Here is a 72089-nt window from a genome sequence, read left to right as displayed (position 1 = left end):
ATGAGGTGTCATCATGTGTTAGAGTGACACTGTGTTTAGGGTCCAGGAAGAAATCCCTCCCCTTTGCTTTTACCCAGCAAATCTATTTTACCCAAAAAACATATTTCCCATATGCACAACTTGTTCATAATACATAATTACATGAGAGATTGACTGAGGTACGTTCTGTCCAAATATTATCTTCCTAAGAGTTTTGTTTCATAAATGACAATTTATCGCGCTTTTGGTTGGTTACACATTTTCGGATCGGTACAACTTTTTATACATACATGCACATACCATCTGGGCATATTCCTGTAATTTTTCATGTTCCTAACATAATCACAATTGCTAGAATATGAACAATTTCATGGTTCAGTCTCTGAATGTCTCACAGATTTCAGATTCGTTTTAAACTGTGAGCACATTTTAATTTTTAATAATCTCTAGGTTTCATATTTTTGTCTGTTCGGTACAATATTTTATAAGTCTTTTCCTTAAACATATATTTAGTCCAATTTCAAATCCATATTTTCAGTCTGGCCCGCCTCCAAAGCTTGGCTGAGTCAGAGAGTCACATGACTTGTCTTCCTGCCAGGGCAGTTGTTGTCAGTCACACCCGAATTAGCATTTTCATTCAGCTCAAGGACTCCATTGTCTCTTTCCCAGAGCCCCATGCCAGAGTGCCCCTCCCATTTCCTTTCACACTTGCCTGTCAGATCCTCAGCAGAGCACAGGAGAAAAGATTCCTTTGTTTAGGGAGGAGGTGTGGAATGTGTTTGAAGCTCAGTGTGGGAAACCTCTTGGAAGTTTAGCTGAATCAGGTTACCTTATAGTCCATTTTAACATTGCCCCTTGTGCAAAATTACAGTTACAAATTTAAAATAAAGCAAACATATCTTCAAATCCAGTCTTTTCCAACATGAAAATCAATGTGTGGCACCCTATATTGCATTTGATGGAAATCCCTGGTCTCCTAAATTGTATTCTTTTCTGGTAGTCTTTAAGTCATAGTGGGTCTTCATGCTGTCTGCAGATCTCTCTTGGTTTCGCTGAGCATAGGCAAAAGCATGTTGAAGGTGTTTTCTTAGATTTTCAACATACTCACGAGTTGTGGAGGCATTGATCAATCTCTGCTCTTGGGTCCTGTAGAGCAGATGCTGGGGAAGCACCCTCCTGCATTCAGTTATCAGCTCAAACGGTGACATTTTAGTTGCAGATGAAGGGGTAGATCTGATGGCCATTAGGACAAGAGGTAATGGAATATCCCAACTTGGCCCAGAATCCGCCACAAACTTTTTTAATATGCTCACAATGGTTTTGTTGTATCTCCCCACTGCACCAATAGAGGCTAGCCAGTAAGCAATGTGTAGCTTCCTTTTAACCCCAAGTATCTCCCACATCTTTGTCATTACTTCACTGGTGAAATGGCAACCTCTGTCTGACTCGATCCTTTGGGGTAGTCCAACACGCAAAAAGATGTGGTTGATCATCAGGGCAGCAGCTGTTTCTGCCTTGCAGTTTGGGGCCGGGAGACATTCCACCCATTTAGTAAACAAGCATGTCACGGTCAACATGTACTAGTTTCACCTAGAGGAGCCAATCACGGGCTCGATAAAGTCGACTTGCAATCTGACCATGGCAGTGTCATCCCCCTCTTTTGGGGAGGCGCAGTGTGATGGATGTTGGCTGAAATTGTGTACACACAAGACACCCCTTCAAGTATTGGTCAAGGTCCTGCCCCATGTGTGGCCAGTAGGCAACCTCTCAAGATTTAAAGTGTTGTATGAAACTCCCTATGACCGGCTGTGACCGCATCATGGGCGTGACTTAACATCAGGCTTCGGAATGAGGTAGAGACCACCCACTGATCATGGCCAGCTAGAGATCTCCTTACCAACAAACCGTCTTGGATTCTGAACATTTTTGGACATTTCATCAACACTCTGAGGTCCTCTTTCCCTATGTAATCGGTATCCGTCAGGGGAAAGTTCTCAGGGTCCTCAATGTGTTGATAAAACTTACCAATTATTGGATCCCTTTTTTGAGCCGTAATCAAATCAGCATCTGGGGTCTCCTTACTCGATTGCGCAGTTAAGAGATCATTGTGAGCATTTGTCTGGGACCTAGTGATAGCAGTGACCTGGATTTCCCCCAACAGGGACTCGATCTCTATTAGATCCCCTTGGATGGCCCCGGTTTCGGCCAGCAGATCAGCATTTCCAGTTGTGTCTGGTCCCTCTACTTTGGAATGACCCTTGATCTTTTTCCAGTAGATGGTCATCCCATTCGAGGTAACCAGATAATCAATATTTTGGATTAACTTCCCATGTTTCAAGGGTTTGTTATTAGCACATAATATGCCTCTGATTTTCCAATTGACCAGGTGCTCCACAAACCCATTCCGTACATAATCCGAATCTGTAATTATGACCAGTTGTGGAGTTGATGTTGGACAGCAGTGAGGATGGCTTGATGCACAGCCATCAACTCTTCCACTTGACTACTTCGGGGCCCAATCTTGTAACCAGCGGAGGGTTCTGGGGTCTCATTCACCCATGCATTCCCTACGCCGGCCACAAGTTCTTTTTCCCCGTTGTCGTCAACATGGTAAGAGCATCCATCCCCATAGACAGTGGGCATTCCCTCACACTTGTCTTCTTCAAGACTGTGTGGGGAATTAGGGTATGCCTCCATGTTGTCCTTGATTTTTAGACTTTCGTCCTCGAGACAGTTTTCTCTGGCACAATCATGCAAGTCAGCCAGACCTTGCGCGAGGGGACTGTTCTTGTTCTGGCTATATCTGACCTCCACAGGAAAGCCTTGCATTGATAGAATCCAGGAAGTAATTCGGGAATTACTCACATTTCTGGCCCGGATTCTGTCACTTTGGAGATATTGCAGAGGCTGGTGTTGAGTCTCCACTATGATGTGTTCCCCCTGGATAAACGGGCGGTAATTCTTCAATGCCCACACCGTTGCCAGGAGTGCCTTCTCACAATCGTTGAATTTTTCCTCCACAGAGGATAAAGTTTTATTCGCATAGGAGATTACTTTATTGACCTTGTCATGCTGTTGGTATAATACTGCAGTCAAGCATGTATTAGAGAACCCAGTCTCCAAGAAGAACTCCTTGTTTCTGACAGGGTAAGCTAGGCAAGGTGCTTGTGAGAGGCTTCTTTTGAGTTGTCTTACTGCCTCGGCTTGTTCTGGACCCCATTCCCACTTGCCCCCCCCCCTTCAAAAGATGAATCAGGGGTCTGGTAATCTCTGTGTAGCCCTCAATGAACTTCCTACTATAATTAGTCAGTCGAAGGAGGCTCCTAAGTTCCCGCAGAGTTGTGGGGTCTTTCAGTTTCTGGAGTGCTTCCACTTTCTTTTCCTGGGGACAGAGACCCTCAGGTGTAATCTCATGCCCCAAGAAATTTACACAGGTTCTACACCACTGTGCCTTTTGAAAGGAAAGTTTTGCTGCGGCGGCCCTCAACTGTGTCAGAACATAATGGATCTCCGCTATGTGTTCCTCCACAGTTGAGCTTTCGATGAGATCATCATCTACATAGGCCAGGCTACCCCTCTCACCCAGGCCGGGCATGGCCTTATGTAGGAAAATGTTGAATTAATTGCCGGAGTTGATGTATCGGAAGGGAGTCCGGGTCCATGTGTACTGCTGGCCCCCAAAAGGTAAAATCCAGCTTGTATTGGTCCTCCCTACTGACAGGTACAGTCCAGTATCCATTGGTTAGGTCTATTACAGTGAATACCTGTGACCCCTGGATCTGGGCCAGCGCTTGGTCAATGTAGGGAAGAGGCCATCGGGAAGTATGGACCCGTTTGTTGAGCTCCCTAAATTCGGCACAGAGTCTCCATTGGCCGTTTGGCTTCCATATCCCCAGCACCGGATTATTGAAGGTGCTGTGGACTGGACGGATTATCCCACGGGACTCAAGGTTCTTCATTATTTCAGTAAGGGACTCCATTGATGCAAGAGGCAAGCAATATTGCTTCACAAACACTGGAGTCATGCCAGGGTCCGTGGGAATTGTTGTTGTGTGGATGTCGGTGCCACCACAGTCATATGAGTCCACCGCAAAGAGATCTTGAAAATCCAATAAAACTTGTTTGAACTTTTTCTTCTGCTCCAGAGTCTCACAGGCATCAGCTAGGGTGACTCTCTCTTCAACCATCTGCCTGAAGCCTGGAAAGGCTTCTGGTTTCGCTATCTCAGCGGCCTCCTCCAGCTGGATGGAGAAGTCCCTGGTCAAAGTGCTGATTTGGACTGGTGGCTTCAGGTGGGGAAGGCAGCCCTCACGGACCTGGAAAATCACCTCATCCCTCCTGAAGTCACAAGTCACATCTTTCTTACCATAAGGGCAGGAAGTGTACATCAGGAGGTTCCCCCCATGCCGGGTGAAGATCCTGTCTGGTGTTGTGTTGTCATCACTGTCACTGTCAAAACAGTCCTTGGGGATTGGTCCTAACAGTTCATTGCCTAAATCAATGGAAAAAGTCGGTCATCAACCACCATTCCAATAATGGTGCCTGCGGCTAAAGGGATACTCTTTAAGTCGCTGTTATCCACCTCTATTGGAATGGTGTCATGTTCTATATTGACTAGTGGTGTTGGGTTTACCCCCAACCCTTGCTGTTGGAGAGAAGCATTTAGATGAATATAAGCATCAGGGTTTTTCAATTTCTGTCCTCTTAACTTTGATTTCCAGGGAGAATTGTCGGGTCCTTTCTGGGATGGTAACTTCCTCTCCAATCTGAATTTCAACTGCATAAGGCAGCAGTTGAGCTGACCTAAATGCTTTCTCTGGATCATCAAAGCCCATGGGATTATCTGCTAATCGGGACCAAGCTTTGAAGTTTATTAGGTCCAAACTAATGGCAAAGCGATTGAGAATGTCACTGCCTAAGTAAAAGGCGTCAGTGATGTCTTCCACGACCCAACAATTACGGACTATACTCTTGTTGCCTATGGAGATTTTGAGCATACACCTGCTTGGCAGGAGATGTTTGGAATTGGGTGTTTCCAGATCCATTTCCCATTTGTCTGTCAGTCTAAATGTGGGAATGGCTGGATCTTTTGGGAGTTGGCAGAACATGGCTTCGCTGATGAAGCTCTTACCGTTGTTCACACACACTCGGGCGAGAACAGAGTCCTTCCCTTCTTTTAACTGAACAGGGATGAACAACTGCTCTCCAATTTGCTGAATATCAGCCAGGCTCTGAGCTGATTTCACATCTTTCTGTACTATGGGAGTGGGAATGTCTGATTGTGGATTGGTAAAGATTTTCAGAGTGTTTCCTTCCAGTGTGGAATGCCACTTTAAACTGGAAGGAAGGTTGATTTTCAGATATAGAGAGGACCCCCCATCACCAGTCTGTTGTCCTACTGCTATTACTGTCACATCTGGAATTTGATTGTTCTGGAAGTGAAATTCTACTTGGTCAGATTTTTGTTCAACCATGTGGCAGATGCCGTTTAAACCAACATGGTTGACACTCTGTTTTAACTTTATTGGTCGGTTGGTCTGGGTCCGGAGGACTTTGTTTAAACAGTCTATTAGGGGTGACAACCTTCTCAGGAAGTCATTCCCTAGTAAACAAGGGGTGCTCTCTGGAGTCACAACTATGACCGGGTGCTTCACCTCATGTCGCCCAATTTTAATGTCCAAATCCGCAGTCCCCTCGACGGGAATTTCCTTCCCATCAAAGTTCTGAAGTTGTCCAGGAAGAGAGGCGAGAGGAATTTGGTAATTCTCACCCCTTCCTGAATTGAGTTCATCAAAGGCCTTTTTGGACCGAAGGGTATCTTGGAATCCCGTGTCCACCAGTGCCAAAATTGTACCCTGCCCCTGTACTTGTACCGGGGCATAGAATCTTCCCTCCTTCTCCGCAAGGGGGCACAGATAATGTACATTTTTGGACAACTGGTGGGTTAATTTTCTAGTTTTGGCCATTGAGAGAGAAGAGATTTGGGCAGAATTCTGTGGGGAATCTAGGGAATCTTAAAGAAAAAGGTGGTAACTAGAGATGGGAGAAATTTTGAGTTCCCCTGGTTCTGGGCCACCCCCCCCCCTCTTTTTTGGAATAAAGTCACCAGGATGGGTTTGAATCAGGGGATTTTCATGCTGTTGGTTCTGGGGTTGGATGATGGGCAGCTCTAGCTCAGTCCCCACCCCACATCTACCCAGTCTGGATTTGAATCCTTTGGGACCCAGATCCCTCTCCTTCCAATTGGAAGATCTGTACCTCCTCCACAAAATGGGTCTGTTTGGGTCCTTTGTTTCTCCTACCTCCCCACCCCCTCTGCTCCTTGGGTGGCAGACTTTCAGGGGCAGGAGATTTTTGTACGATTCCCAGGGGCTCCAGGGGCTTTTTACAAGTGGGGAAGGAAGCTTCCTCCAAGGCTTTACACCGCCCTTCCCCTTGTGCCTCCTTCCTGGGAACCAGTGGGTTGTCGGGGTGCTGCGCCCGTCATTGTTCTGGAGCACCTGATCCAGAGTTTGGGGCATTCTGCGCCAGCATGTTCATCTGAGGGTTCTGCTGAGCCCTCAGCATGCGATCCAGATCCTGTGCCATGTTTTGGACCTGGTGCTCTAACTGTGACACCCGCTCAGGCTGATACAGGGTTCTCATTTCTCCCCTGGGCTGATCCCAGGAAGGGTAGCTATCCCTTCTCTGGTAATACCCCGGGTTGGGAAGATTTGGGTACCCCTCCACCCTTGGCCTCCCCTCTCCCGAATTAGGTTGTCTGGGCTCAGGAAAGTGGGGTAAGAAGGATGGATTATTCTGGGGTTTCAAATTTTGTGGATACCTGGGGAAAATGTTCTGCCCAGGATTTGGGGAATTTCTGCCCTCCTGGGGGAAGTGAGGAGGGAAGTTCCCTGGCTTAGGGGCTGCTTGGTTGGATCCCCTCCTTGGGCTGGAGGAGTCCACACATAACCCAGGATGGGTCTGTTCCCCTAGTAGCGGGGACTTACATAGTCAGGGGAGTGAGGGATCCCATTTGTGGGACCACCTCCTTGGCTCCCTAGCAGGCGTATTGGTTGGTTTGGGGCTTTTCTGAGCATTCTTGTTTTCTATGGGCTTTTGCACCTCATAGATCCGGGTGGCATGTTCAATGACCCAGTCTAGTGATCTATTCTCATGGAAATCTCTCACTAGCTGGGTCATGATGTATTTTGGCAGAGCATGGAAAATAGTATTAACAAATTCTTCGCTGTCCGTGCACACCCTTCTGGTAGTCTGCGCAAAGGCACGCTTTAACTCCTGCACAAATTCTTGTGGGGCCTGATCCTCCCCACATTGCAAGTTGTAGGCTGCCTTGCGAGCCTCTTGGGGATTTCTGTGGACAAAAAAATGCTTCAAGATGGCCACCCTATCTGTGGACCATCTTGAATGGTTTTTGTCCTCCAGCCCCACAAAAAAACTGGAGTATTCTAGTGAAAAGGTCAATTTCACATACTGAATGCAGCTACTGCTGTCTTTCAGATGGAAAGTTTCCATCATCTGCTCAAAGAGCTCCAAGTGCTCCCAAACAGAATACTTAGCGTTCTTATGATAAGGCATGATGACGCTCCTTATTGCCTTGATCTGTTTTAAGGGGTCCTTAAGCAAGGCCCTTTTTTCCTTTTGGCCTTCTTGGCTCGGGTAACCCTGGTCCATTCATCCTCTGACTCAGAGGCACTGCTCCCAGAGGTGCCCGTCTGGTCTTCTAGGTTCTCCCAGGTTCTGCGAGCCTGGGAAAGGCTGGAAGAATGTGGGGATCTAGTCTCCTGTGTCCTGGGGCGCTCAGAGGAGTCTTCTGATTCCTCCTTGCTCCCAGGATTTGATGGGTACCCTCTAGCCGCCACTGTCCTAGCTGGGCAGAGGTTTTCAGGATGCCCTTAGTGGGCCTACTCTCATGGAGGTCCCCACTAAATTTCACTGTACTTGGGTACCCATACCCAGATGCCCGCCCATCCATTCCTGGGAGGTGCTGGTCTATGAGCCCCATGCTTCTGACTGGATAGTAATCTGCCATCCCCGTGGACCTGGGCTCATGTGCGCCAGTGGACATGGGGGTGGCAGAGTCCAGGGACTGGGAGAGATGAAGGCCTCTGGTCCTAGGGTTCCTGAGGTTATGCTCAGGTGTTTCCCTTTCCCAGCGAACCTCATCTCTATCAGCCCCTGCTCCCTGTTGCCATGCAAGAACCTGAGCTTTCTGTTCCTCAATCAAGGCCTTACTAGTCTCCATCAGTCTCTCCTGCATGGCTACCTGCCTATGGGGCCTATCATTTGTCTCACAGAGAGACTCATTTTCTCTCTGTGCTTCCTGGTTTGTCTTTGAGTACTGGGCCAGTCTTTGCTGCAGGAGGGTTACCTCCCGAGTCCTGTCCCAACTGGCCTGCTCCTTTCCTGCCAGAGCATCTTCCACCCTCCTGGTGTGCTCTAACAATCTATCATGCTCTTTGTGTAGGTCGCCCAGTCCCTGGAGGGCCAGGTGATTTTCTTCCAGTTTCCCTTTTAAGTGACAGACTTCCTGGCCTAAGGTGTCCCTTTCCTGAGCACGAGCCTGCCTCTGTGCCGCCAGGTCGTCCCTCTGTCTTTGAAGGGCACCAGCTTTCTGGCACTCTTCATCAAACTCTGCCTGGGTGTCCAGGTCTTTCAGAATTAATTTGTTGCTCTCTGCCTTCTCTCTATCTAGGTGGCTTTGCAGGGTGACTACCTGCTCTGCAAATGCCCTGTTGAAGTCCAGTTGTTGCTCCAGATTTTTCTGGCTCTGCAGTAGAGAGTCCACACTTTCTTGGTACTCCTTCTGCAAAGCCAGAATTCTGGTATCCTGTTCTGCCTTTTCCTGTTGCAGGATACCCAAATCCCCTTTGATTTTAACTATATACTGCCTGCTTTCATTTTCTGACTCCTGTCTCCTCTGCTCTTCTGAGTGCAGGTCAGATTGGGCCTTTTCTAATGCCATCAGTTGCCTATTTGCCACATCTTGGCCTTCAGCATATTTATCCTGTATGGCTCCCATAGATAAATATAGATATGCTGCTATCTTCGCAATCTTATTTTTCTCATCCTTGGCTTTAGAGGCCATATATAGTTCACTCAGGGACACATGTAAGGGACCCTGGTCTCGCCATGTATCTAACCCTGTTGCAGTGATCTGTTGTGTGATTGCCTGCAACCACACATTCTGATCCTGCTCTGTCCATTCACCTCTCACAAATAAATTACGCAAAAGGTGTTCTCTAGCCATCTTGATGTCTACCAATGTCACCATTTTGGAAATATTAATTTCCTTCCTGATTTACAGAAGTTTATTTATCTTTGCAAAACAGACCGTTTCCTTAGAGCGTTCCCTTTTGAGGGGTGCTTTTACAGTGTAACACAGCATGGTAGCCCAACAGGATTTATGTATCCTGTCAGTTAGCACACTGTATTAAACTGCACAAGTGGGAGGTCTAGTCCAGAAATCCTGCGCACGAGCCCCCAATCTGTAAGTGATTTCAATCCAGCACTCCAACTAAATCAATGCCTAGTATGGGATGCCCAATGGAAACCCATTTATATATTTTTTATGCCAAAAGTTCTTTTAATTCTGGATGATGTACCCTTATATAACGCCCCTCTCTTTGAATTCCCCCAGTCTCACTGAACCAAGAAATAGGTTTGTTTTGTTTTGCAAATTAAAAGATATATTTGAAGAATTGAATAATATATATCACACTTTTATAAATATGGATAATATCTGAATATCACACTTAAAAATGATTTTTATTCGCTAAATGAGATTCAGAACTAGTGAGAGTTGCTTTGGATTGGTTCAGGTCAACACTAGCAATGATTGTTGAATGGTTAGCAGACGGAAAACGAAATTCAGAAGTTGAAATCAAGAAATAGCTATTTTTACATGTGATGAAATTTAGCCAAAAGCAAATTCGCGCCAACTTTTCCACGTGCGGGAAACCCAATTACGGAAAAACTATAAGGTTGTTAGCTTCAAAATGACATTTAAATTTCGTTCCTAGGACATACGGTTCAAAGGTTAGAGGTTTTAGTAGAGGTCGATTTTTCAGAAAAGGGTCAAGATTTCTAATTAAATTGCTCTTTGAATTACAAACAGGTTGGCTTACACTCACAATTATCACAGGATTAGATGGATGAGAAAGGATTCAGAATGGACAAAAGAAATTCTACAATGCAGTCTGGATATGTTGGAATGGGTTGGTTGGATGGATTACTTTAAACTAAGAGATGACGATGGACAGTACGCTAAATACTCACAACTCTGGTTTAAAATGGACCAGTCAAAGATCTGGTCAAAGGTTTGGACTGGACTTCGCTACGTCACCGGACAGGTCTCAGGCGCTTGGTTCTGCTCTCAGCACTCTGGTCTCTGCGCAGCCTCTTGGACTGGATCTGACGGGTTCTGGGTTACAGCTCTGCTGGACTGATCTGGATCTTGGGTTCTAGCAAAGGTTGTTGGCCAGAAGCAGCAAACAGCTCAAACAGACTGTTGAATGGATTAGGCCCCGTGGAGGTTTAGGGGTTAAATCAGGTTTGCAAGATTTTTAAAGGCCTGCTGAAAAGGGTTCTGCTCTTTGGGTTAAGCGTCTGCTTCAGAGTTCTGGAGTCTGGATCTAGGATCTGGAGTCTGGATCTTCCTGCAGGTTGCTTCACCAGTGGATCAGTTGATGAGTAAAAGAGTGTGCGTCTGTGGGTCCTCAACAGTCCCCATTTATCCATTTTCCAAAGTGGTTGGGGTGGCTGATTGTCTATGCCCAACCCTCTAAGGATCTGATAGGTCAAAGAATTCCCCCTCTCCTGATTTGAGAAGGGAACAGTGTGTCATGAGGTGTCATCATGTGTCAGTGTGACACTGTGTTTAGGGTCCAGGAAGAAATCCCTCCCTTTTGCTTTTACCCAGCAAATCTATTTTTCCCAAAAAACATATTTCCCATATGCACAACTTGTTCATAATACATAATTACATGAGAGATTGACTAAGGTACATTCTGTCCAAATCTTCCTATGAGTTTTGGTTCATAAATGACAATTTTTTGGGTCGATTACACATTTTCGGATGGGTACAATTTTTTATACATACATGCACATACCATCTGGGCATATTCCTGTACATTTTCAACAATCACAATTGCTAGAATATGAACAATTTCATTGTTCAGTCTCTGAATGTCTCACAGATTCCAGATTAGTTTTAAACTGAGCACATTTTTCATTTTAATAATCTCTAAGTTTCATATTTTTGTCAGTTCGGTACAATATAAGTCTTTTCATTAAACATATATTTAGTTCAATTTCAAATCCACATTTTCAGTCAGGCCCGCTTCCAAAGCTTGGCTGAGTCAGAGAGTCACATGGCTTGTCTTCCTACCAGGGCAATTGTTGTCAGTCACACCCGAATTAGCATTTTCATTCAGCTCAAGGACTCCATTGTCTCTTTCCCAGAGCCCCATACCAGAGTGCCTTTCCCACTTGCCGGTCACTCAGCAGAGCACAGGAGAAATGATTCCTTTGATTAGGGAGGAGGGGTGGAGTGTGTTTAAAGCTCAGTGTGGGAAACCTCTTGGAAGTTTAGCTGAATCAGGTTACCTTATAGTGCATTTTAACATTGCCCCTTGTGCAAAATTACAGTAAAATTTTACAAATTTAAAATAAGCAAACATATCTTCAACTCCAGTCTTTTTCAACATGAAAATCAATGTGTGGCACCCTATATTGCATTTGATGGAAATCCCTTCCTTGGCATATTTAGCTTTTGCGACACAGTTTCTCATGTCAGATTTAGAGATCGCCAGCGTCTGACAGAGGCGAGTAACGGTATTACACCCTTTTTACACAGATTTCGTCCCAGCAACCATCTTCAAAAGTGGGTTTTGTTCTGATAACATATACTCCTGCTGACATTACATTTATGTGGATTCTTGAAGTAGAATTATGTTTAACACCCAACAGGAGGTTGGATCTTTTGGGTGGTTTGTGGGCCATGATTTTTGCAAATTTGACAACCAAGAAAAAAAACGCATTTTCACACAGCTCGGTGTTTCTTTTGCAATCAGCCTTGCTCTGTGGGCAGCCAAGTGATGGGTTTTGGCCGCGGCCTCCTGTGTTACCACTGAGATAGGCAAAAGTGGATGGCGGGATGGCGGCCTACTTTTCAGATTTTTACTGCACACTTTTCGGTGATTTTTAGCAAGCAGAATGCTTTCCAGTGGCCATTCTGATGATCCTGATGCAAGCAATGCACAGTAATGTTGCAGGGCCTGGACTAGTAGGTTGAAACATCAAACCCGTTTTCCACCTGGGGCGTGATAGCTGTATCTCAACAACGAAGCTATTGAACTCAAAAAAGAAAAACAGAACCTAGAAAGGAAATGGTTAAAAGAACCAACAGAAACAAATAAAATGAAATGGAAGAATGCTGATCACAGATACAAGACAAAAATCATAGACCTTAAGAAAAATCACTACAATGAACTTATTGACACCGCCTCCAACTCCACTGGCAAACTCTTCCAAATTCTCAAATCCATTGATAAACCTAAGGCACTCACCCCACCCTTTCAGCCGGCAGAATTAGATTGTGAGAAGGTTCAAACGGCCAACCAAAACAAAATCATTAAGGCCAGAGAGCATATCCTTAATTGCCAGAGTTACAGCCCACCGAACCAAAGCAAACTTAACAAAAGCAAGGCCGAAACTGAAACTACTAAATTTCAGTTTAGACCTATAACAATCAAAGAGATGAAGAAAACGCTCTAACATCAGAACTACTTGCTCAGAAAATGTACTGTCACCTAAACTAATATTAGAAAACCCAGACATTTTCGCTCCCTTCCTTAGAAAAATGGTAAACGCATCTTTCTGGGATCAATCAGTACCTACTATAATTAAAACGGTTACCCCATTGCCAAAGAAACCTGAACTAGACCAACAAGACCCTGCAAATCTAAGACCTATTACAAATTGCAACTTCCTGTTGAAAATATTAGATAAAGTAGCCACTGAACAGCTCCAGAACTATGTAGACGAGAACAACCTACTTCACCCCCAACATTCAGGCTTTAGGACATGCCACAGCACCAAATCAGCCTTACTAGATCTGCAGACCGAGATGCTAGGTATATTGGACAAGGGCAAATCAGGCCTCCTGATATTACTGGACCTCTCGGCAGCCTTTGATCTGCTGGATCACAAGAGGTTCCGAGAGGCCCTAGAACTCTCAGGAAACTGCTCACTAGAGGCAACAGAATGGATATCATCATTTCTACAAGACAGACAATCCAGGATTGTCTGGGGAAATAAGGCCTCCGGAACCAAACCAGTGGACTGTGGAGTCCCGCAGGGAGCTAGTTTCCCTCCCCTACTGTTTAACCTGTATATGCAATGCCTATGTACCATGCTAACTCAACTGGGAATATTCTTCACTAATTTCGCCGACGATACTCAATTGGTATTCGAGCTTAGTGGCGACTATAATCAAGACAGTGAAAAACGTACGACTATATACAACATCGTCAAGGGCTGGATGAAAGACAACTGGTTGTGTTTGAATGGGACCAAAACGGAACTAATGATCTTTGGATCCACACACGTCAGGAAAAAACGAACTCCTTCATACTCCGCATTCAGTTTAAAAAATGCCCGAATTCCAATATCCGAGAAAGTAAAGACACTGGGAGTCTACTTACAAGCCTCACTAGGAGCAGAGGCCCATACATCATATTTAAAAAGGAACTGTCAATACCACCAAAAACTCCGGAGAAAAATTAGACCCTTGCTCAACCAAAAAAACAGCATTACCATCGTAAGAGCAACTATGCTGTCAAGACTTGACTACGGAAACTCCTTGCGTCTGGGAGCTAATATGAAATGCCTGAAGCAATGGCAGGTAATTCAGAATAATGCCGTTAGGACAATCACGGGTAGGCCAAGGAGTGAACACATCACAGGCGATAGGAAAGATCTACACTGGCTGGCCATGGAGGAGAGAATTACTTTTAAATCCCTCACAATGTTCCACCGATGCTTGTATGGCAAAGCCCCAGCATACTTGAAAAAACACTTCAAGTGGCATGAACCATCTAGAAATTTAAGATCCTCCCAACAAAGGTCTTCTCCAGACAACCCCAGCTAAAAAGCAAATCGGCCTGGGCAAGGCCTTTCCAAACAGAAGCATCCATAAATGGAATGAACTGCCCGTATCCTTGAAATTAGAAACTAACTACATACTCTTCAGAAAGAAGTTAAAGATCCTACTCTTTAAATAAACTGGACTAGCGACCTCTCTCAGCTCCCCATGATACGATCTTCTGTGGGTCTATTCTTGTCCCGTTTTTGTAATCACTGTCCTGTCTTTTTGGAATGCGCTCTGATGCCTGCAGGCTTTAGCGCTACATAAATAAAATAAATAAATCTCCAAGAAGTGCTAGGTGGTCTGTGGAATTGCAAGAATACAATTTCTCTATGCAGTACGTTCCCGGAAAACAAAATTTGGTAGCTGACTGTTTATCACGGCTTCCTGTTCTGGAGCAGGCTAGTTGTCAGGGTGGAGAGGTTGTGAAAGAGGAGGAGCTATTGGAGTGTCAGACTGCTTGCGTCGTTCCTACTGTGGATAAGTCTGTGTGGGATGCAGAGAGCGACACTGATATAGAATAGAGTTGGATCAGAGGGGGTCTCAGCAAGGGCTGGGAGGCGGTCAAGGATAGACCTGAAGGCAAGGTCTATATCCAAGTGCTGGATGAGTTGGCTGAAGGCCCATGGGGTGCGTCTAGAGGTGCCAGGTTGGTGCCTCCGGTGTGTTTAAGAAGTAGGATTGTGGAATTGGCTCATGTGGGGCACCTAGGGTGTTCATTGACCAAGAGGAGGCTGCGGGAGGAGTACTGGTGGCCCTCTATGGATCGGGATGTTGAGGCAGTGGTGAAGGACTGCCATGCTTGTGCCATTAGCAATAAAAGCAAGGTGGTCTATCTGCAGCCGGTTCATCTGGTAGAGGTTCCCACTGCAGTTTGGTCTAAGGTAGCTCCAGATATCATGGGTCCTTTTTAATGCTTGCAGCCAGAATGCAGGTTTTTGCTGGTTCTTGTAGATTACACTTCGAGGTGGATTGAGGTGGCGGCATTTGAAGAGTCACCTCGGAGTGTGTCATTGCAGTTTTAAAAAAGATCTTTGAATAGGAAGGTATACCTGCTGTTTTGGTTATGGACAACGGGGTACAGTTTACCTCTGGAGTCAGGAAGGAGTTTTTGGTACGGTGCGGTGTGGAACACCATCACACGGCTTTGTATAACCCCAGTGCAAACAACCTGGTAGAATGTGCAAACGGTACCCTTAAAGGTGCTATATAATTAGCTTTGGCGAATGGACTGGACTGGCAGGAGGTTGTTTTGGAGTATTTAGCGGCATACCGCAGAACTCCGTCAGTAAGCACTGGGAGGTCCCCTTTTGAACTCATGAGGGGAAGAAAACCTGGAACCACCCTCATGTCCTTGGCAATGGGAGGGGGTGGTCCCCGTGAATTGGATTTGGAGAGTGTACATCGCAAGGTTTTGGCGCGACAGGAGGCAATGAAATACGCCCAGAGCAATAGGAAGGAGTTTCAAGTTGTGGTGGGCGACACAGTTTGTATAAAAAATCCCAGGTTTGTTCAGAAAGGGGGGGTAGTGCATTTATGCCTGCCAGGAAGGTAGTCAAATGTGAGAAAAGGTATGTACGGTTGGAGGATGGTTCAACTTGGAGCAAGAGACGTGTGGTGGTCCTTGGGAAGAATAAGGATGCCAATGAAGGTGGGGTTGATGAGGTCGGTGATGTGTTGGATTTTTCCCCTGAGAGGATGTATAATCAAAAGGGCAGGGAGACTGATAGAGGTGTGAATGAGTCGGTGGTGGAGCGCGCGGCTGCAAGGGAAGACAAGAGGATGTTAGAAGAGGTTTGTGTTGATGTGGGTCGTCCTGTTAGACATTGTGGACCACTTGCCAAATTCAGAGATTATGTGCGTTAATGTATTTAACACTTTGGATTCACTTAGTGTTAGCTTCAACGTGCATCTTGGTTCACTTATGGATCAGATGCCCTTAGTTATTTAATAGTGTGATTTATGTTATATTCATTGCATTTTAGTTTCATTCTTTTACTGATATATCTATTAGCATTGTGTATCAAGTGTTATTTTCTTATTGTTGTATAAGGGAAGAGGATATGTTTTAATGGCTTATGTATGTGGCGCGTGTGGAATGTTGTTCAGTGTTTAGGAATGAACATTCCACACGGGCCAGTTGGTTTATGTTTTCTCCGAGAGCGGGGCCTGCTCTGAGGGTCCAGTAAATAAAGCTGTTCTTCACTTACGGTGTCAGCTTATTTCACAAAGCAAGGGCCTGCCGTTGGTAATTAGGCAGGGTATCCCTTCCGACTGCAGCACGAGCTAGCCACACAAGGACACAACATAAAGCAACCAGACATACAAAATGTACCAGCAAATGATCTAAACAACCAGTAAGAGCATTCCAGCCATGCACATCAAAACTACAGCATTACCATACTGACAAGAGCTTCTATTCTGCATGCAGCGTTAATAATGCTCACTGGCAAAGTACAAAAGGAGCAAAATGCTTGATATTCTCCAACAGCCTTACTCAATGCATCATTATACACTGGTGGAGCAGGCGAGTGGAAGGAAGCCACTGGCAGCACCCTGTGCTATTACTTTGCCCATCCCCATTACTTGCTACCAGCCCATCCCATTACTTGCTACCAGCCAACTTTCACTCTCCAACCCTAAACTGCTACACATGCCACCACAAAACCATAATACTGAAAAACTGCATCGCCAAACACTGTTGTTAGCAACCTCAAAGAGCATAACATCCATACGCTCAGACCTGCAACTAGTTTGAACCTTTGGTGTGGAGGGTGGGCTAACCCTTCAAAATGGTGGGGGAGGATGTAAAAGATTTCTGTTGGAGGAGACAGAAATGTGCAAGGAGCCCGCTTCCTGTGCACTGCTTAGTAATATTTGGGGAAGCTCATATTAAAAGATCAGCAAACGGTGCAGTTTACAACCACTGAGTCAGTGTCATTGCCCCAAACCATGATAGGATTTAAAGATAAAAATCCACCTATTTATTGGTACCAGCCAGCATGGTAATGTTGTGGTTGCAATGTTATTATGTTTGGTATCGTCGGTGCTAGTATCGTCGGTGCTAGTTCATGGTGTATGTCCAGCTACACTGATCGCCCTTCCCAGGTGCTGCTGGGCTCCTACTCCCACTCCTCCTCCACCACCACCACTCTCTACATGTGGTGTTCGCCAGGGCTCTTTCCTCTCACACTGACGTTTCAACATCTACCTTGCACCTCTTCCTCACGTGATCGCTGCCGTCTCTCGTAATTTCCAGTGTTACGCAGATGACACACAACTCTTTTTCAAGCTCTTCCTCCTCCTCCATCATCCCAGACTGCCTGTCTGCAATTGTCTCGGTGCACCTCCAATGATCTGTCTTAATGCCAGTAACATTGAGATCCTTTCTATCGGGACACCTTCTCCCATTTTCCCTCCTTCTCTCTGGCCGCCCTCTTCGAGCCCTCTCCATCAGAAGCCAGAAACCTTGCAGTCATCTTCAACTCCTCTCTCTCCTTCCTTACATCCTGGACATTGCCAAGAATGCCCATTTCCAACTCCACCTCCTCAGAGGTACCCTTCCTTCCCCCAGAAACTCTGTCTCTAGAGCTCTGGTACTCTCTAGGCTGGACTATTCAACAGCCTCTTCCTTAATCTACCTTCTTACGCTCTACGCTCCCTCCAGCAAATCCAGAATAGCGCGTTTTTCCTTGGCCTCGAGCTCAGGGACTGCATCTTTCCAGCCCCAAAATCTCACCCCTGGTTGTTGCAAGGATCAAATTCAAATCCCCTTGTATCATCCATAAGGCTGTATGGTGCCTAGGACCATGCTATCTACAACTTGCTCATCAAATACTCTCCATCCAGATCCCTCCGATCTTCTGGCTCCAACTCTGCTTGTCAAGCACTTCTCAAAGCAGCGAGCAGGTGGCCGATCTCTTTCCACAGCCTCCCCCTTCCTCTCAGTCTTGAGCAGAATCACTGCAAATCCGTAAACTCCTCGAGACTTTACCATTCTCCTCCTCCTTCCCGTGCGAAACTCCAGTCGTGGAGATTGGTGGCCTGGGCCCTTATTTATCCTTATGGGCCCTACCCTTCTGTCCAATCGCCTGCAGCCTCCGTCCCTCCCCCTGCACTTGCCTTTGGGCACCCACTGGCCTGCGTTGTCTCACAGGCCCACACTTATTGTACTTGCAGGTAACCACTCGACTACCAAGTGGTCACTGCTTTGCACTTACCAGTTGCCCTGCAACAGGCTCGCTGGCCCTCCCCCCACCCATCCCTACCCCCCTGTGTGGAACCTCTAGCACTTACCCACCTCCACTGTCCCTTTTCTTTCTCTGCACTTTTACTCTCCAAATGTTCACAAGGCCTAATAGGACTGTCGCTGCCTTTTGCTTCACTGTTACTTCATTCCATTGCCTCGTTTTGTTCCCTTGCTCCCTCCCCTCTTCATGTATAAGCGCCTTACAAATGCACAATAAATAAAAAGTAAATACACTGTACCATGAAATGGCAGCTGGAACGTCCTTAAAGTGTCAGTGTGAAATCAGAATTAAAGCCCCTCACACCAAACTACAAATTGTAGGCCTTATTAGTGTCCATGCATAGCATAACACGGGAGAGCATCACATGGGTTAACATCGCATGATGTAGCATAATGAGGCATAGAAGCTGGAGAAAGAAGGTGTTGTATGGATATAAACCAATAAACGCAACCTCTTTGATGTTGCCAAAGTTAAAAAGATGTGTTGGCTGTTATTGAGTGTTTTGATGGGCCACATATGGCAACAATAACGGGCATTACAATACTCAACTTCCCACCCTAACCAACAAGACATCATGACACACACTATAGCAAGAAAAATACACTCGAAGCCACATCTTTCTACACTAACATTCCCAGAAAAACGCACTACACCACCATAGAAACCATCACAACGGTCTGCATTCTTACGCACCACTTTGCCAGACACCATAGAAAACCTTACGTTTTACATTACTAACCACTGCACCAGATAACTGGCAAAATATCTAAAAATCGTACACACCAGCCCCCTCTGCCGACACTAATAAAGGACATTTTTTATTTGAAAAGGAAAAAATAGATTTAGATGGATGCGTACAACGATACTTGAAAAGTAATTAAAGACAAATAACTTCATACCCTTGATTCAAAACGCTATCCTCGTGGTCTTCTTGAAATCAAATATTCTAAAATGTACTTCGAGGAGAAGAAAAAAAAAAAGAATCTAAGCATTTATGGGAAGATAAAAGCATCACAATTAAGCTCACCAACAGGGAGAGGACACAATAGCTTTGTAGATCTAGCCCGACTGCCATACCTAGAGTTATGGGCACTGACAACACAGTTAGATGGCCAAACACAGAAGGGGCTTTTAATGAGGTATGAGAGCACATAACACGGATACGGCCAGAGGGCGATCTCTATAAAGCTATTAGAACCTGTGGCCAATCACAAACATACAAAATGTTTTCATGAAAATAAAAAAAATTTTAAAAAAAAAGGTGTATTCGTTTCGTTTCTTTCTTGTGAACTTAAACTATTCCCTGGGAATATTTAAGTTAAAAGGAAAAGAAATTTTGATTCATGCTCATAGTAAATTTTTACTAATAAACGAAAAAAGGCCGGTATTCGTAGTAAAATGTAATATTGGACCACAAGAGGGGGGTTAAAGCACGGTTGGTGCACCACTTTCTGAGAAAAAGTAAAGCAATGCTGTCAGCAGGCTATACGAAAACTCAGATTTACCGGTTTGTATACCCTGCAAATTAGCCAATAGGAACGGGTTATTCACCCACCCAAGGTTCGAATACTGATTGAGATAAAGTTTGAAACAGTTTTAAGCAATAGAGAAACATGAAGTTACATTTTGACCCTACATCTAATCAGAAGGTCATACATTAACCTTGGAAGCAGAGAACAGTTTGTGGGTTATGCCTGTATTTTACATTCTTCCAAAAATTCATAACCACTTTGGATAAGTTCTGGAGACACTCAGCATTTATATTGAGAACCCAATAACCACTCGTACACGTGAGCAATACATTCACAAAAGATATGGATTTTTTTTTTAAGATTGGGACTTCTTTTTTTAAAAAAAAAAAGATTATTAGAGGATGTACAGCTAGATTTAACATTACATGTAGTGAGTCTTTATAGATTAATAACTGATCTGGATAGTTTAGAAGCAACTAAATGGCTGTTACTAACACCAACAGGTGGAATAGGCACAAATAACATTATTATTTCATTCTCCTGTCTTTTGAAGATCAATCATTTTTACAGGTTTCCTATACGTTAATAGGGGAACATTTGGTCCCTGGGTATGCCAATGTATTTTTTGAGAATAAATTGATTCTTACGAATTTAAAATGGAGAAGACATTTGAAGCTCGACACATCGATATCATCTTTGGAATATGGTCAGACCCATTGGGAGAATACATTTAGAATGGAAAACAGGCGAGAGAAAAGAAATACACTTCTTGGATGTAATGGCATACTGGAAGGAATGAGAGATTTGAAGCGACAACACAGAATACATACAGCAGAAATAATTTACTATTAGCCACAAGTAAGCATCCTTATGACGCAATGAATGACTCCATATAGCCAATTCTTAAGATGCGATACAGGTGAATCGTATCAGAACCAGAATAATGAGAAATACATCATCTGAAGGCATGTTCTTAATTTAAAGCACATCAGTGCAAATATGAGATACTAACATCAGTTTTGTTCAAAGCAGAATCTATTTCCAGAATGGATTCATTAAGAGCTCAACAACAAAACCTATATCAAGGTTGGTCCATGTGACTAAATAAGTTGTAGGGTAAAATCCATTATAAAAATAATTGGACAATCTTGGGAAGCAAGCAACGTTTTTATTATAGTGTTATTTACTTACACATTGCTTAAAAAAAGAAGAAAAACTAAAACAATTAAATGATAATACACTTGAAAACATCACACAAAAAGCACACTAGATATTTGAAAGGTCATTGACTAGAGTGTTAACAGTATGTAAAGTTTTTGTAGTAATGTTTAATAAATTGCCTTCTCTTTAAAAATGTTTAATTGCCGTGCATATAATTTCTTATAATCTGAAGCTTCAAGTTTACCCAAAGTATGTTCTTCAAAGCGCATATCTTATGCCATATGAAATGACTGACATAACAACATGGCACCCAGATGTATCAACCAATTCCAGTGTATTCACCAAGCATATTACTTTCTGCTTTAGACCATCATAGTGATTCTCAACCCACATCAAGCAGAATGCCCATATCTTTATATTCAGATACTCTTTTTTATTGGGGATTTATTAATTACCATTTGAACTTGGAAGCCATTTAGCTAAACTCTACTTAAACCACTGACTAGCCTTATTGATGTCTTTAAGATCTTGTGGACGATGATCAGGTTAGTGAGTGCTTTAAGATGAGCTTAGCTACATGGTTATTTTCCGAGAACTAAAGCAGTGATTAAGTTTATATGTTTTCTAAAATAAAAGATTAGGACTACACTGAGGAGGGGTGGAATAAACCAAAATGATTCCAGTAAAGGCAGTTAAATAGAAGAGATATGGATGCTGCCAAGATCATCCTGTCTGTCAAGGATTAAAAGAAGTTGTTTTGAATAGAACTTGATTTTTGTAAAATATTTGTTTTGCTACTGTAAATAATGCAAATATTATTCATTCTATAGAACAGAGACATCATTAATTCGATAATTTGGTTTATTCAAATGTGTCCATATGTTGATGCAAAGACATAGTGAGACAAAACCTTAACAAGTATAATATGTTTCCTTACAACTTAATTGCATTTTAATAAATTGACTTCATTAGACTTTTAATATTGAATGAGTCAGGGGGGAGGAGGGAATCCCTTCCAGAGTTCAGTTGGATTGAAATTGAGAATGTTTTGCATTATTGACTCTGCATACTAGAAGGCATCTTATTTTTGCCCCATAGATAGCCTATGAAGTTAATGATCACTGTTAGGTGATAGTGTGCACACCATTCATGGTTGGAAAACAACGGTCAATGTACCAGCATAATAACATGCGATCATACTTGCCATCTGTAAACTGAAAGTTACCATCAATCTATGTGCGATAAGTAGTATAAGTGCCCAAGTGGAATTCATTATGTGGGGATGACCACATGTAAAGACAAAACCTGATGGACGAGTCTTCCTATTCCATTCCATTCGGAAGACCTACATAGGCAGGTAAAAATACATCCCAGTCGTGCTATGCAAACAAAATTCTATTCCACCAGCAAGACCCACACGTTTAATTGTATTTTGTTGTTTAAAGCACGGAGCTAGCTCGAGAGCAGCATGGTACTGTACAAGTTGTGGGTCTGTGTATCCATTGAGATTGGTCCATGGTCATGTGCTGTTGGAAAAGTCACGTTTTGAGAGAAATGCGAAACTGCTTGTGGGGGCAATCCGAGCAGATACCATGATGAGTTTCTGCGCGACAGGTCTACCAACGCATCCCAATCCCGTTTGACTGACCATTCGATTCCCTGCAGGACGACCTACACATGCATCTATCAATACACGCCAATTGTGCCCTGCTGCAGACCATTTTATTCCAGCAGTAGGATCCACACACGCATACCAAATTTGCTATACTTTGTCCCTCAAAAACAATGTGCAAAAGGAGCACATATCCACATTTTCTAAGCTAAAATTTGAATATGAGAAACTCCTTTTTGCGTTTCAAAATAGCAGACACCATGGGTGTAAAGTAAGCGTCAATAAAAGGACTTCAATTTTGTGTCTCATATTAATTATTTTTGCCATTGGATAAGGCAGGGATTTGGTAAGTAACAGGAGCTGCATGTCACCAGTCAGATGGAAATGCCCCAACACATTTCCAGTCACGTACATCAGGCTTAAGAAAAGGCAACCCGTATTGGTATGAGTTGGCAGGAGTTAAATGTAGAGGCAGCTGTAGGTGGAGAGCTTGAGAACTGGCTCCATTGGGATTATATTTAATGTCATACAAAGGGTGTCAATGTTATTGGCATTGCTGCTGGCACACTGTGCATTGTAACAGTTACCTCACTGACATGCTGTACGAAAGGGCCCACAACAGACAGCGCCGCATTTCGGGGGTTTGAAGTCCAAATAGCTCAATGATATTGCACCCTTGCATACATGAACCTGACCAAGTCACACTTGATCCCAAGCATGCTCAGTTTCAGTGCGTGGCCAGTCCGGGTGTCCACAGACATGTAGCTAGTCACCCACACACCGGGGTTTACTTCTTCAGATTTTCACACAACACTGCAGCAAGAGCTACCCAGATCTCCATTCCATCACAGCACATCACTTGCAAGTCCCTATGCAATACTCATGCTATGTAAGCACCAAAAACATTCCAATAGAGGAAAACACTAAAACATATTTGTAGATGTGCTCTTTTACTGATGACAAATGAAAGTATACAATTGTTATGCTCAGACAGAAACGAAAAGAGAAGGGATGGCATTTCCCAGTGTGAAAGATTGCAATATGGCCGTTGCTAAGAGGCAGCAGAGTTCTGCACTTTAGGACCACTTTCCCACTATTTGCAGCAGGGACAGTGAAGGCTAGTGTTCCCCCACTTTTCGATAAGGCGTCTTTTCTTTTCAAGAAGACTGCAGGCTATAGACGATGCTTCAGAAATCAGACTGCAAACCAAGCCCCCAGGTTCAGTGCGACAGGGACTGCCTGCCCTTCAACATCCTCCGGAGGATGACCTCGATGCCGCCGCGTGTACTGAGGCGCTTGAGCCAACCGTGAGTGCGGATTCGCTTCATGTTTTTAGGCTGGTACTCATTTCCGCGTGCTTTGGTGCGAACCTGCTGCATCTGCCAGGGCAGAAGACGTGCAGACAGCGTTCGGCCAAAGATACCCCCATCCGAATGTAGCGAGAACCCCGAGGCAAGGCCTGTGCTACTGGGCATTGGCCCCGATGCTGGGGAGAAGATAGCGACTGTCCTTTCTTGTGAGGAAGGCGTTAAGACTCTCTGCATCCGAAACCACCTGCGCAGAAGAAGAAAAAAAAAGTTAGCATAAATGCAACATGGAGAAGTCAGGTAGACATATTTCAAAGTTAAATACCATTGTTAACGTTTAACAATGTGACGTCGCATTTGACAGTCTTGTTACTTAGAACTGCCAAAGGAGCATGATCAAACATTAGCACCCCGGCAGGGGCGGCAGCCAGCGAGGTGGCAAGAACACAGGGTTGTTCCATACTGCCTGACGGCCGGCTCCCCCCAACGCCATCTCCCCCCCCACTCTGTCTTTTTTTTCTCCAGCCCCCTATTTACCTCATTTCGGCAGCAGCGGGTGCCGCTGCTGCATCCACTCCTTCCCCTTGCCTCCTGCAGGCCGACAAGGAAAGGGAAGAGGGGCTCCATATGGAGCCCCGGCTTCTCTTTCCATGGCAGCCACCTTTGTAAAGGATTTTCTTTCATACAAAGTGACCCCACACGCATCCCGTTGAACGTAGGAAAATCCTTTTAAGCACTCCAGTTTACAGCTTTGGTAGCCCAGGGTGCTAACGGCCTTAAGCCCCCATTCCAAGTGCTGGAACAGTGGGGTAATGGCCTGGAGCCCTCGTTAATGGCCCTCGCTATGCACGGCCCATTAACTTAGGATGGTGACCACTACCCTGCCTTCCAGCACCTGGAACGGGGCTTAACCCCACATTCAATAGCAGTAGGCAGGAGCAAAGTTGAGTAGGTACTTGGAATGAGATAGAAAAATAGATAAGGTGCTCAGGAAGGCACACAAAGGAAAATGTGGAGTTATGCAAACAATTGGACCACATTTATCATGAAACTCGGGCGCAGCGCAAAGGAGAGATAGCTGGAAAAGAGGTGATCGCTGTGCCAAGGGTTATATCTGGAATTTACTTACTGAATGGTATGTTGAGGGCCTTCCCAAGAAAACACAGATGGCAAATCTCTTCTTCATTCCCTAGGCCCCCCCCCCCCAACAACATTTGACAGGGGTTCTATGACAGAAATACGATTTGGACATTCTTTGCAATAGCTCCCTGAAAAGCGAGCCAAAACCCCCTCACTTTTTTGGTTTCCTCATGTATGTCCTTGTTAGCAAACCCCTAGGTGTGTGTGTGCTCAAGAACAGCAAGCCGGTCTATGGCTTAGCCGTGGTCAGACGTCTGACCCTTCCAGTGTCTTGGTGAGCCCAGGCATGAAGAAACCATGCCCAAGAAAGTGTGCAAAACCCCTCTAGTCACTCCCCTAAACCCAGACGGCCAAGTTCTATAGATGGTAAAGCAGGCAGGAACTACTGGATTTCAACCACAGTCCGGCCTTCCTGGAGGTTCCTGAACCCTACTAGTGCCTTTCATGTGGCAACTATCATGTGATTTAGCATCTACTGTAAAATAGAACCAGGGGCCAAGCGCTGCCAGAAAAAAAAACTATTTGGAGGTCTGGGTCTGTGTTAAAATATCTCCACATGTAAGCAGACACAAATCCCACAAATTGGCAGTAAGGAGAGCTGGAATATAATAGAGAGTGGAGGAAAGCGAGGTGATCTTACTAGTGTACACACAGCTGGGAGTACAGTTCCCAGATTCTAAGGTTGCATCTGCAGCGTAGTGTTCAGTAGGGTCTCCACTCAGATGCTCTGTATAGTGTGACTTTTCTTATGGATATTGTTAAAACGTGGAGTCAATGTGGCTCTGGAGGATTGGACATGGGGACCAATTGTACATGAATTAAGCCACATACACTGGTAAATCATTTTTGGACAGTTTAAAAGTACTTTACAATGTTTTATAATGTTATTTTCCGAGGTGCAGAAGTAAGAAACGCACCATATGTTTGACAAGAACACAAGGTTGGCGATTGGATAAGACGCAGGTTATAAAAATAGGGTCTTGTCTTCTGGGAGAAAGGCTGCAGCAGTGGTCGAAGTGGGCGGGACCGGTGGTCCTAATATATATATATTTTTAATTACGTTTTACTGTTTCTGTACTTTTATTTAAAAAAGAAACCTTTCCTGAATGGTTTCGTGCTAGAATCAGTTGAAACGTGCTGTTTCATTGCACTGCACTGAACGTTTCCTTAAATAGCGGGTGCATGCGTTTGGGGGAGTTGTATTGTGCGCAGGAGTGGGCCTGGTGATGGGGTATGTGGGGAGCGGGACAGGCCAGTAGGGAACATAGTTCCACTACTTCTTTTCCCACACTTCTACCACTGGGCTGCACTGATTTTTCACTGGTTAATGTGCAACCAACAACCAAACTGCAAGACTAGCACCGACATGGTGCCATGGAAAATCCGATGACACCAGATTTCAATTATACGATTCTTCTGTGACCAGGGTGACGTGATGCCTTAATGTCAAACGCCATCATTTCAACAGGGATCAACACATTGTGACGGGAACTAATAGGACCACTGTTTCTAGCTCATGGAGCGGTGCATTGCAGACGCAGTCCATTGCCATGCGAGAAGACCCTGTCCAATCACATGAGTCCGCTCTTCCATAATGGGCGATGGGGTGTCAAACAAAATTTGGACGAGTCACCAAGCCAGCCCAATGAAAACACCAAGCGCTCTTTCAGCTTCAGCAAGCAGCTGCGGGAGCTCTAATATGCTGCTTGAACGGTCACAGGAAAACTAGGTTTCCCTTTGACAGTTCGTAATGCAGTGCCCATGTCCAATGTCCAAGGTGCCACACAAGGCCTGGGGCATTTTGCTTCCCTAGCCTTGCATTGCCCAACGGGGAAGTAGGCTGGGTTACTGCAGATTTGAATGTGCATAAGGGTGCTCCTGTGCCTTCCCACATATTCAAAGCTGCAGGGGCATACTACCAGGGACGCTACAACCCCTGCGCGTCACGTGCAGGAACCATGACACGCTTCCGGTTCATATTGCTAGGGAGCCAGAGCCGTCGCAGGACCTGGCGGAGCGGATTCTATACAGAGGCTGCAGGTAAGAAGAAAAGTATGTGTGCGTGCGTGGCTGCATGAGGATTGAGCATGTTTGCGTCTGCACTATGCTGTATGGGTGTGTGTGGAAGATGGGTAGAGCCATCTTAGACATGTTTTCTTACAGGATCATTACTGGTATTATGCACAAAGCAAACATAAATATGTTCTTAGATGGGCATACGGGCATGATTGGGCACAGCCAACTTAAACATGATTTATACTGATATTGTGGGGAAAAGCATCATAAAAACGCGTTGGGAAATGCTTCTGTGCAATGTTGGTGGCATGAATCTATTGGAGTTACCCCACAAAACCGATTACAAACCGGCATTTGTCCAAATCTTCACAAAGTGTGCTTTATAATGAATTATTTTAAACCATTATTTTAAAAAAATAATCTGGAGATGGCAGTTGTGATTGGGGTGGTGGGGTTGTTTGTGCTACCTTGCTAAACTGGACCCCTCATCCACATTTGCAGAAAATATTTATGCCTATCCAATAAAACAAAATTCACCATCCACCACTGTCAATCAAATGCAAAGCACGCTTGACAAGTATATGAAGCAGTGGGGAATTGCTGAACATCGTTTTCTATACAACTGGCACCAGACACCACGAGAAGCATGTCCACCTCCTGGTATCATCAATGGGGTGCAGCTCGCGTCACTGGGCAGAGCCAGCAAAGGTCTAAGGACAGGTTTACATATATATTTTAAAAAAAATAACTTGTGTTCAGGAACGGCTCTGAAAAGCGATAAAAACATAGGTTTTTCAATTGGCATCAATAAGTAAAATAATATGCCCCTCTATCGATAATCACAATGTACCAATTCTTTCTTCTGTGCCTGCAATAACCAGTGAAATTACCGATGTAATATTTCACCGGTTTGTGTCACAGGATTAGTCTTTTTTGTCCATGGCCGAACTGGAGCTTGATGTTGTATATTCTTGGCCTAAATACCCACTGAGATCTTACATAGGAACAAGCAGCCTATGATTTTGTATATTTTCTTTTGTTTACCCAACTTCGCTTGGTGCAGATGGCCACATTAGTGTGGCTATCTGCCCCCAGGGTGCCCAAACCCTACTGCCCCATCTATTGGGGGTCCTGCCCCACCTTTTGGGGAGCCCCCCCTTACCCCACCCCCAATGGCTGGGGGACACACCTCATGCAGGCCTCCCTGGGCTTCCTCCAAACGGCTGCGTGAGGTACACCCCACCTCCATTTGGGGTGAGGGGGGAAGAGGGCCACCCCAAAAGGTGGGGCAGGACCCCCAATAGATGGGGCAGTAGGGTTTGGGCACCCTGGGGGCAGATAGCCACACTAATGTGGCCATCTGCACCAAGCGAAGTTGGGTAAACAAAAAAAAATATACAAATTCATAGGCTGCTTTTTAGGGGGGGCTGAGGGCCACCCTAAATTGGCAGCGAATGATGTACCGCAACGGGGGGTGGCCCTCAACCCCCCCCCACCCCAAATGGAGGGCCCCACCTCATGCAACCCTCCCTGGGGGCAGATAGGGGGGCCCCCACCTCATGCATCCCTCCCTGGGGTCAGATGCCCGTTCCTAGGAGCAGATATCTGCCCCCAGGGAGGGTTGCATGAGGTGGGGGCCCTCCATTTGGGGTGGGGTGGGGGTGAAATGTCCCCAGATTTTCAACCATTTGTTCTGGCCTACTCCTCTCCTAAAAAGCCATTTATTACACATGTTGATCTTTTGTCAATAAAAAGGTTGCCAACGTGCGAAGTGCGAGCACTTCTCGGAGGTCATTCTCTTGTATCGATATTGGACAGAAATGCTTTTTATTTTGTACATCAATAAAGAGTTTGCAGTTCACTATTCCAGGACAATGATTTTAAAAACCCAAACAATGGTGATCATGTGAAAACCTTACTGTTGCAGCACATACAGAGAGAGGCCAAAGTAAGACCATACCTTTTGGAATATAAAACAACAGTTGTGTAGAATCATACACTGACAAATGGTGTGTATTTCTTCGAAGATCTAATTGGCTGAACACACATGGGCAATTTTTTGGTTTACATGCCTAGACATGTCAAAAATGCAAGCACCCCTATTTAGATAAATACCACATTTACTTTGAGGCAGCAACAGCGAAACTGCCAGCCTTATGTTGTCATCCACACTTTCCTTCCTGCGGATATGGAAAGTTTCTCAGACACTGGATTCAATGGGAAAAGCACAGGGAAGACGGACGGAGGAGCTGTTTGTTATGGAGTTGCAAGCAGAGGCAAGTAATGGGTATAGGCTGGTTACAGGGGAAACGTAAAGTTATAACAATTTCATTTAGCAGATATAGTAAAAGACTTCCATTCACAGCTAAATATTTTTACTATGTCTATTCCTAATGTAAGCGGCTCATCATCATCAATGACTTTACTTCGGCCATAAAAGTACATCATAACACAAATGAAAGAACATTATTAATACTAGTAATAAATTACACAATCCATCCACTTTTCCATTGAAGACTCCTTCACCTAAACAGGGTGGGTTAACAATCTCCTCGCTTACACAACAGTGAGTTAGCCCAGTGGTAATTACCCATTTCACCCTTTCCCCAAAGCGACCGAGTTCGTAATATTTTGCAGTTGAACTCCAATGACAGTTTTGTGAGGGTGTGGGGGGTGACATCTCCTGACAAAGGCAAGTATGCCCCCCACGCCCCAAAAGCTTGGTTCTCTAAAATCAATATGCACACAATCGTAAGCACTTTCCCAGGTAAGGCAGCCTAATGCACTTAAAACAACCTTCTCCCGTGTGACAAAGGTAGCCTCGCACTACCCAGAGCCAAGCAGTGCACCAATTCACCAGCACTTCCTTGGGTTCATAAATACTGGAGGACAATCTGGGACCCCTATGGAGGTATATAGAACCTCCCCTATAGGGTACAACGCCCCCCCTTCTTGAATTAGAACCGTGGCTGGCAGCCAGATTTGGTTGAGCATGGCCAGGTCCGCTTGGTAACTTTCCCAGGGTGGTGTTGGATCTGACCCACCTTCTGTCCTCTTGGTAGGTATCTGCGGGGGTGAACAAGCTGGCACTTGCCCTCGTTGGCCCCTTCAGCACTGCTCACCCCCACTTGTGCCCCCCACGACTGCACCCCGCCCTCCCCCGCTACTTATCACCTTTGTCTGCACTTGCACGATAGGACTGTCACAAGGCCAATATAACCGTCATTGTTGTTTCTTTTTCCTAGGTCGCCCGCGACCCCCATTTTCTGTCTTGTGGCGCCTAGAAACACTTGTGCATAGACGCCATACAAATGCCCAATAAATACATAAAATCAGATGGCCTGTTGTGGATGTGGGTTAAATTCCCACTCTGTGAAGGGGATTAAGACAGTGTGCAGTTACCATCCATATAGGTGCTGCAATTCGACAAAGAGTACTTAAAGCGGAGACACAGTAAATATCTTGTACCTCTGAAAACGTGTTCAAATTAGGGTTTGCACACGATACATTACAGACTTCCATTTGTAACATACGTTGTTCTACTATATCAATGTTCAATGTAATAGTGTACAAGCCCTAGTTTTCACACGTAGCACAGGAGGTATTCACTTAGTGAATCAAGCTCCATACAAGTCTTTTTTTAAATTAAAAGTTGTTTTTAGTTTATACAAAATATCAAAAAATAAATTGTCAAACTTTTACAACATAGATATCACACTTTTACCGCTTGACACAATTCTTTTAAAACCACACATATATAAAAAAAAAAATCTCTTCATTTTGTTCGTAGTAGGTATATTTACAATATACCATCATAAGTTTAACAAAATTTCTTTGGATCCCATAAACAACCATAGTATCATATAGTAATCCTCATTTGACTATAGCAATACTTTTAATGTATACCGAGAGAAACAGGGTTTTATAGGTGCAACATGATCTCATCACCTTACCCATCACTTTTCCATATAACTACATCATATTTCAATGAACTTGATCTCATAGTTCTACATACACAAAATCCAGTTCAGAATTATACTTTTCTACCCTTCATACAGATGCGCAAATCCTTTAATATTCATTTTAATTTTTCTGTGTTAATTTTTGTTCAATACATGATAGAAGGCGAGAAAGCCACAATAAAAGATACAGTATTCCCAGCAACAAGATCTAGCTATTTCAGATGCCTGTGGATAAAAGATTCCAAGTAGATTTAATCTTTTGTTCAAGGTTCAGACAATTAAGCAATAAGTGTTTCAATGTTACCAAGATTTTTTGGTGAGAAAAAAAAAGCCTGCACATTTTTTAAGATGGCGAGTTGCGATTCCCCGATCGTCAGGTTCTCCCAACATACGGCCATTTAAAATCCTGCTACCAGGAATAGGCCTCTTAGATTTTGGAAGTCCCAGTATCAGCCAGATTTATTCCCCCCAGCTAGTTTTAAAGAAACTCAGATAAAGACACCTTTCAGACATGCCTTCTTAGAAGGAAAGGAAGGGATGCAAAATGACGTGTCATTTAAAATGTATTATGAAGACAGACACCAGGTTAACGGCAAACAGATAATACCACACTCCCCAACATGGTATTGCCAGTCAAATTCCCTTAGCCAGGCTCACAACCCCACCCTATTCCAGCTATTGACAGCCAGCGTATCCAGTCGGCTTCCAAGATCCCCTGAAGGATGCGCTTCACTATAGTGCTCATTTGGCACCTAGCCTCGATCGTCATCTTTAAATTTGGATAACAGACTCATCAGCCGGTATGGCTTTGCAGGGTTAAATGCTGGCAACATTTCGGGCAATGCCATTACATTAATGTCCTTATAGAGTCAAATACTGCCATTTTGGGGCACTGCCATCATAGGTGTGTCTTAGAGGGGCACATGCTGGCATTTCAGGGCAAAGCCATCAAAATCAGAGATACACATTTCCAGTTGCAAACAACTAGCCAGGCCTAAAAAGTCATACGCCCATTCAATTGTCCACCTGCACGTAACACAGCATTTCTTACTCGTCGGTAGTCACTAGCCAATGGCTAGCAGAGGGCACACATTTTGAGGCCATACCTTCGTGCCTTTATATGGCCACACAATGGTAACATTTTGGCAAAGTCATCACAGGTGTGTGTCACAGGGGAAAATGCAGGCATTTTGGGGCAACACAGGCATGATCTTAAATGCCAATATGTTATCATGCATTTGTCTTTACTCGGTTTCAACTAATAGCCGGTCATGTATTTGTTTTCTGCAGGTTTATTCATGTACAGACTAACCAGTTTCTATATGACAGTGTGAGTAGATAGGCGGCTATTTAAGTTGAAACCCACATGAAGTGGAGAGAGCGATCTGGAATGTTGTAGGCGGAAGAAAGGGTTCCCACTCCATGTGTGCTGAGCTGGGATATAATCTGGAGATGGCAGAGATCATGAGCCTTGTCCAAGAGGAAGCCTGAAGCAGATGTTACCAAAAATAGACCAGATTTCCACAAGACGGATGAAACAGGGGCCAGAGGGACTGAGCCGTCAGGGAGATTACCTGAAAGCTCTTTGGGTCAAGCTGGCTCTGTGTCTGAATTATCCAAAAAGGGAGTATACAAATAATTCCCCAATGCAATTAGATATCTGTCCCCTAGAAACCTGTCACTGGAATGGATGAACTGGAAGGCATGTCACTGGTGGATTGATTCATCATAGAATGCCTTAACAGTTTAGTGGGTAAAGCAGCCTGCCTTCTCACTGTATTCAAAACAAAGTGAGATTTCATATAAACTAGAAGAAACATGTGGGTGCAGAGAAGAATAGAAAGCATTTTCCTGTGCAGAGAGTGAAGCACTATAGATCATAGCCAAGTAAACTATACCTTGAGCGTTTTCAGATGTATAGACCAACACACAGTTCTAGAATAGATTGATAAATTGTGACCTGTGAATGCCACACATCTAAAAAGATATATTGGGACGGATGAAAGGAAACTTAGCTGAGCCTCTTCGGTTTCCACAAAAATTATACAAGTTTAAATAAACATTTAAACTTTGCTCCTGACATATTGCAGAAAGGAGTTGACCCAGATATAGATAATCACTATCTGCGAAGAGTGGTAGGGGTACTTGCTTTGCTTTCAAATCACACAACCATGTTCCTAGGTTATGTAAATAAACCAATTGCCTGTGCATTTCACATATATACACACATGCTATGAACCCACAGAAACATATCTACACATGGGGGTAGAGGGGAACCTATAAAATGTACTTCACATTAAAGCAGTTTTTCTCTGCAACCTTTCTCTTATACCAATACTTTGTATTGATATTGGAGTAAATAAAGTGTTTCATAGAATTTGATAATTATTGAAAGAAAGTTAGCTATGTATATGTTGTGCAAAGTATTAAACACACTGGCATATAAACAGCAACGTTATGATTGAATTACAATGTGCTGCTTGGAATGTTGTAGGCGGCAGAAAGGGTTCCCACTCCATGAGTGCTGAGCTGGGATATGATCTGGAGATGGCAGAGATCATGAGCCTTGTCCAAGAGGAAGCCTGAAGCAGATGTTACCAAAAATAGACCAGATTTCCACAAGGCGGATGAAACAGGGGCTGGAAGTTACTTTGTATTATTCAGGATTAGAAGCTTTTAAACGTATAAATATTAATTCTGGAATGAGTATGTGCATGTTATATTTTAGTGATATCTTAATAGGCAGGCCAGCTTTTCTTTCTGTAAACCAGCTGCATAGGTTTAATGTAAGAGACCACCCTTCAATTGAATTTTTTATTTTAATAAAAATAAAAAACGCTTTCTTGTCCCAGAATTGAGACTGGTATTGTATAATAGGGGGATGTTAAATCAGTGGGTGTGGCTTACTGAAAAGAACAAATTACAACATATCAATATTTATCATTGCAATATCTAGTCTGCCCCCAACATGCCCCCATGCTTGTTTCTGTGGACTGTATTATCTAGTTTTTCTCCCGTCTTATTACCCGAATGTTGTTGGTCTAGTCTAATTTTCATACATCTTCTCATATAGCACATGTTCATATGTTATCACGATAGCATGTTCCGATATACCAATACTGGTCTGCGATTGCTCTTCTGTCGCATCGCAAACGTTTTCAATTTTCTTTGCTATTGCATTTCATCTATGCCATTTTTCTGTATGTATTCACGGCATATTTTTCTATAGTATCTTGTATACGGCAAAAACAATTTAGGTTTCTAGCCTTTTTTTCAGTTCATGACAGGTTTTGTTGTAATACTGTCTTTGCCAATCATCTTTCTCCTATGTACAAAAGTAATTCTATTACGCTGCAATGGTGATTTTGCTCTGTACTAATAGCATGCGCCTCAAATCTGAATGATCCTTCTTCACTCTCTTCCAATTTTGTTTGTTTATGTGGGTCTTATCTTCTCACATGCAGTTTCTCCATAGTCGTCGCCCTTTAGCAATTTCTACTATACACGCTCACAACATATTTCTCTATAAACCATCTACTGTTTGTTGGAATAGCAGGTTAGTATTTCTATATCTCACCCCGTAACATCTGTGTCAATAGAATGGGTCTCATTACAGGTTTGGTGGTAAATCCACCAAACTACCACCAAATGGATAGACCGTTACCACCACATGGTCCGGAGGGATCCCCATTTACTGGCGTTCATAGGGATTTCCGGTGGAATTACCGCAGTAATTCTGCCTATTTGGCCATCTTTTTGGCGGCAGAGGGATTACCTCCATAATTCTGCTGGAGATTTTCCTTCACCTTACCTTAAGCCCCATAGTTTGGCGATGCAGTAATAGTGTTAACTCCATTACCACCATTTTTGGCCACACCACCAAACTAATAATGAGGCCCAATATATCTTACTTTTGGTTAGCTGCACCATTGTGATATTTCTCCATAATCAAACTTCGGCTTGCGTTACTGCTATGTTTCTCTATAGCCCGTCTCCTAATTGCACGCATAGCAAGTTTTATATTCTGCAGTTTGTGCCCCAGCACAGCTCTCGCCATTGCCTTATGAATTCACCAATATCATGTTACTTTAAAGTCCTGTTTCATCTATGCTCAAAGCCTGGCTTTCAACTGTTTTCTTTATGTACACGCAAGTTTCTATATAGCATTTTTCACCTATGAACAATGCATATTACACTGTAGTCTGCCTTCTGTTTTCGCTAAAGTAATTTTAAACATAGCTCTTCTATTCTTTCTTCAATTAAGCACGTTTCTGTATTGCCGTCTTATAGTCACCATGATCTACCTTGTAATTGGCCAATACCCAAAACATATTTCTCCATGTGCTTGAGCAAGCAGCATCTGGTCTCATCTAAAAACTCGTACAATATTATTTCAGATTCTGAAGGTGTACATATCTATAAGCGTTCTTATTTAATTATCTGCCAATAGGCACAGTATGTTTCTCTACACCCTGCGTTCTGTTTGAGCTCATAGCTCTGTGCAGTTTAATTTTGCCAGCTTATAGTATAAAACTTACTAAATAATGTACAGCATGAGTCGCTATATTGGATTTCGGAATACATTTGTAGAATGTTCCACTATCCATGTCTGCATTGCATGAATTGCGATTTCCACGCAACCGGAATCCATCAAAAATGGTCTACCTTCATCATGGTTCATGGCAACAAAACAAAACCAACACAGTCAGAACAGTAAAAAGGAAGAAAGGATAGAAGAGCCCTACACTGGCTGACTGCCGAGGACATGATTCGGTTTAATGCCATGATCCTGGTACATGGATGCCTTTATGGGAAAGCACCGGCATACCTAAAAGGAAAGAATCACCTCATATGCGCACAAGCGCTCTCTAAGATCTGAAGCCCAGGGTCCCATCTCCGTTTCAGCTCACAAACGCTCCAACAGTCTGGGGAAAGCATTCCCAGTGTTGGCAGTAAAAAAAATGGAACAACCTTCCGTTATGCCTTAGATTGGAATCCAATTACACAGCTTTTAGGAAAAGCTTGAAAACCCACATTTACAAGTAAATGGTTGGTATTTCCTGCCCAGTTAGGATCGGTTAGGTAAGGGGCTGCTTTGTCCTGTAGAATTACATGTCTAACTTGTGTGTGTTTTTGCGCCCCAATGCCGGCAGGTTTTCGGCGCAATATAAATCTATAAATAAATAAGATGTTCCCAACCTTCTCAGAATCTATAGTTTAAGCTTCGAGCTCAGACTGAAAGAGCTCAGTTTAAGTGTTTTTTCAATTTGCATTTCAGGCATAAAAGACACAAATAAAATAAAAAATTTAAAAAATAATTATCAGAAAAAGGGATGCCAAGTGTCTTAGTCCATCACGCCTTTTATCACCTTTCTGTTATGGAAATTATGTATTTTGAATAAAAGTTGTAATATATTATGCATGCAGCAAAATATTTAACAGGAAAGGACTCCAATGTCATGCATGTTAGCACACCCAGTATGTCCTTCCCAGTTATAACCACTGTCCTCCACGTTTGGGGATGTTTAAAACATCAAAATTATGGGATCACCAATTATTCTTTACTTCCTGCAAATGCTCCCAGTCCTCTTAACACTTCCATTTTCAAATCCTTAAACTCGATCCTGGTGAACTTTCTGCGGTGTGCTGGGAAACGCAAGAGAATTGCTAGAAAAAAAAAATAAAGCACCCTATGAGAATGGAGGAGTTCGGTTGCCGGAAATTTAAAAGGTTATGATGAGTTCATAATGAACTAGAATTAATTGACGGCCCCAATCAAGATTTGTGATCTATTTTGTATATTTTGTCGTCATATTCCCTCCAGAATTTCTAGCCCCATCAAAGTAACCTCTAATATTTTCTGTTCCCCTTTACAAATAACTTGTCTCAGATGTTTCCACCCCATTTACGATATAACAAATACACTACCATCAACGGGAGATCTATCTTTCAGAATCAATAGTTGAACAAGGGGAAAGGGGACCAGGTTTAGTCATAAAATATTTCTAGGGCCCAATATAATATTTAAGACCTTAAAGAAAATGTCCCTTTGCCTAGCTCAGATTCCGACTACTACAATGATTTAATAAATGGCAATTTAGATAAATGTAACCTCTATAATGTGAACGACTTAGAACTGGATACCTCCAGAATGCAATGCTTAGTCCCGGATTCATTGGGTAACGCAGCCAAATTTTATAGTGACTATGTATTTAAGAAAACCGGGTGTTAAATGGTCATCTAAATCACAGTGGGATAAAGATTGTATTGACACATTTGATGAAAATACATGGTCGACATTGTGTAAGAAGATTAAACTCCACATCCTTATCTGCCAATATCACACAAAATCATTTTTACTTTATGCATAGAGCATATATAATCCCTATGAAATTACTTAAAACCAAATCGAGAGGATGATGGTAAATGCTGGTCATGTAAAGAGGATTCTGGCTCTTTCCAAAACATATGTTTCGATTGTATTTATATTTGCAGGACACAGACATTTGAGAACATTTTTTAAAGTGAATATCCCTTTGCCTCTAACTAATATCTTGCATTTAATAGATCTGAAGTCAATAGCTAATTGGAAACAATTCCAAAACGTTACAACTAAGCGTTGGCGGAACAACATCTGTCATATACAAAGATTAGAAGAATGTATGGGCAGATCGTCTTAGTCATTTGCAAAATATGAATCCACATGCATATGTTCATTGATTATATAATCTTCCACAATGTCTACACATAGCTCTTGAATATTATTTTATATGCGCCCTGATTACATGGGATGGACTGTCCAAGGAAGCAACCCCAAAAGGGAGCAGTCTGCGCACAGAGACAGTGCGGGCAGTCACCAGCAGCCGCTGACTAGGGCGGAGAGGGAGGGAGGGAGAGCTACCACTACCAAGAGCACTGCTGGCAGACTGCACAGGACGGCCGAGGGAGGTGATCCTGACGAACTGGGAAAACAAGCAACCAATTAAAGAACAACCAAGTACTCAGCCAGCAGCCCTGAAGGACCGGGAGGTCCTGGGTTGGCAAGCATGAATGGGCTCCGCTCACTTCGGAGTCGAGGGGGGGGGCAGTGATTCAGGGCAAACTCAGTGATAATAGTCACTGAGTTTGCCCTGAATCACCGCCCCCCCCTCCTCGACTCCAAAGTGAGCGGGTAATCCCAAAGGGGGGGGAGCTGGGTGATAGCGCTAGATGACTCAGGAACACATGGGGAGGAGGGGTGGAGGAATAGAAATCACCTGCCTGGGCAGTAGCAATGTGAGTTTATATTAATTACAAGTATAGGTGTCCCCGAACCAGAGTAGCAACCTTGACAACTGGGGGCTTTTTAACATTCTCCTGTTGTGTTTGGCAACTTCTGTTAGACCAATACTGCCTGTTCTTTAATTTAGCTATGCTTGGGTATTGGTGGTATGCATGAAATTCTGATGAGGACTACCCACCAGGTTGTTGGTGATTGCACAATCTTACAAACTCCGTTCTAGTGTTCTTTTGAATTGACACCAGCCACTTCTGTAAATTGTTAACAGCTTGGTATTCATTAATGCTTATTAACTTGCTTCAGTAAGTTTTCCACAGTTCGGTATACATAATGCTTATTACCTGGCTTTGGTACATTTCAACAGCTGGGTATCCGTAATGATTTTAAACTAGCTTTTGTTCATTTTCAACAGTTCGGTATTCGTGATGCTCATCAGTTTGCTTTTCATTTCGCTTGCGAGTGATCCTGCCTGTGCTAACATGCGGCCTGCACCAGAGTGCCCAGGAGTCACTTTCTCGTCTCAGCAGCACTAAGCTGCTTCTAGGTGCTCTGCTTTGTGTTTGCCGGACCGCTGGTCCCATGGCTTGTCCCGACCAGGCGCACACTCTCAGTGGTCGCTGCTGCATCCACCATGCTGGTTTGGAGCCGCTCTGGCTCCAAAGTGTCTCTGGTGCAATCCAGCCACCCGAATCCTCTCGACTGCTTGCACCAAGTCCGCCTCTCACTTACGCAATTTCTGCACAACGTAGTTTTGCCGGGCAAGCATTTCTACTCTATGCTTCCTGTTCCGCGACCTCAGTAGTTTGGAAATCTAGAGGCACAGACCCCCACGGGTCTCAGCATCTTCTTGTTCCTCTACTTCTTCCTCCCACGGCATACACAGGATGCAGAGTCTTCAGCAATTCTGCTTCCCTTTTACCTGCAGCTAAGGGGGCCTTTTAAGCCTCTTAGTCTCCCTTAGGTCATTTTTAATTAACTGACCACTCCTGCATTTTTGTACCGCTGCATCCCTCTTCCTCGTCCCAGTACGGAGGAAATTCTAGGACTTGAAGTCCCTAATGAAAAAGTTTGTTTTTTAACTTTTGCTACAAAGGTACTTTTTAAGACATTTAAGACATTTAACAAAGGGATATCCCAAGAACCAGTAATAAGGTAGGTTTGAGAAGAGGAATATGGATATTTGGTCTTACGCCTTCTATTAGACTCTGGGAGTTTATAATCGTATGCATTTCTTCAGTTATACCAGAATAATTATTACTGTTAACACCACATGGTTTATTGCTGCATTTGTTTGAGTTCAGATGGTCCACTTGGGGAACAATGGAATTACAGGATTCCAAATTGAGGAGTGCTATTTAGCTCCTACCTCTAGCACAGTAGAGCCTGGTTTAGCTTAAAACCAACTGCTACAGGGGGGCTCTTAGGGCCAACTGGTGTCTTCCAAACATGTAAGTGTGACATTAACTGAGTATTTTAGAAAGTTAATAAAGAAGAATTAGAACACATCTAAACACATGGTTCATACAAAATGGACACAAAGAGCATCTCTGGTAGCTCCGGGTTCCCCTGCGGTAGCTAAACACAGGAGCTAGTTTTAGCTCCTGCTCATCGAATCTTAATTTCAAACCCTACAAATATGAGGGCAACAGACCATTACATACTGTAGTATTTGTAGGATGTCTTCTTTACAAGAGGTTAAATACTGTGTCTCCTCCCACAAATAGCCCCTGCACAAGCATTTTTCCTCCCCGGTGATCGCCCTGCAGTACACCACCCTCACGGTCCGCATCAGGAAACTTTTGCCTTTACCTGGCCACCTGGGAGGATACTGTAAGCAGGGTTTCAGTGAGGGATTCATCACAGTATCCATCCCCATCTCTGACCGCATGTTCTTCATCACCTGGGACTCCAGCACTATCTCCCAAACATCCCTTCCAGTGGGTGTTTCTCAGGACCAGTCCTAGAACTACTCTTCACCCTGTAGACCTCTTCCAACTGTAAACTAATTTCCTCCTTTGGCTTTCAATATCACTTCTTTGCCGATACTCAAATATTATTAGTCTCCTTCCCTTCCTTCTCCCCAGCAATCTCTGAACACAAAAAGCCATCCGCCAAAGGATGGCTCTATGCTGCATCATGCTAAACTCTGAAGTCACCTAACTTGGTGCCGCCAACCACACTCCCACATCTCTTCCCCCACTGAACTCCTAAACCCCTCGCTCATGGCTCGCAATCGTGGGGTTCTTTCACACGGCCGGAAACTACCAGTCCATCAAGGCCACTGCACCACTGCAAGGGTTACCTCCTAAACTTTCAAAAATTCCACCCACATCCCACGCAACTAAAACTCTTAGCACTACTCTTTTGCTTGGAAAACTATACTTCTGTGTGAGCCCACTTCTTGCTCCATCCCACTGCTCTTTTGCTGCCCTAAAAAAGTCCACAACTTTGTGACACTCTTTTGAACCTACCCAGATCCTGCCCACCTCCACATACCATCACAATGCTGGATAACTCTCCATGAATAATCCCCCCCTCTAAATTCCGACTACTAATCTACAAATCCAAGGTCTTGCCCCCACTACCTCAATGAATGCATCTCGCTGTACTCTTGAACTCGCTCGTCTCTTCACAACCGATCCGTTGCCCAACTTGATTCCTCCCAACTTGATTTGTGGTTTGTCCATCTAACAGAACTGGTCCATGTCAGGTATTTTTGAAAAATACACTTTATGAGAGCTATGCAGAACTGGCAAATTTTGGGAGTACTCTGAAACCATATATGGATCGCGCCCAAGAGGGTTGGTGCGTGACAAGTGAAGGATTACTTACAGGTGCATGTTCGACATGGTTGGTCCATTTGTTGTGTGAGAAGCAAAGTACGCTGGTATGCTACTTATGACTGTTTTATATATGATACATGCAGTCTGTATAGTACCCTGGACTAGAGAGGAACCCAGTATTCTTTGCAAAAGACCAGGGTGATTTGGTCAACTTTCCATGCGCCAGCAATGAGACAGGTGAGAAGTTTAAACCAGCCTCAGAAGGGTGTTTACCGCATGGATGTGTGAGACCACAATGGCATGCACTACAGTCCGGAAGTCCTGCGGCAGGATTAAGTATTTGAATTTGCAAGGAAGCGCCACGCAAACGGAGTGTAGAAAGAGTGCAGTGTTATTTTTGGAAGCTATCCTGGGGTTTGCGTTTTGGGCTGTGGAGGTGTGGTGTCGTGGAGAGGGAGATGAAGTGCTCTTCTACATTGTGACAGCAATGAGTGACACATGGATGAACTGCAGAGAGAGTGCAGTTGGCTGCAGTGGAGTGTAAAGGCTCTGTGCAAAGATCTAAGCAGGTAAGCTTAACATCAAGCGGAAAGTGTGTGATGGCATATAATGTATTCAGTAAGAAAACAAAGTGCAAAGGGTGGAGTCTTGGGGCCAGGCCTTTTGGGCCTTCTTGGCCATTTGTTTCTGGAAGGACAGGCTGCAGTCGATGGTGAAGCCTAAGGATTTTGCTGAATCCAAGAGTTGCGGATCAAAAGCTTTGAGATACTGTTGAACGGGGGTTGTTTAGCAGGGGGGGGGGTGACAAGAACAAATTCAGTCTTAGAGGGTTTCAGGTTTGAGGAAGGCAGTCGACATCCAGGACTGTATGATGGCCAAATAAACCCGGAGGCAACTGATGTCCTGTGGGTTTTTTTACTCTCGTATATAACTGAGTTTCATCCCCGTATTGGTGGATGACTATTTCGAGAGACTCAATTTAAAAGGAATATGCAGTGACCAACGGTGCGCAAGAGCATACGCTCGTGGACCAAGGCAACTAGGCTTTAGACCCAGTGAGAGCACAGAGATGGCCAACTACAGTTCTTGATTACTTATACAAGTAGACAGACAGTGGTGGTGCTGTGTGGGGTGTAATCAAAGGTCCATTGGGCAATGACCTACCAGCATTCTGAAACCTGCCTGCTGAAAAGGGGCCTATTTAGGCAAACTATGTGTGCGTCTTTCTACAGTTCAAATCCAGAGAAAGCTAAAACAAAAATGTAATCCAAGTGCAGATTGGAAAAATCCATCACATAACTGCCTGAGAAATAAATGCAGCATTTTCACAGATACTGCCAACCATCAAAAGGAGGTGCACTGTGAACCTATGGCTGAACACTAAACCAAACTGCTAGCCTTTAAGTGCACAGGAAAAACGAAATTGTACAGCACTATAGATGTAAATTGCTTGCGTTCATTGACCAGTTTGATTATTTCTTGAAGTGAAATCTGTATGAAGTATTGTGATTTGTGTTTATCCCAACCAACTCGCGTGATTTGTTTAACAAGAAGTTTCATTGGGAGCCACAAAGGTGGCGTGTGTTGTTATAAGGCGATCTCTATTACCTAACTTCCAAAACCGGCGTGGTTCTTGGTTCACTGTAGGCACAGGGGCGGTGGGGGTGAAGGAATTTGTGTAACTGAGTCTTCAGTAAGGCCAGTGCTAAAAAAACTTGCGAGTACTGCAGGGCCCCTTGATTGAGGGTGGGAAAGAACTCCACAGGTTAAGGGTGGTCTCAATATAACGCGACAGCTGAAGCATTGGTCCTAGCGGACCAGTCTGTAGCATTCGAGACCAGTGGCGTCAGGGTATGGTTTCCATTTTTTTTTTCTCCAAATGCATCCAGTCTGTTAAAGAAAGCACACTTTCTTGATCACCTAAATTAATTACTTGTGGAGTCCCAAAGGTCTTGTATCTGTTTTGCGATAGAAGAAAGTACACAATGAATGAAGTAGGTACTTTATTAGGGTCCGTTTGCAGCGCCAGCCACCTCCACCCGCTCTCCCGTTATATAAACTGAGACTTCCCAACTGTCAAGCAGGACGGCCCCGCACCCAATGTTCCATCCCTGTGTTCCATGGCGCGTAACTCAGAGGTGCCTCACGCCATAGAACACAAAATCATAACACTCTGCTACCACCCTCATTCAACCTGGATATCAACCTCTAGAGAGATCTTGCCTGGCAAAGGTGGGTATGCTTTCTGAATCTACCCATAGGCACAGAGAGCGTCTTGAATATTCTGAGAGAATGCCTATCTGCAATCAATGGATGGATGGAAAATAATTGCAGGAAGGGTTAGTGTTGCAGTCACGACATGGGTGCTAAAGATGGTCTGCGTTGGTAGCAGGACCATGTGGCGCAGAGATGAAAATAGGTGGCAGGATCAATACTGGGCAAGGTGTTCAAATGATGGAGTGCGAAGGAGATACGAAAGGTGCTGGAGGTACATTGTTGCAAGCACAGGGAGAGAAAAAGACTGGTCCATGGATGTTTGAACTATAAATAGAAAAGCTAGTTGGCTCTGGATCCCCGTTTGCAGTAATATCACCAGAAGTGTATGACGAATGTAGCGGTAAGAATATTTCAGGATTAATACCACCAGACCTAAACCAGAGTGTTTCCGGCCAAGTCTTCCGTCATAAAAACTTCTGAATCTCTGATAATGTTTAAGAGGAATCTAAAAACCCTGCTTTTTAACCTTGCTGATTACTGATCCCTTTTCTTCTTCAAAGAGAGGGATTACTACTACAGGAGCGCATGGGCATGTATCAATTTGTTTTCGCAGACAAACCTGGTAAATTGCAACGGTTTTCACATAATATTGTGTTAAATAGAGAGGCCATACCCAAGGTGCACACGGTCAGAAATGTACGAGTTCTGGCGAGGGAGGCCCTTAAGAAGAGCTAGAAAAGCTGAAAGTAGCTAGCGTTATAGAAGAGATAGTTGGTTGTCCCCTGTGGTGTTGTCTCCTGTGGTGTTCGCACGGAAACAGCACATCGGTTTGAGGATATGTGTGAATTTACTGGAACTGAATGCTAATATATGGGTGGATAAGACATCCCTTGCCCAAAATACATTAATTCTTGCCAGCAATTAGCCAGGCATTGTGGTTTTCAACATTCGAACTATCATCTGCCTGCCATCAGATACATTTGCACAAAGAGTCACGACCGCTTACATAATTTGTGATTGTTTGGGGATAGTTTTGTCATCAGCGTCTGCTGTTTTCAAGCGTCTGATGCAAGCATTGTTGGGTAAAATGAGCAAGGAAATTACTTTCAGGGTGACATTTTGTTAGGGGAACATGCAGGAACAGAAGGATAGGGTACATACAGTTTTGAGAATTTTGCATGGTTTGACCACCAAATTGTCGAAATGTCAGGTAATAGTTATTTAGGTCACACATTAGAGGCCAATGATGAGATGAAACCCAAAGAACACTTGGGCAAAGTGGTGGTACAGGCACCACGACGAAGGAGCAACTTAGATCATTTTTGGGAATGACTGAATACTACGTAAAGTTTATTCTGGGATTTTCAGAAAAGACAGTACATATAAGGTTGCAGTTAAAACATGCTCCTTTTGTGTTGTCTTAACAATGCCAAGAAGAATTTGAAAAACGGAAAGGTGATGTGGATAAGGCACCGTCATTGGCTTCATTTGAGGTCAAGTGCAAAACCCTTCTCACTGTGGTTGCAAATGAAGGGATTGGGGCAGTATTGGCTAAATCACAAAATTGTCAATACCGGTCAAATGCATTCACATGTAGAGTTCTTAGGGATGCTGAGAGGAGATATTCAATGATTGCAGGAGAGGCTTTGGTGGTATGGTGGACGTAAACATTCCAGGACATTTTTGAGGGGGTATTCTGTATGTAAAAAGGGCGGACCATAAACCTCCTACATATCTATTGACAACCAAGGGATTTAGTTCAGCTTCTCCCTGCATACGGTGAATGGTCAATCTCCTAGAATCTACATTTTTAGTGGAGTATGTCCTGGGCCAGAAAAATGGTGCGACTGTTTAGATTAACATGCTCAACTGTTTGTTGAGAGGAAGGTGGAAACTGCAAGTGACGAGTGTGATTCCCTCGTTGATTAAGTCAGAATGGATGAAAGAGTGCAGAGGTGATTTAGGATTGCCATGGATTCGGAAGATGTAGAGGATCAGTTACATGCCTCTGCAGGAAATCCCGCCCCCCCGTACCCCCTATATGTTGGAAGCCTGAGATGCTTGACACCAGCAGTTGTGCAAATACCGCAGCGGATATTCGAAAGAAGGTACCCACTGAGAAAACATTATCAAATGTATCCCCAAAGATAATCTGAGGGAGGAACTCCCTGAAGGAATATGAAAAGGAGCAAAGAGGAGCTGGTGACGTCACGAAAGATGAGCGTGATGCCCTGAGGATACTGGCTGAAGAGAATGCATGAACCTTACAGAAACTGAAAACTTAGAAGAATAGAGTAGAGTAAACTTTCATATGCGAAAAGAAGATTGCACGTGTGCGAAGCACTGCAGAAAATGCAAGCCGTTCAATAACTAACGCAAGTAGATTAAGTAATCTTAGAAGCTGGCTATAGGTAGGGAATACTGCAGGCGAAGCTGCCATTGTATAGAAACTGAACATCGGTGTCATGAATTTAGTAAGCCAGGACCCATGGAGAGAAAAGGGGAGAATTGTGTTGCAGCAAAAATAAGCTGAGATTGTGGAAACGAATGGCTAGGCTGTCTGGCCTGGTATCAAAACTGAAGCAGCTAAGGTTGGTTATCTATTCTTGAAGGCAGTGAATGTGTGAAGCTGAATCATCCCTTGTTAAGGTGCAAAGAAAGAACACTAAGCGTGCCCCACGTTTTATTCATTTAAGACATATAAATGCTGCAAAATGGGCTAAATCGTGGTTTCCTGTCACGATAGTGAAAGCATGTACGCCCTTATGTTCCCAGAGACAAGAATACTTTGCAAGGCCATGATCAAAGACAATCTGCATGGGAGAAGGTATGGGTGATTAGCGATGTTGGGCGATTTGGGTGGGGAGGTAAAGTCAAATCCACCTCCTGGCACCTGGGTCTGAGCTTACGTGCTGCTAAGTCAACCGAATGTTCCAGACAGGGCACGAGTGTGCCAACCAATTATAGAGGGCCGTATAGTTTGAAGACAATTGATCAACTGTGTACTTAATAGTGTTGTAGATTACATGTTTTAGAGCTAAACATAAGGTGTCCACCTGACAGTATAGCCAATCACAATCCCAGCCCTTATAGAATGTATAATTAGATGTTCCCCTTAAGCGTATAACAATCCCTCGTAGGTTTTTCTTATTCGCCACGCAGACTGACGTCACGTCTGATTTTTTGCATATAAGGACTTTTTATGAGAAATGCACTGAGAGCTTGAGTGAACATCAGTTGATGTCGGTTGTAACTCTACGTTTTAGATAATTGTTAATAAAACAGCACCTCTGCCATCTTCCTGAGTTGGTTCGATTATTTGGTGTCAGCGTTATTCTGCATCCCCATCCATTGCATGTACGATACCCAAAAGGCCATATGCTCCAAGGGTTTGCGGGAGATCGTGTCAAAGAAGACAAAGGTAAGTTCACAATGAGGTGGCATAAGGATTATTGGGTACCACGAGGGGAGCGTTGAGCCTGCCTCGTTGAGGATGAGACTCGTGAATTGGGCACGCAAAGGAGTATCTTTACCGAGAGAAGATTGAGGGACTCGTATTGGTAGCTGCCAGTGGATAGTGACATAGAAATGGTGGTGAAGAATTGTTAGTGTGCTGCGAGTGACAAGATTCAAACCGTTCACGTGCAAGCTACATTTCCAGTTGAGATAACTGAACAGGTGGAATGAGAATCACTCTATTGTTGGTCGATTAAACTTTAAGGTGGGTGGGGGTAACAGCTCTAGCGTCTGACTGCAGTGAAGGTAAATGCATTTATGAGAAAAAAAGTGTTTGATAGGTAAGGTGTACTGTCTAATCTGGCCATGGACATTGGCGTGCAGTTTGAATCACGTGAAATTACAGACTTGTTAGGAAATGTTTACTATTGACACTACAGGATGGCGCTGTATAATCCTGTGGCAAATGGTTTAGTTAAGAGATCAAATAGACTTGCAAAGGATGCACTACAGTAGGAAGTAGAGAACAATTTTGATTGGCAAGTGGTGTTGTCGGAAGCTATCAAGGCTCATAGATGACGACCAGCCATCCTCACAGGATGTTCACCGTTTGATTTGATGAGAGGAAGGAAGGCAGGATTCAAACTCAGGCCGAGATTGAGCGGGAGTGCGAAATCGGTAATAGAGATGAAGAATGTGGTGCAAAATGCTATATGTAGGCAAGCAGAAATGATTAAGAGGGAGTTGTGAGGGTTTCGAACATCCGCACGGGAAGAGAGCCCTTGCCTATGCTTTTTTTGTTTAATTAAAAGAATGAATGATGGGAGAAGGCCCATATGTGGGCCATTCCCGCACATATTTTCCACGCTCACCGCACCGCAGTAAAATAGTCTTGTTCTCTGGGAGGACACAGCTTACCAGCGCCGCCCTCCTCTTTCATGTGCAGCTGACACCTGACAGCCGTGGGTACATCAAAAGCCTTTGGCCGTGGCCGCCTGATTAGAATTTTAAGGCCCTATGGATTTGCATCACCATTGTCAAGCCTTGCTGGTGGTGGCGAAAACTCAAGAATGTTAATTAGCAGGCCTCAGGGAAGGCCTGGGTGAAGAAAGTGACAATGGAGACCAGACCCCAATGCCTCTTTGTAATGCAATGCATCAACTTGGTACGAACACCCCTCCTTGGTATGAAATGGCAGTGAATGTCCTGCCTGAAACCACTCCTTTCAGAGCAGGGAAGTATGTGAATTGTAGGAGACTAATGTCTGCCTGCAACCTCCTACTTCGCAGGGGGCCCATGTTGTGATTAAGCGCTTCATAGGGCTCAGTTAATTAGGGAGACACTTTGATGTACAGCAGACAGGAAGATAGGTGGGACTTAGAAGTATATTTTGTCATCCTTCCCAGGTCTGTTGCCAAGTGCCCTGGTTCCGACCTGAAGCATCACTGAAGATTGTTGGTGGAGACCCAGGATTAGCTCCCTTAAGTTAGGCTTAGCTGTCACCAAACCCTGGGCCCCGTTTAGCTTTAAAAGAGGGGCGAGCCCTTACTGATCAGATTATCTGAAGTCTTCGCAAGGATTAAGAAGGACTCATTTGGACCCGAGCTGAAGGTACAGTCTACCTTACATCTTCCGCCAGTGAAGGAAGGCCAGGAGTTCCAAGAGAGAAGCAAGATCCCTCCCCTAAACATCTCCCAGGGAACAGAGGGTGATACCGGACTCAGAGTACGGGTCGAGCAGCTCCAGAACCGGTAGCCAGCCAGCACAGAGCATGCCCTGCTGGGTTCTGACAGCAAGCTTCCTAGGTGGGAAGTGCTGGAGATTCTCTGGACAAAGGACATGGTTATTGCCTGCTAACACCCGCCTTAGCTTAGGGCCGCCGGCCTTGAAAGGACACAAGCCCTGCGAAGAAGCTAGAAGGAGTGCCAAAAAGCATCATCCAGCGTCCATCTTTGTAAGGACAATTTCGAGACAATCAAGTCCTCGAACTGCATCCGGCTGCACCGCTGACTGTTGTCACGCCGCAGTGACCAAAGCCGTCTGAGCCGCCTCGACCAGCATTCCAGATCCGCCAGAGAAAATGATTTTTGGCCATGAGTCGCCACGCTGGACAGCCTGCAGACATCTGCCCAGCCTCGTTTACCGAACTGCCTGCCAATTGGTACCCGCAGCTGTCTTCCGCCACTAACTCTGTCTCAAGGGCTACAAAGCTACCCTGGAACTGTCTCAATGCCGTTGAGCACCAAGAACTTCTTCAGCACAGGGTACATTGTGTTTCTGCCCCCCTGGTCCTTCTCTGAGGGCCCCTAGAGACATTTACGACACTTTGCCCTTGGTGCTGGAACCAAATAATCTTGAACGATAAGACTGATTACTTTACCAACTACACTCATGTCAGTATCTAGAGTGCATCCCTTTCCTTCGTGAAATTGGCTGTACTCTGTTCCTTTACAGTGTGGGTTTTAATTGTAGTGTGCTAGAACTGTCGGTTGTAGTAATAATAAAGTAGATATTTTTATACAACCTTGACTGGACAGTCCCTTTTATCATTGGGTAATAATTGTATGTTCGCTGTGGTGCAACTAACCAACGATCTTGCAGAGATACGCATTCATTTCCGTCCACATTACCAAAATTGGACAAGGAGGTCTTATAATTCACTTGTATTCCAATCTGTTCGGATCCCTTCTGGTGTACTAGAGGTGTGGGGTTGATTGATGGTTTAGAAACTGTAGAAACCAATATTCATCCCCAGACCACTGGTGCCCAGGAAGTTGATTTGTCACAGGAAGCCCTAGGCATGTCACACAGGCAAGGTTCGTGATGTAGTCAGGGTGCGGAATTCTAAGTTTGTGCCTAAAGGTATATCTGTGATCATGCCTCTGGAAAGGGTCAGAGAGGGAGATGTTTGTTTAGATGACTGGTCACGGTGGAGTAAAAGAAGAAATGTGGTACAAGCAAGTAATGTGTTTGGAAGGAGATGCGGATGGGAGAGTGGTGTGTGTTGGAGAGAAGAAGCTGAGTTTCAGCAAAGGAGCAGTATTCTGCATTGTCTCAACTACAGTAGAGGCACCACCTGTTTCAGATATGGAAGAAACACCATGTCAATTTCCCCAGTGTGGACGCTTGGGGAGATGAGAGTGACTGGTCAAAGAAAAGGGGATGGTGTGATGGAAAAACACAAGTTGTTCTTTCTTCCAGAAACAGAATAGCTCTAGCAAGACGAATTATGAGTGGAAAAGGCATCAGAACATTGTGGGCATCAAGAACCCAAGAGTTCTATGGTAGGCATGTCAAGTATTGTTATCATAGATCCAATTTGTTCTTCCTCTTGTTTTAAACATTAAGGGCATCATTTACTCAATGAATCGAAGTGGTAAGAGTATTTTGAAAATGTAGGGTGAAAAGTGTTGTAGTTTTAAAATTTAGAATGTTGCACGTTGAGTAAGGGATGGCATTACAAGGACAGTTGGGGGTTGTACCAAATAAACTTGTTTGTCCCTTAACTGGCTTCAGAGTGCAATTTCAACAAGTATCTATCTAGGCCTACCCGGAAAATCTATGAACCCAGAATACTACAGGTAGGCTTTTAGTGAGGGTTCATACATTTGAACAAATCACAACTGGGTTTGTATTGCTTCCCCGACTGCTGATCAGAGCTCGGGTGGACTTCAGATCAATGTTACTGACACACAAATCTAAGAAAAAAGAAAGAAAGAAATACTCCCGACCCAACAACAGTCTTGCTGTTTTTCTAACCAAATTGTGAAGATCAAAACGGTCTACTGAAAGTTTCCAGCTTTAAGAAAGCAAAAGGGTCTGTCGATTTTACTCGGTCGAGGCAGCAAAAATTTTGAATACTCTTCTAATACAGCTAAATTTGAAAGCAATCTACTGCTCTTTAGAAAGAAAAAAAATAAAAGAAAAATATGGGTTTTTAGACAAGAGGTCTAGGTTGAGACTGTTAGGAATCTACTATTAATTCTGGCCACCGTGTGCAATTCACAACCAAAAACGAACCCTAGCGCTCCTAAATAAATACTTCGTAGTCTCCCTTTCGGGGAGGAAAAATAAAGCTACAGTCGTACTCATTTTGCTGCACGGGTTACAAAATGATTACAGTGGGCTGTTTTCACAACTGACGTAAAGGCTCCCATGGATGCCCATTTTTAACCAAAATTACCATCATTTTTAGGTTTCTTGTCCTTTCCTGGTACTTCCCCCTACTCTCCAGGGAGAGAAAAGTTATTTGTGAGTTTTTTGGCGGGAAGCCTCAGGCAAGCCCACCCAGACTTCCAGTGTCTTTGAAGGCAAGAAGCGAGGGAGGCCAAAACACTGCAGCCCTTTGTCTTCCAGCCTGCTTGCTGGGATCCAATTCCATCTGGGAGGTTGGCTGTCCTCTTGATTGGCTGGGTTGCTGTATAAACGTCTGATACTAGAAGCTCAGGAGGTAGTCGACCACTGGAGACCAAATCTGCTGAGTAATGGGAGCCTGCTTTTACCCTTTCCAAGAGACTTGGGGGGGTCCCGAAAACGACAACCCCGACCAGTGCCTGGTGACATCCACTAGACTCAAGAAGAACTGCATTTTGAGTCATCCCATGACGTGTTGCAGCTTTGCTAGGCTGCAATGCACCAATGCCCTTGGACCTCGAGCCACTGCACAAACAACAACCAAACAATAGCTTAAAGAAGTCACCCCTCGGAACACTAAAGGACTAACCTCATCAACAGCACACTGACCCTGAACCACTCCAAGCCCTTACAGACCACTGTCACTATAGATAGCAAGAGAATAGGTAACACCAACCTCAGTTCCACACCCGAAGGAAAGGTTCAGACTTACCTAGTGCTCGATATAATACTCACTAGGATACAGCTGGACCCGTGCTGCACCAACACCACAGTGAGACGGCCCATTGGTAACAACCCCACCCACAGGGACACAGCTCAAAACGGTACCAGAAATATCTGAATCAGGAAACAGACCCCACTAACCTAACCTTCAAATCTCTGCATACTCAACCCACATAAAACTCACACAACCATCTCTCTCCCAGCAAACCTCACACACTTTACCACACTGCATCAACAACTCATAAACCGCACACAAGGGCTCGCCCGATCTGATACTTGCACCAAAGCCAAGCATCCAGTGTATACCCAGCTGAAGCAGCCAACAGCACACAACCTCTCCCACTCTCCTACTCCTGCTCCACCCGACTAACCCTACCCGCCCTCCTTGTTCACAGATCTACCAGAACACCTGGGGACCAACTCTGTTGTTGACGGTGCACTATACAAGTACCTATAACATAATTTATAAATCATCTGTTTAGTTTATTATGTTATTTGTGGACTTTTCATGCATACACTAAAAGGGGTCTTTTTTAAAAACTCTTGAACTCCACTGTTAGCATAGCCGAAGTCCCTCCCTCCGCCCCACAGGAGGTGGGATCACAGAGTAAATGTTTTTTATTTCCAGCCCTGCATGTCTGTGCTCATTATACGATTCGTATTATCTACCTTCTGTGTCTTGAATGTTTCCATATTAACTCTTTTTACAGTGTACATGTGGATACGCAACATGGTGTCTCTTTAGTCTTCCTTAGGATTATGTCTCAAGAATGTTTCTCCAGAAGCTATTTTTAAATGTGTCGCTTTAGTCTATTGTAGATGCAAGCAAGTTTCTCTATGGCATGAATGTGCAGCGCTGTCACACTTCACAATCCCATAGGCGAGAAACTCATGCAGCATGTTTATCTTTGCATTCTGGGATTTGTTGTCCTAAATTCAAAACGGAAAGGAAAACTACAAATCCCAGCATTGCAACTAAAAACAGATCTTAATTACTGTTTCTCTGTTCTCTGTTTAGAATCTCTTCTAAGTGTATAGTTTGCCTGTGCACTTTAGGATGATTTGCTAAACATCTTTTTCATGTGTACAAACAAGGTGTATGTAATCATGTTTCTATACAGCACTATGTCTTAGCAGGTTGCTGCTTAAATCTGTCTTCCGTCCTAGACCAAAGCATTCTTTAGTCCTTCTTCAACATAAGGTAAAACGTGCATCTTCGTGATATCACCTGTGTCTATAACAGTTTTTCTGTGTGTACAAATTACGTTTTTTTATTTTTCGTTGTAGATGGTCTGTCGCGATCACACGTATCTATGTACACGGCGATCCGATGCTGTCTTTCAACAACATTAATTGCACGTGTCTTTTGAACGAGTCTCTATCACCTACAATCTTTTGTAGTTCAATGTTCTTTTTTTCGGTCTGTCTCCACAAGCCAGTATCAATAAAGTTTCTTCTCTGCTTACAACCAAAAGAAGGGCTAATTCTGCTGTCGCTCTTCCTTGTCCTTTAAGAGCCTCTGCCAGCACAAACGAAAGCGCTGTCTAGACTCTGTTCCCTTTGCATTTAGATCACCGCCGTGTCCTAGTTTACCTGCCGCCCGTCGCCGTCTCGCTCCAAATACCCCGCAGCGTCCCGAGAAGCGCCATTACACCCAAGCAGCCGGTGACCGCAAAAGCTCTTCTGGCTCCAAAACGGCACCCTATTGGCTAGTCACAGATACCCGGACAAGAAAACCACTGCCGATTGGACTTCTGGGGCTTATAGTTCTTTTTGTACCGCATGGCGGCACAAAACAGCACCTCCATGTTAGGTCAGGCAAATCCTCCAACTGGGAGGCATGAGTCGGCAATATAAAATGTAGAAGTCATACGAAGAATCAGTACGTCTGATCCTCTGGAAATAAGATATATTTCAACACAAGCAAGTGCTCTAGATTTTCTGACGCAGTTTCTGATGACCGTTTCTGTTTACCCTGCTGCCGCATGTCGAGTGTGAAAACATTCACTCAGTTCGGTTTTATTGCATTTCGGCAGTCTCATAAGTTCTGCATTAACAATGAAAAAAAAGCTAGCTATTTTGATAGAGAAACATGAGTCCGCCAGCCATGGACACATGGCAGGGGTGCAACTTCTTCTTCTTAATTATCCGAGGAGTGGGCGGACCCACCCAGGCGCTTCCCCATCCTATAGGATGTGTCCTTACATTTGGGTAGGGGGGGGTTAACTGGTGATGGGCGGGGCAAATTCAGAAACTAGGCAGGACAAACATAGAGGCTCCGCCCCCTCGGTTCTACCCACAAGGGTTGTCTGGCGGGGTTCCCATTAGGGTGGCCAACTTTACAGAAAGCTTTTGCAGGACACTTTAGGCGTGGTAGCATCAGAAGCGGCCTGCAGTGCGCGCAGTTGCATTTGGTCCCCTTGTTCCCCGTCTATATTTTTGGCATAGCTCTCATCTCACACGCTTTTGGCGGGTGTAACCCGCCTTGTAAAGAGCTGACTCACCCGCCAAGCCTCCTGCACGCCCATTCGTTTCAATGGGCCTTTAACCCACCAAAAATAAAATCGGGTGTTTTCACCTGCCTTTGCAACATAAGTGGTTGAGAGCTATGATTTTTGGTAACATTAGTGGGAGATGACATTTAAACATATACACAGCACAAAAAAACAGTAGGACCATTGTACATGCACGACACTCATCTGTTAGAGCTCTGTCCAGGCCCTGTGGGACAAAACATATGCAAACATCCAAATTTGCATATGCGTTGGCAACATAAGTGACTTCACAGAAAGATCACTGCAAAAAGCATTACCAGTCTTTGCTTCTTTGAGTCACCAAGGGAAGTGACATTACAATAATTTGCCATGAGTTTATTGTCAAATAACTTTGTGGTATAAAATGCACGAATGGCACTGTTATTATTCTATGGGTCACGGCACTAACAGGGAAATTAATAGAATCTTGCACAAAAGTGGCGCACGCGGCTGGCACACAGTATGCTTGTGCGAATGTCTGCGCCAGCCGCGTGCGCTAAAATTGATTTCCGCGCACAGCGTATTCATGGATTTTCTCATCCAAAACCAGCCGTGGCACAGAGTGGCGCAGCGACCCTGCAGCAGCGCCAGTTACGCCCCCAAGAACGCACTCGCGCAAGGTAAAGCCATCAAAATACCCAATCCAGCGCAAAGGGCTGCGCTAACCCTGGACCAGTTTACAGGGCTAGCAAACAGCAAACGGCAAGCGGGGTACGTGTACTACGGGTGTGCGCACATGCGATTGGCCTGGGTACGTGTATTTCAGGGGTGCGCGGGAAGTTTTACACGTGATCGGGCCTGGGTACGTGTATTTCAGGGGTGCGCAGGAAGTTTTACACGCGATCGGGCCTAGTGGAGCGGTGTACGTGTATTGCTGGGGTGCGTGGGAAGTTTTACACGCAATTGGCCTGGGTACATGTATTTCAGGGGTGCGCGGGAAGTTTCACACGCAATTGGCCTGGGTACGTGTATTTCAGGGGTGCGCGGGAAGTTTCACACGCGATTGGCCTGGGTACGTGTATTTCAGGGGTACGCGGGAAGTTTCACACGCATTTGGCCTAGGTACGTGTATTTCAGGAGTGCGCAGGAAGTTTTACATGTGAATTGGCAGTGTGGGTCCTCCCAGGTGTCCCCTCTACCCCCTCCATGACCCCTGCAGGCAGCCCACACCACAGGGGACTACCCTGCACCCCTGGTCATGTCCCGCAGGCAGCCCATCCACTATGGGCATGCCCCCCAGCCAAGCCACATGTCACGTTGCAATATGATCCCCAACTCATGTCTCCCAGCACCCCCACCCCCCAGCAGTCAGGGGCACCTGCCAGCAGGCCCCCACTCATGTCCCCCAGCATCCCCACTCCCCAGCAGTCAGGAGCACCTGCCAGCAGGCCCCCACTCATGTCCCCCAGCACCCCCACCCCCCAGCAGTCAGGGGCACCTGCCAGCAGGCCCCCACTCATGTCCCCCCCAACATGTCAACATGACCCACAAGCATGGCCCTCATGTCCACCAAAATCCCACGGCACGCCACCCCTGCCTAAATAACCAACCAAGCATAACATACACCCCACATTGAAATGCCCATTACATGAAACAACCCAAATGGCATGTATGTACATCAGCACATGTCCGTCACACACACACAATGGGTGCCAGTGAATGCCAGTGAATGTGAACACCCACATCGTGACATGCATGAAACCAATGAGAGAATACCACACATTGAAGTACGGGAACAAATGTATTGAACAAAAAATGTTGTGAAAGAAAATCAAATACCAAACAATGGACATAAGGAAAACAATGCAGAATGTCACATAATGATAAAAAAAGGAAATCAGAATCCAAAATATATGAAATCAAAAATGTCTCCAAAGTCTCCTTCCAACAAAGCAAATCCAAACAGAAATGAAAATGTAAAATCCATTGCTCCATGGAAAAATCAAAAAAGAAAAAGCCGACAAATGCACACTCCAACTATTTACAAGGATGAAATCCTGGGTCCATGAGCCCAACTGTCCAAAGGAAACCTCCAAAAAAGCCTACAGAATAAACAACTATATACAAAAATGTGGGGCATTTTGTACTTAACACTAATGAACTATATACAATGGCGGCGGGCAAGTCCTATGGCTCACTGGTTGATGTCATGGGCCAGGGCATCATCGAACTCCTGTTCAATGGCTTGGAGGCGGGCATGTTCACTGGCCCCGAGGTCTCGCAGGGATAATGCGGTGTCCAGCTCCAACTCCCTGCGAATACCCTCGAGGCACTCAGCCCGCCTCAGCACCATGCACATGGAGTTCTCCGTCCTGACCATTGTGAGCCGTTCCTCCTCCGCCCGCTGCCGCTCTGCACCTATCTGCTGGCCCAACCGCTGCCACACGGAAGACACTCCCATTCCAGGGTTCTCCTGCACTCCGGCCGATGCCTGCCCCTCTGATGTAGATGGCCCCGAGCCATGATGCCTCCCACGTCGAGCCTGACGCTGCCTCTGACGCAACTGCCTCTGCCAGCACGACGGCATCCAGGCTGATGGAATCCACCGATGCCGTCGTGCACGTGCCCTGCCCGATGATGCCGGCACATCCTCCATCTGCTGGGGTCCAGTTGCTGGTGTCTCCACCCCTGCTGGACCTCCGACTCCGGACTGTGGCAGGGATGGGAGCCCCACCGAGCTGGCTGCGTTGGTCGGGGCAGGTCCACAGGGGGCCCTGGTGGCATCTGGGCCGGAAGACGGCATGGAGAACGACTGGCGCATAGCCTCCACAGAGGAGGCCGACACATGTACGAAACCCCCAACCATGGTTGCTCCCAACTGGGCCACTTTGGCACGCTGCTCTTCGTGATGACGTGCGTGCTCCCCCCGGAAAGCACGCACGTCATCACGAATGACACCTGTGCGCAACGCGACACCAATCAGGACCTTCTCCATACGGCCAGGGGTCCCCTCGTCCGCAGGTAGAGGAGTGTCAGATGACATAGACATCCCCCCTACCTGCGGACGGGCCTGGGATGGGGCATCCCTGCTGGTGCATGGTGGTGCAGTTACAGTGTCAGGGACAGTGACATGCACAGGCCCCTCCACGGTGACCTGTACTGCCTCCTGCCCCTGCCCCTGGACTGCACCACTTGCACCAGTGGTATCACCCCCACCAGGCCCCATGTGCAGCTCAGTAGCGGCCTCCTCCTCCTCTGTGGAAACCACCAACCTGGATGGCTCCACACCGTCTTCCGCCGTTGCAAGCCCCTGTGGGGGCTCACCCACCCCTTCCGCTGCAGCCGTGGGGGCATCCCCACGCTTTGCTCCACAGTGCCGTCTCCGCCCTCTTCTTCACTTGCTGCTGTGTAGAGGGAGACATAGAACACAAGCATCAGGGTACTGTACAATGGTTCCCTAGACAGGAAGCAATAGCAGATGAGTGGCACTGTCAAACATCACTTCCATCATGTCCCTCCACAACACATGGGTCAGTGCAGGCAAAACACATGCAGTAACAGGCATGGCGCATGCTATGGACATTAGCATACATGTCCAAGGGACTCTTGAAACATACAATGTTGGTTTGAAATTCACATGCATCATGGGTCATGCCTATCACATGCACACACTTCACCGTAGTTTCATCCATCTGGCCTCGTACACCCCAGACACAGTGGATACCAGGATGACTAGGCTGCATCAGTGAAACTGAACATTGTCACAGACATGTGTCATGCATCCATGGCATTCACAAGTCACAGACACGCAGGTCAGACACACAGACATGGACACCATACATGTACATGGCATCAGCACCCATCCCTCTCCCCCACCCATGTCCAGGAACAGAGACTGGCATGCTCTCATGTGTCCATTCCGCATAGAGCTCCCCATGTTGCATTTAAACACATGCACCAACCATGTGGTTCACACATTACTGGTCTCACATGCATGACCATGATGTCCCTGTACACACACATACGTACATGGCCTATGTCACACACACAGGCAAGTATCAGACAACCAGCGCACTGCAAAATGCCCTGTCTCACACAGCAATGCTTGGCCACTTACCGCTCAACTCCAGACGGGTCTGCCTCTCAAGGATCTGGGCGTGGAGCGCTGGGCGTACGCATTCCAGGACCCTCCGCTGGATGGTACTCATGCGGCCCCAGCCCCCCTCCATGAGGCACCGGGCCTTTATGAGGGTCCTGGACCTCAAGTCCTCCCAGTGCTTCTTTACTTGCCTGATGTTGCGGGTTGCCACCCCCTCCGCGTTGATGGCAACCACAAAGTCGTCCCAGATCCTGTCCCGTCCTTCCTGTTTGGCGCGTGATGATCCGAAGAGGGCAGCGTAATGCCCCAGGACAATCTCCACCGGGACACCAACTTCCTTCTGACTGAAGCTGGTGGCCCTCTGCCGCTCTGGCTGGGGGTCGCCAGTGGTCGCAGATGGTGTTTGCCCTGACATGGTGACCCCTGAGGAAGGCGTGGGTGGGCAACTGGGTCCTGGGGCTGGGCTGTGGAGCGATGGTATACCAGTCGGGAGTCTTCTGTTCCAACAGGGGTGGACACAGCAACTGGACCCCTGCAGATGGCAGATGTGCAGGCTCAAAATGGCAGGGCACGATGGCAGCAGGCAGGCAGGCAGCAGCAGATGGCTGGTGAGAGGCTGCTCGGGGATCTGGGGGGCAGTAATTTGGCCTTTTGGGCAGGAGCGTGGTCTTTTGTGTGTTTTCGCGTGGCCAGCTTGATACGGAGTGATTTGGCATGTGAAATTCTTGCACGTCAGCGTGTAATTCGTGGAAAGTCCCTTAGCGCATAAGTGCGTCAGCACGCATTCGCGATTTCATTGGACCAAAGGCCCTCAGCGCGTAAGCGCATCTGTGACGTATCGCGCACAGGCCTGTACATGCTTTTCGTGGGGTGCGGTGCGTGTGTTTTCCAGGCATTGGGGTTCAAACGCTATTACTTCACAGCGGGTGGGTGTTGGTTACGCGTTCTTCTACACGCAAGGCAGACGGTGAGTGGTACCCCACTCGCCCAGGCCCAATCGTGTGTGAAACTTCACGCACACCCCTGAAATACACGTACCCAGGCCAATCGCGTGTGAAACTTCACGCGCACCCCTGAAATACACATACCCAGGCCTATCGCGTGTGAAACTTCCCGCGAACCCCAGATTTACACGTACCCCGCTCGACCAAGGCCTATCGCGTGTGAAACGTCACGCGAACCCCTGTAATACACGTACCCCGCTCTCCCAGAGCAAATAGCGTGTAGAACTTCCCGCGCACCCCCGAAATACACGCACACGCTATTTTTCACACAGCGGGTGGCCGTGTTTGTCACGTACCCCTTTGCACGTCATTTGTCCTAGAGGGCCACAGTATGGGACATTCCGTGCTTTTTGTTAGCGCACGTTTTGGCGCACATTTTTTTCATGGGCAGGGACACTACCGCCTGCCTTTGTGTGGCGGACGTGTTTGAGCCTGTGCGCATCTTTGCCCGTGCGCTGGTTTGCCCTATTCGATTCCATGAATACGTGTTGTAGGCGAGCGTGTGGGCGTTCTGCGCTCTTGCCTCCTGTACTTCCCCCGTGACGCCCACATTTTCATAAGTTGTTCTCCATTCCGCGTGTCACGCCCCGTGTTACGCCTACTTTTGTTATGTGCGCCGCGCTATGTGCGCTTTTGCTGTGGCCGTAGCGCACGCCGTTAGATGACCTGTGCGCCGGCGTGCTCCGCGCACTTTTTCAGCGCACAGCCAAGATTTTACTCGCTAACAGACTTCCATGAATAGATATGCGTGGTTTTCCCTGCGATTTTCGCACTTGCACTTCGATTTTCGCTCTTTCACTGCGAATCGCACGTTTTCGCCGAAATTTTCAGCACACATTAATTCCATGAATCGGCCTGTGTAGCTATTAAAACCATGATTGAGGATTTATTTTTTATAACAAGCTTATAACATAATGGTATAATAATATAAGCTATGAACTGAATCACTTCAGATAAGACACTGTGAGATTAAATGATTTGCCCAGGAACACACACTTTGGTTAGGGAGTGAAAATGGGATGTGGGCAATTTAAGCAGTTGATCACATATCTTTCAAGGTTTACTTGATATACATACTTAGTAAGGCTTTATTTAAAGAAATGCATTGGAAAAACACATACAACATAAAAAAACCGAGCATCTCACAATAAACTTACCTTACACTATATAACTTGTCAAGGAAATATGTTGAGCAAAATGAGTATGACTTTAGATTTATTGTCCCCATCCTTCATGAAAGGTCACAGCAGCACCAGGCACACTAATGTGAGATAAAACAGTCTCACTTGACTTTCAAAATCATAGTCATATTTCAAACATAGCATGCTGCACTGCCACTTCTAATCACTCTCAATGCACATTTCTTAAGGGACAGAAGTCCCTGCTAATATTCCCCACTGGCTCCTATTGATGTATAAGACTGCCATTGTAATGCTCTGTTGACACAGAGCAACGTGTTAAGATGCTGCACACCTTGGGAGAGCTGCTCTTCTGCCCTGAGCTTCAAATATCACACAGAAGTGGGAGCTCAGGGCAGAAAATGCTTTGATCGTGCCAGGGGTCAAGACAAAGTCAGGACTTTTGGCATCCCGCAGAGGGTGCCTGCATATCACAGAGCGTCCAGCTTGGGGAACCACACCTTCTGGCATGGGAGGCGTTTTGTGGAGACCATCCCCCCGGCGGCCTTCGTGCACCAATGTGACAATGCGGTCGCGCAGCGAATACGGGATGACGATCTTGCAGCCTTTCATAACGATGTGATCGTCTACCACCATTAGCTTGTCTTTCACCAGTTCCAGGGCTCTTATGTCGTCCCTCACAGCTTCCTGTTCTTGCCTCACCTGATGCTCAACGTGTGCCATCTTGTTCGCTCCGATACAGTGAGTCACTGTGGTGAGGGCTGTATCATTTTCGGATTCTTTCCGTATAGTGACCCACTCTACTGGTAACGGTTGCGAATGATGGATGACATAATTGATGTAAGCATCAGCAATGGAGGGACCTGCTTGTGGTGGACCCGTGGGGTGTCTTGAGAGGTAATCGGCCGAGTTGTTCTCTTTCCCCGGGCGATGCACAATGTCAAACCTGTAATCCTGTAGCCGTAGTCCCCACCTGGCTATTCTGGGGGCATCCTCACTTTGGGGTGGCCAAATATCGTCAGGAGGGTCTGATGGTTAGTGATGACCCTGAACACCTTGCCGTATAGGAAGTGGTGGAAGTACTCACAGGCCCACACCACTGCCAAGCTCTCCTTCTCTGCCTCGGAGTACGCCTGTTCAGTTGTCGTGAGGCTCCTGCTCTCGTAGGCAACTATGAGTCTGCCGTTCGTATCGGCTGGGTCGCGTTGTGGCAATATGGCACACAGGCTGACCGGGCTGGCATCCATGACAACTTTGGTCTTTCTGTCTGCATCGAAATACGAGAAAAACAGAGAATGAGTCTTATTACCCCTCTTTCCATTGCCCTGATTGTGTCACTGTGACGCTCAATTACAGACTAGACACATCCCATCTTACTACTAAGGGACATCATGACCCCAATACAGGCACCGATTTAGAAAAAATAAATTCACTTTTAATATTTATGTGGATAAAACAGGGGGAGAAAAATGCCCTACAAACAACATTACACAATTGAACAAGACAGGATTAGTTAAAAAACCTTATTTCGCTATGACGGAACAAGGTACACATGTACTCATGGAACAAGGGGGTGCAAACAACACAAAAATGCTTTGTTTGTATATGAATCCCACAGTTAAATCATGAGGGTATTTCAGATAGATGTCGACATGTTTCGGCCGTTTTTTTTGTTTCTGACACTATCTCTAGTGTCTTAAATCTCTCTTTTCTTAGGCCATCTTCAGGACACGATTCCTTCAAAAGGTCAACAACGACTTTATAACCCAGAGTTGATCAGCATGACCACTTTTTTAATAATGTAGAGATAAGTTACATATTGGTCCCAAACCCAGGTATGCCAACTACCACCAGAACCTCGTGTCTATTGCACTTATTTAGCACACATTTCACAGGACGGGACAGTCGCCTGTCACTGATTTGCAGGAGTCCCCACTCTGATAGAAGAGAACTGCAGTGCAAGATAAGGGAAAATGATTGCCCTAGATCAAATGGGTGGTTTAATCACACACTGTGCTTTTTTTCCACAGAGATAGTGTCTGAAACAAAAAAACGGTCGAAACATGTCGACATGTATCTGAAATACCCTCATGATTTAACTGTGGGATTCATATACAAACAAAGCATTTTTGTGTTGTTTGTACCCCCTTGTTCCATGAGTACATGTGTACCTTGTTCCGTCATAGCAAAATAAGGTTTTTTAACTAATCCTATCTTGTTCATTAGAGTAATGTTGTTTGTAGGGCATTTGTCGCCCCCTGTTTTATCCACATAAATATTAAAAGTTAATTTATTTTTTCTAAATCGTTGCCTGTATTGGGGTCATGATGTCCCTTAGTAGTAAAATGGGATGTGTCTAGTCTGTAATTGAGCGTCACGGTGACACATTAGGGAAACGGAAAGAGGGGTAATCAAACTCATTCTCTGTTTTTCTCTTTCAATGAATTCCCTTTGAGTTCTGATCCCCTGAGAAAAAAAGTTTGGGAATTTACCTGCTTAAGGTAACACTGCATCGAAATAAGCCATGTCCTCTGCTTTGGCAATGTTGTTGCGGATGGTTTCAAAGGTACGTTGGCAGTCCGCCGACCACTCAAAAGGTTGATCTTTCCATGTGAGCCGGCAGAGACGGTTGCTTACCATAGCATAGTCATGCAGGTATCTCGAGTAGTAACTCGGTAACCCGAGGAAGGGCCGTAGTTCTGATACGTTTTGTGGTGGCTGGGCTGTGTTGAGGGCCGCTACTTTTTCGGGATCCGGTCTCATGCCCTTTTCGGAGAATATGTGGCCAAAAATTTGGAGCGATCCTTTCCTGAATTCACATTTTGCTCGGTTAAGCGTCAGTCGCACTACCTCTAGTGCCGAGCAGACTTTGTCTAGGACTGCGTTGTGTTCCTCCTTAGATGTGCCTAACACTAGCACGTTGTCTGAGGAGTTCAGACAGTTCGGGACATGGCGGATGACCTTGTGGATCTCCTTCTGGAAAATCTCAGCCGCAGACCAGATGCCAAAACTGAGCCTCTTGTATTGAAATAGGCCCAAATGGGTGACAGAGGTGCTAATATATCTTGACTCCGGCGCAATCCCGATCTGGTGGGAACCTTTTGTGATGTCCAGCTTCGAAAAGAACTTAGCACCAGGTAATAGGTGTATCAAATCAGTTATTCATGGAGTCTGGTGCCTTTCTCTTTGTATGGCCACATTCGACTCCTCATGTCCACACATAGTCAGATGGAGCCGTCCGGGGACTTCTTCGAGACGGGTACTATAGGGGACACCCACGGGGTGGGTCCTGTCGCTGGCACTATGATGTGCTGCCTTAGCAGTTTGTTGATCTCCTCCTCCACCTGCCTTTGTATATTGATGGGTATGCCCCTGTAGTGCTTAGTGACGGGTTTCACCTCAGGGTTGATGTGAAGCTGGACCTTTCGATTTTTCAACTTCCCTAGTCCTTCTAATAGGTTTGGGAAGGCTGCCTCGATGTCTTCAGGCGGTGTGAAGTACTTTTGAGAAATCAGCTGGTTCAGGATGTGGACTAGACCCATTTTATCTGCGGTTTTGAAACTGAGTATATAGCCACTGTTCACCTCAGTCTTGAGGACGTGCAACTGTATCTTTGCAACGTGTGCCTTGTGTGTGCACATGGCAGTAATAACACCTTTGCATTGCAGCAACGTGGTGGAGCTGCACGGGTAGATGTCAACAGTGGTCTTTTTGAGCCTGGATATCCTCTGGAGTGTATTGTATGCCTCCTTACTGATTATATTAACTGTGGTGCCAGTGTCAATTAGAAAGTCCAGTGGCGTGTCATTGACTTGTATGGTCAGGACCGGGCTGTGCTGAGTTGCACCGCTGTTATTCAGGGCCCACACATATCCCTTTTTCGGCTGGTCCTCGCCCAACGAAGATGATTCGCTGCTGGAGGGTGACTTCATTTTGATGTAACGGACACAGCGTCTGTGCCTGCTGTGCCTAGAGCCGTCGTACGGCCTGTATTCTTCTCGGAAATATGTTTTCCTGTGGTTGCGCTTGTCTTGCCGCTGCCATTTTGGGTCTGTGTCTGGTCCACCCTCGCAGCGGCTTGTCAGTGCCGTCTTGCGTCGTTCCCTAAGGTTTCTCCGGCTGGTAGGGTAGATAGGCGCGTTCTTGCACACGGCCCTAAAGTGGTTGTTGTGCCCAAATGCGACGCATTTCTACACAAGGGCGGGGATTCGTACCCGCATCTGTAGCTCGTGGCATCTGTACATTTGGGCAGTACGTTTTGTGCCGTGAAAAGCTTGTTGACAGCGTCCTGGGTAGTAGGGTGACTTTATCCGGGCTGTCTAGTTGAGTTTCCACTGCTGCTTCCATGCGTGCTAGGGTGAGGATTTCTTCTAATGACTGCTGTTTCTGCGGGAGCTTCTTTCAAAATGCCTGGGAATCTCATCCAGCTATCACCTGGGACCGTAGTGCCTCGTCGTTGGAATACCGATGGAATTCGCAGTGTTTCAGTTTGATTCTCAGCCGCATTACCAAGTTGTCTAGGGATTCCCTTTCTCTTGGCATGTTGTGTGAAATACATGCCTTTCATAATCATCATTTGTGTGGGACGTGAAGTATTCCGATAGTTTGGTATGCAGGTCTTGGTAGAATGCAGTGTCAAGGTCGATCAATTCCCCAGCAATGTCTCTGACAGCCGGTCCCACTGCCAAGGATAGTGTGTTTTTAAGTCAGGTGTCATCCTTGATTCTTATGGCCCCCACGTAGAAGTTAAAGTCACGTAGCCAGGTCACCCATCTGGGGCCCAGGTTGCTAGTATCTTGTATATGAAATGTCTGAGGTAGATGCAGTACTTGGGCACCTCTGCCCGAGGGGGGACCTGACCTGAAGCGCCCAACACCTGACGTGGACAAGGCCTTTTATTCAGACATGGTTTGCTGTCTAGCCGCTCTGGGGAGCGTTGGTGGCTGGTGATGTGGTGGTGGGGAGCCCCCTGGTATTTGCCTGGGCAGTGCATGCTGGCACACACATGTCCGGTGTTGATGTGGTGGGTGAGTCTGCACTATTCTCCTGCCCTATTTCAAGGCCCCTTGGCTTGCTCTCTCTCTGAGCCCAACTGGGCTTCTAGCGCCCCTCAGGCCGTGTTGTGTCCCCTTGCATGCCTTTTATTCTGCCAAGGCTTGTCCCTCGTGTTGAGAGAGAAAAGGGGTGGGGCCTGAATTTGTGTGCATGGCGTAAGGGGCCGGTCCGGGCTGCACAGTAATGCCACTTATACTATAATATATCCCCTCCCTCTCTTCTTTGAGAGTGCTGGTGAGGAGGGGAGTGCGCAGCGAGCACCTGGGGCATATTGCGAACGGTGCCGGGCCTCCGGCTCCCTCCTGTCTGTCTCTGCCATATCTGAGCACTAGCCTCGTTGCCAATGTGGAACCCTGTGCAGACCATACACAGGGCTTTGCGGGACTCGTCCCTCACGGGCACTAACTCGGCCACAGACACGCACACACCAGGTAGAATATGGAACGTCTTTATTCTCTTCACATCAATGGCTAGCTGCCAAAACCCTGTGCCTGCCCTTAGCCCGCCCCCTTCCTAGCCTAGCGTCACTTCCCCAGTAATTGAGCAGCATCATCAAAACAATAACAATAGCATACAAATGCGAAAACTACAATCCCTATGTGTTTAGAGTCTTTTGTAGTTCATACTGTTATTGGTCTTTCCAACATGTGACCTTAAAACACCAATTGTCACTGTCCATCCCTATCAATATGGTCCACCATTTTATGTAATCCTCTTTCTTTGTCTGATCTTTTACGAACTGCAGCATCCCAAGTGGTGGACGCTGTAGAAGTGTTGTCTTAAAACAAGTGATCCTGTTGCTTTATAATCCACATAGAACCTGACCACAAACCATATTTCAGTCTTCTGGCCCAAGGGTGGGTAATCGACATGAGCAAGAATATCCGAAGATTCACTTTTGTAAACATATCGTCATAACATCATAACACCATAACATCATTATGCTCATATTAAAACATCTCATTAACAATACATGACATTGATTACTGGGTGGGATAATCCTTCGCCTCAGTGTCTTTAATAGAATTATGACTTTCTGTAACATATGTATGGAAAATCTGAATTCTATGTCAACACACGAAGGCTCGGTTTATGATTGTTCAAAGCTTACTTACCACCAACGTTGCCACTTTTTCCACTTGCTTAAAATAAAAAGTTTTAAAAGTCGATTCTTTCGACCAGTCTGCTGCCTTCATAATGTCTTCCAGTCTTGCCCCTGCCTGAAAACCCTTAGAGGCCATTGCTCCTCTCACTGAGTGTGCTCCCTAACAGTCTGTATCTACTCCCGCTTGTGACATAAACCACCGGATCCATCTAGCCAGCGTAGCTGACACCATTGCCCTGAAAGGTTTCCTTATGGCTATGAATAACTGAGTCCCCCGTGGGGTTTGCAATTCCCTAGTCTTGGACTTGTAATCTGACATGCATCTTAGTAGGCATAGCTTGGGGTGATCTGTGAATGCTTCATATGATATTGATCTCAACCACATTTTCATCCTTTTTACGATATCGAACAACCTTGTCTGTGGAGAAAACGTTTTCCTATTGCTGTCTAGCGCCCTGATGTCCGACACCCTCTTGCACGACAGTAAGCATAGCAGCATAGCTAATTTGGCTGATAACGCCTTCCTTGTAAACTCATCGTTATCTGACCATGATGTGAACATTCTCAGGACTTTATCCACATCCTATACTTGATTGTATTTCTGTGTTGGGGGTCTAATTATTCTAACCTCTTTCAAAAGTGTGCAAATCAAAGGATGTTCTCCCACTGGTATCCCTTCTATTCTCGGGTGTCCCGCTGAAATAGCTGAACGAGCTATGTTGATAATTCTATATGCTTTGCCCTGAGCTGCTAACTGAGCCAGAAAATGGGCTCCGTGAACCACATCTGTTCCAGTGGACTGCCTGTTCCTTTGCACACACCAATTGTGCCATCCTGACCAAGCTGTTCTGTATGCTTTCCTGGTCCCAGGCACCAAGGCTTCTTCGATAATCTGCTCGACCTCGTCCAATAATCCTGGCCTAGCCCAGGATCCCCTGAAATTGCCCACACAATGTAATTTAGGCTGTCTGTCTTCACCAGAGGATGACCTCCCCCTGCGGGATCCCTCACTACTAGATCGAACCTCGGTAGTGCTATTGGGTTGTCGTAGGACATAACTAGCAGGTCCAGTTACCACGCTTGACCCCTCCAATCTGGCGTAATCAGCACTATGAATACTTGTTGTCTCCTCACCTGCGCCAGTGTCCTCACATTCATCATGAATGGAGGAAAGGCATATTCCTTGCTCGGACCCCACTGTTGTAGGACTGCATCTATCGCTTCCGCCCCTGGGTCTGATCTCCAACTGAACAAACAAGCAATTTGCCTGTTCAGCATCGATGCAAAGATGTCTGTTCTGCTCTGAATCAGCATCTGAAAGACTCTTTCGTCCAGCTTCTAGTCGCTAGTGTTCCTGAGGAATCTGGAGTTCCAGTCTGCAACCTCGTTCTGATGGCCTGGTAAGTATTCTGCTGTCACTGATATCTCTCTCTGCAGCCAGAGGTGCCACAATTCCTTTGGTAGCAACGCTAACATTCTTGACTTCATGTCTCCCAGTCTGTTTATATATCGGACTGCTGACACGTTGTCCATCTTGAGGAGCATGCAACATCGTGCCCTCTCCTATGTCCAACATTTTACCGCAAAAGAGCCTTAGCAGTTCCAGGCAGTTTATGTGTAGGTTCAGTTCTTCTTCTGACCATCTGCCTCCTGTCAACAGATCTCCACATCTGGCTCCCCATCCCCACCTTCTGGCATCAGATTCTATCACTAGGACCGGGGTTGAGCCAAATTTTGACCTTCCATTCCAGGCATTCATGTGTTGTAGCCTCCACTCCAGTTCCTCCTTGGCTTCTAGAGAAAGGTGTATCCTTTGCTTGAAGGATGTGCCCATCCTGAGGTGTTGGATCTTTAATCTCTGCAAGGCCCTTTAGGGAGCGGGCCCAGGAAGATCGCCTGAATTGACAATGCCAGTCGTCCCACTAGTCTTGCTAGCTCTCTCAGAGATATCGGGCCTCATTGGGAGTTTGGAAGTAGCCATGCCCTTAAAAAGGGAATGGCTGCCTTCAAACTCGGGTCCGGGTTCCCTGAATGGGGAAATACCAGACCATTCCGATCTTGGAGGGCCCGGTATTTCCCCATTCAGGGAACCCAGACCATCCCCATTCCCATCGAGCCCCTATGGGGCTCGATGGGAATGGGGATGGAGCTAACAACAGGCCCGTTAATAGCGGGCCTGTTGTTAGCTCCCTGGTCCCCTCGTGGGACCCACAAAGGACGTCTGGTCTGACCAGACGTCCAGAGCAGGTCCCGCGAGGGAACCTCGTAATAGGGCGGTATGGGTTTAATGGCGCTGCCACCTTTAACAGCGCCGTTAAACCCAAACCGCCAGGGTCCTAATGAGGCCCATCCTCTCTGCCGCTAGTATGCTCCTTATGTCTTTCTTGATATCGTTTACTATGCTCAGAGGGAAGTTTAACATTCCCTGCACCTGTGTCGATCCTGAAACCCAGAAATTCCATGTTCTGTTCCGCCTGCAGGCTTTATTTCTCCCAGTTTATTATAAACCCTAGTTGCTGTAGGAGGTCTAAGGTGTTGTCCACCTGTTCTTTGATCAGTATTTTGTCCTGACACATTATACAAATGTCGTCCAGATTAATGATCCGTTTGTCCCCTCTTTCCCTGACAAAGGTTAATACTGGTTTCATCACTTTCATGAAACACCATGGGGCTGATGCTAGCTCGAACTGTAGGCAAGTAAACTCCCATATTTGACCTCGCCACTGAAATCTCAGAAATGTTCGATGTTCTACTGCCATAGGTATGATCAGGTAAGCATCTTTGAGATCTATCCTTGGTAGCCAGTCCCATTGCTGTAAAATGTCCCCCAGAAGGTGTATGCACTCAATCCTGAAATGTCTGTCTATTATAAAGACTTTCAGTTCTCTTAGATTTATTATTCGTCTCATCTTGTGGTGACCTCTGACTAGGAAAGCTTTCATTTGTATCTGCTGCCTGTACTATGGCGGCTTTTCGTGCTAGTTCTCCTATTTCTGCATCTAACAACTCCTCGTCTGCTGTGCTGAGCACTAGTGTCTTTGGCCATTTCTCTTGCCATGGCGTACTTTGCCAGTCTGTGTGAAAACTCTGTATGGTGTCTAAAACCCAAGCATCTGTAGAGATCTGTTGCCATTTTTCTACAAACTTTGCTACTCTCACCCCTACTGTGGGAGTTTGTGTCTCTGACCTTTGGGCCTGTGCATTCATTCTCACCTGAGTTAGGTTGATGTTGATTTTCTGCATGTCTCCACCCTCTCCCTCTTCCAATTCCTCTCGAAGGGAAGAATGGGTTGGGCTTCTTTTCATCCAGCCTCCAGTTATATTTTTCAGTATGGAACCTGTTGTTTGAGTAGCGGCTGGTGGAGCAGCTCCTGCCTCTTCCAAAAACCTGTCTGCCAAATACCCTTTTTAAGGAAGCCTGGGATTTCTCAATTGCCGTGTATGAATTTGCAAATTTGGTAAGTTCTTTTATGAACGTGTCTCCGAAGGGTTTCCCTTTGGCAGAAGCGGCTGCCTCTGACGTGGACAGCTCACTGAGCTTGGGATCGATCTTAACTAAAATGTATCTCCTTCTCTCTGCCAAGATAGCACTATTGGCATTGCCCAGTAAACATATCGCTCTCTGGGCCCATCCAGACAGTATAGCTGGGTTTATTGCCTCATCTTTTTCTTTCGCTTCGTCCGCCATCTCCATGATTTCCGTCATGGACCCAATAATATCCAGAATTTTGTCCTGGCATCAGTGCCAGGACCTGACCAGACCTTTTTTAATGTCCTTGACGTATCTCCCCATAAATGTGACCATGCGGCCGTCAATATCTGGGGCCTCCGCTATGCCTTCCGGCAGATGTGGTCTTGGGCACTCCGGCCTCAACTTATTTCTGGCTTCTTTTGCCAGTGAGGTTCTGAGTCTTCTCTCTATGTATGCCGCTACCGTAGTCAGCGGTTCCCCTTCTGAGGAACGTGGATGGATCAAGGCATCCGGGTCAAACTTGTCCCCGGCTTCTTCTTCCTTGTCTTCCACTTTCTTTTTCGTAGAAGCTCTATTACTTTCCTCTTCTTCTGAGGATATAATCTCAACTTCTTCCTCTGAGGATTGACTCGCCCAGTCATCCTCATCGTATCCCTCTGAACTGTCTGAGGTTGCATCTAGACATTTTTCTTTTGGCTTACTGCCTTTTCTCTTGCCCTTTCCTTTCAGTGGTGGGGGTCTTGGCCTTTTTGGCCTTGCAGTCTTTCGTTCATCCCCCTTTTTCCATTCCTTGTCCATTTGTCCCTCTAAGTTTCTCCATACCCTTGGAGAACTTTAGCCAGTCCTTCATGATTGCCAGCTGTTGTGAGCTTTGCACCAGAGTCTGTCCCAGTGCTTGGTGTAATATTTGACACATACCGGGTTGTATTCTTTTTTGGCTCACTTGAGCTCTTCCCTCTTCACTGGATCTGGACAATACTGGAATTAACTGGGGACAGATGTGCCACTGCTTTACTAGCCAACAGGTATGTTTGGCCTGCACCCGTCCAAATGATGTATTGTTAGGGCAGAATATATTCAATTAGCGCTCTTGAGGCTGTACATTTCTCTGCTAACCTCTTTTAGGCTGAGTTGCCTTCTCTGGCCACTGCGTGGTGCTGTTCTTCTGCTCCTCGTTATGTAACGCTGTCTTTATCCCTCACACGTGCTTTGTGCCATGTTTCCAAGGGAATATCTATCGATCACTGAAAACAAATAGCTTAGGTACACAGAAATGCCCCGATTGTTGAGAACAAACAGCTTGGGTAAACAGAACGCTCCATTTTATTACAGTGTCTGTCTCTCTGGGGTTTGGACTATGCAATTGTCACAGAAGTGATCTTGAGAATTGCCGGAAGCCTGATAAGTCCTGTCGCGCTCCTCTCACTTCCGTGACTGCAGTGCCCTCTTTCCTGACAATGAGGTGTTGCGGTCGCCGGAACCGTCTGTCCCGTCGCGATCCCACTCCTATTAATAGATAAACTATCACTAAACCCTGCGTATATGTTCCGCCATGTTTGACTAACGCTGCGCGCTATTGCTCACATTAAGCTGTCTGAAACAACTTCACACAAGTCTTTCAATGCAATTTCACAATAAAAAGGTAAGTAATGACAAGGTACTTAACTGGCTGCCCGAGCAGCAAAGAAAGAGGATTACATAAAATGGTGGACACGATTTATAGGGATGGACAGTGACTATTGGTGTTTTAAGGTCACATGTTGGAAAGACCAGTAACAGTATGATCTACGAAAGACTCTAAACACATGGGGATTGCATTGATATGGTATTGTTATTGTTTTGATAATGCTGCTCGATCAGTAAAGTTGAGAGAAAGCAACATCCCATTGATCATACACTCGCTCATTGCCGTGCACACCCAGCCCTCATACACACTCCTTGCACACATGCATACATACATAATGAGCGAACATGCAACACACTTTAACACTTATAGTTACAGAAAACGCTTCCCTCGCCTCTTTGCCTAACAAAACACAAGTGCTCACATCAGCCCCTTGCCCTCGGATGTGAAAGAACACATAACAGTGATATATGTTCG

General features: G+C 45.4%; 1 protein-coding gene across 1 annotated transcript; it reads right to left on the bottom strand.

Moving 5' to 3' along the window:
- Window positions 1-23556: 23556 nt before the first annotated feature.
- MRPL34 (mitochondrial ribosomal protein L34) lies at window positions 23557-53376 on the bottom strand. The gene is made up of 2 exons (XM_069648956.1): window positions 53234-53376; window positions 23557-24177 (listed from the first exon to the last, which is right to left on the bottom strand). Exons 1-2 carry the CDS (start codon window positions 53287-53289, stop codon window positions 23844-23846), a joined length of 390 nt encoding a protein of 129 aa, XP_069505057.1. The 5' UTR covers window positions 53290-53376; the 3' UTR covers window positions 23557-23843.
- Window positions 53377-72089: the final 18713 nt, after the last annotated feature.

Source organism: Ambystoma mexicanum, chromosome 1p, assembly GCF_040938575.1.
Source record: "Ambystoma mexicanum isolate Mex_15411 chromosome 1p, UKY_AmexF1_1, whole genome shotgun sequence".
Taxonomy (NCBI): Eukaryota; Metazoa; Chordata; class Amphibia; order Caudata; family Ambystomatidae; genus Ambystoma; species Ambystoma mexicanum.
Note: the sequence above shows the minus strand (reverse complement) of the source record. Positions and strands in the feature narration are given on the sequence as shown.

What these genes read in the sequence shown, in the direction of transcription:
- MRPL34 (XM_069648956.1), bottom strand. Translation starts at nt 53,289, where the DNA reads ATGGCGCTTCTCGGGACGCTGCGGGGTATTTGGAGCGAGACGGCGACG. An exon ending in GAGACGGCGACGGGCGGCAG is followed by an intron (nt 24,178 to 53,233) that starts GTAAACTAGGAC and finishes TCTTCTGCGCAG; the next exon opens with GTGGTTTCGGATGCAGAGAG.